Below are 60,948 nucleotides of genomic sequence, written 5' to 3'. Positions count from 1 at the left end.
GTGTGTGTGAGAGAGAGAGAGAGAGCACGCACCACTGGATCTAAGTAGCATATTTAAAAACTATAGGACAGATCTATTATAGACCAAAACTGGTAGCTTGGTAAATAAATACATATATAAATAAATAAAAAAGATAAATGTAAATAGATAAATACAAATAAATAAAGATAAATAAAAAGTAAAAATAAATAAAAAAGTAAGTAAATAAATAAATATAATAAAAAATAAATAAAGACAATTAACAAACTAAATAATTAAATAATAATGAAAATTAAAAAAAAAAATAACAACGATAAATAAATCATAATAATTAACAAAGTAAAGAAAGAAACAACTCGTCCAGTATAAAGAACATTTTTCACTAATAAACTCAGTCGACATAGCCTATATATATATATAACCTTTCATATTTTCAGGTTATTAATTTAGGTTAACTGTTTAGGTTCCAATACATTCCCAACAATTTTTTTTTTTTTTTTAAATCCTTGAAGAAGAAAAAAACATCCCCAACATTTAAAGTTGGGAAACCCTGACGTAGACGAAATTGTAGGCGGTTCAACGTCATTTCCGCCTGATGGCCTGAAAATGCAGGCGGCCATATTATATTAGCAAACACACTCACGCAGTAGCACCAGTTTGTTTATGCTTGTGAATTGCAGATAAATATTTACCAAAACTCTCTCAGTTTAGTTGAAGTGATCGTGTGACGATGAGCGGCGGCACGCCGTATATCGGCAGTAAGATCAGTCTGATCAGTAAGGCGGAGATCCGTTATGAGGGCATTCTCTACACCATCGACACCGAGAACTCAACCGTCGCGCTCGCCAAAGGTCAGAAACGCTCTTCACACACAAGAAGACTCTTTAGGTCGCGTTACGCTTAGTATTGCGAGGGTACGCGTTGTATTTAGCATCGAGGCTGCGTCTCAACATGTAGTGAGCTCCCTAAACAGACAGCAGTGTTGAGCACTGGAGCCTCGTGCGGCAGTCTCGGGCTTTATACGCGGGTTTCGGGGTTTGTGCATCATATTCACCTGCCGTAGGTTTGGGCATCATAACTGCAAAATAAACGCGTTTGTCGTGTTCAAAAAAACAAAATCTGGCTGTTCGCTATGATTTTAGCATGTTAGCGTGTTTAATGTAGGATTCACCCTCTCTATCCAGCTGTTACATCGAAGTGATGCATTCTCTTACAAATGTACCGTGTTAACCAGAGTTTATGCCAAAATACCACAGTTACTGTAGTTATTAACATCTTTCCCCATTCAAACAGTGTAAGCGGTCTAATCAGAGTCTAGTTTTTCTCATGCTAGTGGTTGCTAATACAAAGTTACCACAGTTTTATGGTGTTAATTATAGTCACTGTGATATTTTGGATGAAACTATCATGGATGCCACGGTAAATGATAAATGCTCAACCTTTAAACCTGGCATTCATAGATAAAAACTACTGCATTCAGGGATCTTTAATGATTTATTGCCAGTCTTTTCTGTGATTGAGATGATAATCCTATCTTCAACGTCCTTTTATTGATGCTATTAATATGGCACACATTTAAGCTCAACTTTAAAAACTCCCAGACATTATTATAACAAGTCCAGAATGATGAATCACTGTCTGGCCAACTTTGATATGAAGATTAATACTAAGTACTAAATATTAAGTACTAAAGTGAACTGTGAGTGTATATTAGCACCATTTTGTTGTTTTGAAGCTGTGACGTCAAACTTAACAACCGGATTACTTACCGAGCAAAAGCTCTCCAATTTTAAGAAGATTAGAGGCAAACCCCAGAGAAGACTAATTTATTACGAATTACTTGGATGAAAGCTCATTAAAACTCATGTCTGGCTCTCTTAATTCTTGTTGCAGTGCGCTCCTTCGGCACGGAGGACCGACCCACGGACCGCCCCATCGCACCCAGAGATGAGACATTTGAGTACATCATATTCAGAGGAAGTGACATCAAAGACCTGACAGTGTGTGAACCTCCCAAACCGACATGCTCTCTGCCTCAGGACCCCGCCATTGTTCAGGTACACACAAGAATGCTCTCAGTGGCTGAATCCTGTACAAATGAAAAAATGAAGGTTTATGAGATGCTTGACACACAAATAATGAGTTTTTGGTGCATATAGGCCAAAGTTTAGTGATCTTTTATCCAAGTCTACTGTTAGATCCTTCCAAAACTTCAGGAAAGCCAAGAATGTGGATCCAGTCTTTTTTACCAGATCTGGTCCTAAACCAAATTTACAGATTTTGTCTGGTACTCAAAACTGTCATTAACTGTCTTCTAGGGCTGAACGATACATCGAATTTTCATCGTCATCGCGATATGAACTTGTGCGATGAACACATCGCAACAGACAGCCTGACACGATGAATAATGCCTGGTTCAGATTACAAGATTTTTGTGTCTGTTATGATAGTCACGGTGTCAGATTACGATTTTGACTCCTAAAATCTTGTCGTGTTGTGGACAAGAAACATGTCAGACTACACGCTGCTTTCCGACCAGTCATCGCGTGCCATGACACGCACACATTCACTCGCAAACATTAATCGCACGCACGCATGCACACACACACTCGCTCGCTCGCGCGTGCGCACACACACTCACTGTCCCTCGCTCACTCACTCGCGCACACACACACACGCTCGCTCACTCACTGGCGCACACACACACTCACTGTTGCTCGCACTCTCGCTCACATACTCAACCCGTCGTGGAGGACCGTTAAAAAATGAAACATGCAAGTCTTTCTGTCATGGTGTCGTGAAGCATAGGTTGTCGACACTATGACCACTATAGGCTACGAGATGAAACGATCGAATCTTGCATCCCGACGCCCTTTGTCCTTACGAATCCCCACGACACCCTACGCCAAACGGATCGTGCCAAAATCGCGCTAAAAGCATGTAATCTGAACCAGGCTGGTAATAAACGTTTGACCTAACACGCAAAGAACCTATTAAAGCACTAAGACATGGGAACAGTATAGCTAACATTCACATTTGAATATTTATCACAAGTCATATCGTCATCGCAATATTAAACAATGTTATCGCACATCGCAGCTTTTGCTCATATCGTGCAGCCCTACTGTCTTCTATCAGCCGAAGAAGCAGGACGCAGTTGTGAAAGTGCAGGAACTTTTTGTAAAGTTGCGAAGTGATTGTAAAAATGAGCTTAAAAACATCATCCTGTGACGTTAATAACCCAAAAATGGGTTCTGTTATCTCCATCTTTTGAAGAGAAATATATCCAATGAAACCACATAAGATTAAACAACAAGAAGCACTACAGGTGTGAGGAAAATAAGTGTTCAAATATAATTAAATCATTGTAAATAAATAAAAAAAACCGTAAAGAAAATAAAACACAACACCAATGTGTGATTAATCTCTTCAGCTGCATTCATCCGATTGCTATTAATAATTCCTTAGATTTCCTGCCGGACATGCTAATTACCTCATGTCCACCGTGGACTGCGTGACTTCACCACTACCTGTGGAGTTTTCTGACACTTACCGACTAATTAAAATTTGGTCATCTAAGCCTCTTCTTGTCGACTAACGTATCAAGGGGCAACCCTAGATTTCTGTAATATCTAGTAAATCAGTTGTCCGGATTTGGGTGTTACAGTAGGTCATGTGGATACACATGGGTGTATTAATTGCATCAAATTATTTAAACTGAATGTTAATTTGTTTAAATAATTAGATTTTCTTTTAACATTGGATTGGATGCCTGTTATTTTTGCAGAAGGCTTACCAAAAAATGTCTAAATCCATAACAAACGAGAGCCAATGGGTGGAGCATGACTCTCGGGACGTTGTAGTTGGAGCTGGACTAGGTCAAGCTCTACCCGTTACGTCCAGAGACGAGGATTTGGATGTCGTTTTGCTCTGTAGTGAGTAGGGGTGTCGAAATTAATCAATTCTACGATTCATTGCGATGCAGATTCGGTATCGGTTCAGTAATAGACCATAACCGATTATAATGTACAGATGCTTTTCTGACATCATTTGTCTCGTACGTGCTTTGTCGCGGCAGCATACAATGGCAGAGGGAGGCGAGACGTGAGTGCGAGTAATTAAAGATGCTCCAACTACTTTAAAGTCTACATCTGGGCACATTTCGGCTTTTATGAACAACCTGGTAAGCACGACTTGGAGAAGACGCGCTGTGTGTAAATCATGTCATGCACAAATAAAACATGCAGGGGGTAACGGCACTAACTTGAGAAACCATGTCAGCCGTTGTCACCCCGAGCTGTTAGCGCCTGGCAGAGCTGCGGTCTCGTGTCGTGGATGAATGGCAGCCATCACCTTTAGTATTTACTTTTGTGTGCTCCTGTTGTCTTCTGTGCCCAGACTTGAGTTTTGTTTGATACATTCAAGAAGCGTTTTCTTTGAGCAGGTAAAATTAAAGGTTCAGTTCATATATCTGACTGCTTGTATTTATTGACAGAAATTGTATACATGAGAAGTAAAATTGAAAATTGAGGATGCAGTGCATCGTGATATCGAATTGAACTAAATCGATGACATGATAATCGTAACCGAACCGTGAGACCAGTGTAGGTTCACACCCCTAGTAGTGAGCACCACTTGTACACCACGAAGTACAGCAAAAGTCAAAACAAATGAGAAACATGACGATACAATATCTACAGTTAAAGCATTCATGTCAGGAAGAAGGTTTTTTTTTTTTTTTTTTTTTTTTAAGATGATGAGACTAGCTGAGAAAGTACATTTGAGGTTGTGTGAGGGGGAAAACAGAATTGTTTAAGTTACATACATGTGGAACACAATTTAAACGTGTATGAAACAATTCAACCCAACCCCCCAAAACTAGTTCCACCTGTAAACACTGATGGGCAGTAACGCGTTAGAAGTAACGCGTTACTGTAATCTGATTACTTTTTTCAAGTAACGAGTAAAGTAAGGGATTACAATTGCAAAAACAGTAATTAGATTACTGTTACTTCCCCGTAAGCAGGCTGCGTTACTGCGTTATACTGCGAGACTGTCTCGAGACATGAACCGTGACTTGTGAGTGACAATGACATGAGCGCCGCGAAGTCAGTGGTAAACACTATGGCAAGCGATCGCGTTCAAAAGTCTTTAAACGAAACGCGTGAATTTTGACGCGTCAACACGCACCGTTTGTCCGTGTTCAGACGTCATGTTTATTCATGAACGATGTCGTAATGGTAAACTGTATGCACGTGCAAACATCAGACGTTATATTTGTTCATGAGGGATAATGCATTGGTACGTTGTGAGTGATGTCAGTCTTATGTCATGATTTGTCATGCCTTTTTAAGTTGTTCGTTTAACGTTCTTTCCCAAGGTAGAAAATTCAACAGCTCTTAGAATGACTCTTTTATTTTAGCAAACTGCCAAAAAACCTTTTCAGACTGTGTGCAGCTGAACCAAGAAAAACGTAAGATTGCATGGAGCTGATAAGCATGAATGGCAGAAGAAAAAGACTGCAATTAAAAAACAAAACAAGAGAAAATTATTTTAATGCAAGCAATAAAAAACTACACACATCAGCTGTGGAATAAAAGAAAAGAAATGCATGATCAACTAGATTAGGCAAACTCCTGTCTTAATGTAAACCCTGTCCACCACCCCCAAAGGTTTCACAAAGGTATTCTTGCCACTGTAACTTATGGCTTCCTAAAGACAGGTTTATGGGTAAATAAATGAATAATAATAAAAAATATATACCAGGGCTCAACATTTAAGCCTTTTCATTTGTCCTTCGGTCAGTCATTCACTTGTCCGAGTAAAAACATTTGTTAGAACAGGAAAAAAATTAGATTTTTTTTGTGTGTGTGTTGTAAATATAATTTATTCTGAATCAGTATTCTCATCAGTTCAGTCAGCTTTAACATATATAAATCGGCATATTTATGATATTTTAACCTTTATAAAGGGCATTTTTCCCTAATCGTTTGCTTCATCTTTCATTTAAAATTCTTAAATTTGATCAATAAATTACAATAGAATAATAAGATGCTAAAGGGCTGTTACCAATCAAATAAACGGCATTAAATAATGTAATGAGATTATTTAAAATATTTTTTGAATATACAAATAAGAAATATTATTTGTGCATAGAAATATTTATAAACCGCCAATAGGAGGCGGCAGGCAACCATCTTAATGAGTGAGTCATTGATGCAATGTGCATAAAGTTAAAATTCTGAAACTAATAAAACAAGTTTTAAAAAAGAATGTTTAATTTGATTCAATTTTAGATGATGAAATATGCAGAAAGAATAGAATTAAGCAGAAAGGTCTATTGCTTTATAGCGTATTAATTTTGTGCATCATGTTTTTGTAAAGTAACTAGTAAAGTAACTAGTAAAGTAACTAGTAAAGTAACTAGTAAGTAACTAGTAAGTAACTAGTAAGTAACTAGTAAGTAACTAGTAAGTAACTAGTAAAGTAACTAGTAAAGTAACTAGTAAAGTAACTAGTAAAGTAACTAGTAAAGTAACTAGTAAAGTAACTAGTAAAGTAACTAGTAAAGTAACTAGTAAAGTAACTAGTAAAGTAAAAGTAACTAGTAAAGTAACTAGTAACTTTTGAAAATAAGTAATCAGTAAAGTAACTGGATTACTTTCTTGGAGAAGTAATCAGTAAATAATTACTTTTTCCAAGTAACTTGACCAACACTGCCTGTAAAGAGCTTACGATACCGAAAAGTTCTGTCTAGTTAGGCAGCTCCGCTTTCATATGCCGAAACTAGCGACTATTCTAACCTGTACTAAGAATTTAAATATCTGAGATTTGTTTCATTATACTTAGATTGAATGGTGTTGGTTTTCAGTTTGTCATTGTTCGTAATTCTTGACCCGTTGACCTCATTATGCTTTATTCTTCTCCATCTGTTAGTCCTCTTTGGGATCTTCTGCCCCACCATCATCTTTCCAGTCAGGAAACTCCTATGGGCTGTTCAGCCGTCCACAGGTCCCAGCGTACCCTCAGTTCAACCCTGCCCCACTGGTCACGCCACAGTTTGGGACGGTTGGTGTCGGTAAGTGTCCTTTCACAGCTCTACTGGAGATGTTTCAGCTCAAACTAAACTTAGGAGGGGTGTAACGATACCCTCATGTCACTATTCGATACATCTCACCATACAATATTATTGCGATACTCCAAGACCTATAATAAAAGGTCAACAAAAAATGCACTTGATTAAAATGGTCAATTTGGTATTACATTGTGTGTGTGTAAATGAATAGGCTTTGACTAAGTGCTGGAAACCCAATGAACAGGACAATAGAGACACCAGGATAACAATATTCCTGATTCTGGCCCTGAAAATACAGAATTATTTCAGACGAGTATGCTTGCACTCTTTCACTGACTAGATATATTTAAAATAATGTAGGCCACTTTTACTGGTAACAGAAGATATTTGGCATTATCAAAACCCACAAATATTCCCCCATTACATTATTATACATTATATAATAGTTTAATGTAGTACTGACACTAAAACTCTGAAAACTTGAATTTTTTTCCTCACAATTTTATTTGGGGTGAAATATACACAATACATATTGTCACTATAAACGATACATGTTGCATTTTTGTATTTCGATATATTGTGACACTCCGACTGAGAGGCATATTTTTATAACATAGCCTACAGCTGCAAAATACAGATCCAATACTTTTCTACAAGGTGCTGAGCGGAAGTGACAGGACAGGATAATTGAGTCCATATCTGATGATCCTGTGGCACCTCTGATGTGTGTGCCTGCTTCTCCTTTCCTCACAGGAAGTTCAGTGGGATGTTTTGTTAGTGACACTGGCATGACCGCAGCACTGCCTCAGAGCAATGCTATTGCCTCTGCTTTCAACAGAGACACTCTGTGTGCTTTCGTAGCTGAAGGTAAACCATTCCCTGGGGACCGAAAACGAACTATTTAAGGTTTATAAACCAAATGATTTGGGTTTATCTAACCGTCAAATGAAATCAAAATGTTACTAACAAGGGGTCAATGTAAAATAAAGCCTTGTGTTTAGATCTCGGCAAGATCCCAACCGTTTGGTGGTCTTTTGTGTCCGTTGTCTCTTTTGTCTTTTGAAAGTTTCGTATGTAACAGTTTCATTTCTCACTCTCAGAGGCAGTTTTAAAGCACCTGCATGTAGAGGAAAAACTAAGGTCTAATCGTTTTCTGACTACCATAACTTATGGGCAACATCCACGCTGCAAACCTTTGGCAATAATAATCACATTTAAATGAGGGAGTGAATTATGTGTGTACAGAACACAGGAGTTTATGTAATGTAAACAAGAAATTAGTGCTGTCAAAATGGCTGAAAAGCTAAATTAAAATTTCTGAAATATTGGCAAATTTCTAACTATATTTGAAGTCTTAAGGCAATACTTAATATTAGAGGGAAAAAGTACTGTATTGTCTCCTATGCCCACAAGAGGACGCAAGCGAGAGCAATAAACAAATATAAACCTAATCAAGCGTCGCATCTTTTATTGAAATGAAGTCACATTCACTTTTTAAAGTGCATTCACTTTTGAAACGATTGTTCTTAAATAAAATATAATTTCCTTAATGTGCATGCAAGGAATATTAGGTTATAATAGTTCATAAAACTCTGTAAGTGCATCAATAACATGAGAAAACACGTCTCAACAGACAGCGTGATGTACTACATAAACACAAAATAGCAAACTGCCATTCAGAAACAATCCACTACATAACATACTCACTACACATCTACATATTGTTCATCAAAAACACCAGATGGTCAACTTGATCTGCAGTGAGTGCTGAGCGCTTTCTGTTGACACTGTTTTCAGCTGATGAAAACATGCTCAGCTCTGACCGATGTGCCATGTATGGTCAAGTATGTCATTGCATGATTTTTGAGAGGGTTTTCATCAACAGGAAGCCTTTTCCCGCCACTTTTCAAATAAACAACGCAGCCACACTGTATACTGGATAAGATAACAAAAAACAAACTGCTTCAGTTACGTTATCATCATTTCTCGCGCACCGTGTGACCCACCATAAATTCGAATGTGCAGGTTTTTTTTTAATTCGCCGAATATTCGAAATTCAGATTTTTATTTGACAGCCCTACAGGAAATATGATTTCTGTTTTAACCCATTTGCCTGACCCAAGCTAACTTGGCTGACCAGAGACCTATTGTCTGCCATGAACATCAAGTCTCTGTCTCATCTTCCCACTTTCTCAAAAGACTCGAGCTTGTTAAACTTTTAACTTGCTTGGTGACCTCGTGTGTTTGCAGTGTGTTCCAGCCCAATATATCCATGCAACACTTTCCTCTGTGTCACTGAGGAAGGCATTTTCCTTGGTTGATGCCCAGACCTTCCCTGAGTGTTTTGACCCCAGCTACGACTCAACTCTACTGGGTCAGTCGTTGCCGCAATTCACTGCGCATCTTCTGGCTCCTAGCTCACTACTTTCCAGTTCCATAACAGTCGATTTTTCCCAGTGATTCTCCAAACTATGTGCTGCCACACACTTCTCAACCCCCCCACCCCCACTAGCCTCCACATTGTTTGGATGGGGAACTCCCTATTGGTAACAACCACACCAGTCATCCAGCTCCTTGTGCTTGCTTTCCTCTCTGATGCCTCCTGGCAACCCTTTTCCCAGGGTTCTGGCAGCTCCAACAGCATAGTTTTCCCTCTGGGCTCCATATATCTGTCTGGTTCCAGGGTTGAACTGAAACCTTCCACCTAGGTCCATGTCCACTCCCTTGGCAATAGTGCAACATATTTGACCTTGGTGTGTAATTAGGATGAGTTTGTCTTATTCCTTAAAGAAATTGCATATGCCTGCTATACCCTGACTGGGTGTTTGGTCCTTTCCTATTCCAAGATGCCTGTGAGCACTGATGGCACTTTATCATGGCAACACCTGTTCTTTCCCTGAGTCCCTGATGTCTTGCAGCCCGACAGGATGTGTGTCGTTGAGGTCACTCGACCAAAGATCTTACACAGTACGACCTTTCGCAATCACCTGTGTAAGTTCCCCAGGGATTACAGACCACCCTCAGCAGAAAAGATTCAAAAAGGGATCCAGCATCATGGAGTCATTTTTATCTTCCTTTTAAGGAGGGCCCACCTTGCCCAGCATCCTTGAAGGTCCTACTTTCCACCATACTTTCCCAGTTTCTCACTTCTGCTTAGACTGTCTTGCATCATTGAGCTGGATTAGAGACGGGCAACTGTGGTCCTCAAGCTCCTGCAGAGTTTATCTCCCTCCCTAATCAAACATATGTGAAGAGTCTAACTAAAGTCTTCTGGATTACTTTAAAATTAGGGTTTTTGATCAGGGTTGGAGTTAAACTCTGCAGGAGAGTGGACCTGAGTTGGCCACCACTGGGCTAGATTGTCCCTGCTGCTAGAAGTGTAATATGCTAAGACTCTGCTTCCAGTGCTTGGGTTTCCTGTGATGTTCCCTGACCTGAGTGGCCTCGCCCACTAGGAAGCCACTTCCACCATGTTTGTGTGGCGATGCTAACCTATATGACTTGATGGTCTTTGTAGTTCCTGTAGGTCAAAAGCCAAATTTAAAAACTTGTGGGTGACTCAACTGCAATAACTATTTCTTCAGTTCGATTCTGTGCAGAGACTACACACTTGATGTAAGTGTGGTTATCATGACCTGACACTTTCTGTTGTCGTTCCTGAACTCTGTGTGTACTGGATTAAGCTCTCTGCAATAACTTTATTTAGCTGCTGTGTGTACGTGTCTCTTGAAATGCTGATTTAAGATTTCTCCTATTAATATTAATATTGGAGTGTGTGACTGGATTATGATCTTTGTTTTTAATCAAATTATTCCATTAACACAATTCACCAGATTTTGTCTTCTAACCAGCACTGATTTCCTGGTCAGGGTGGCTGCGGTTCTTAACATTTTTGGCTGTGAACTATCAGGTCTTGTCACTTTATCTTATGTCTCTTAACTTTTGCCATTTCTGTAATGCAGGTCACACCAGTCCGGCTCTGGACGCTCTCCGAAAAAGCCCCCCAGTGGAGCCTTCTGCCCCATCAGCACCTGCGGTCACCACTGCTCTCACGACATTGGGCCGCAAGAGCCCGGTCTCAACTCGTGCCGCCTCCACCAATACCCAGATGCCTTTGGACCTCGCGGAGCAGATGAGGGGTGAGGAAACATTTTGGCTATTGTAGTTCTGCATTACCACATTTCCAAATGGTCAACAAAGAATTCATCCCCGTTGGTTTGTGAAATGCCCTACAGAACATGTAATGAGTCATGGCGCCCTCTTGTGGACTGTACACATGACTGTATCGTGTGATTGACCAACACAATCAAGTCGAAAGTGGGAAGTGTCGACTTGGGGATTCCCACCCCAGACCTAATCTGACACATAGCAGTAGTGAAATGTATTTGAGACCCGTTCACACCAAGGACAATAACGATAAAGATATAGTTCTAAAAATTCTCAATATTAAAGAAACGATATCATTGGATCACTTTCGGAACAATTTTTTTTTTTCAGCTGTTGAACGATTAAAACGCTGACAGCCAATCAGAATCCATTCTAATTTAAGGGCTTGCACATTTAAAATGGTCCAGAAAAATCCACCACTGTTTGTCAAGCCCCTTTTCAAGAAAATGGATATGGAAAACAATCGTTCATACCTTCTGAATAACAGAAGTATTACCTCAGCTATCCACTGCACCAACGACAACATTGTCTTGCTTCCTTTGAAGTTGCGGTGAAAAAGACTAGATTGTCTTTATTCCACTATATTGACTACGTCAGCTAAATTCACTGTTGGATTATATCGGTTACACTAGCTTCACTCAAAACATAGGACATCTGCTGGTTAAAGCTGTGTAAATGCAACAAGAACAGCAAAAACATCTTCAATGACGTTCTCCACACTTTGAAACTGCAGCGCACAAGCTTAGAATAAACAAACTGTTATCGTTCGTTGGTGTGGACGCAAATATAGTTATAGTTATCGTTATAGTTATCGTTCTTGGTGTGAATAGACCTTTACTCCTAGTTTAGAGAACATGTTTTAACATCAAAGGTAATTAACTTTTAACTTTGAGAGTGTTAGGCCCTTGAGGTCCGTTCACACCAAGAATGATAACTATAAAATTAACGATAGCTGTAGTTCTAAAAATCATTCTAAATATAAAATATATAAAAGAGTCCATGCCACAACTACAACAATGGCACAGAGAAATATTGTTCACTTTCAGAACATTTATTTCCAGTTGATGAATGATATAAACATTGACAGCCAATCAGAATCCACTCAACTTTACAGAGCTTGAACTTTTAAAGCGGCAGACGACAAAACGATATCGTCTGCTGTAGGGGTGTAACGATATTCAAACCGAACCGAAAAACCACGATACGTATCGCGATACTCCCATGGCATACCGAGGACGCCCCGCCCCCTGCTGCCCCGACCCAGGAGATGGTCCTCAATGCAGAGCATAAAATCTGGGGGGAGGAGTTGGATAAAATCCAACTCCTCCCACCTTACATACCTAAACCTACCAATCTCCACCCCCTGATCCCTAAACCCACCCCTAAACCTACCAATCTCCACCCCTTATATAAGATCCGACTCCTCCCCTCGGATCTTGTGTACTGCATTGAGGTGCTACTGCGACCCAGCCCCGGCTCAATGGACCTCATGTCTTATGTGTACACAACGAATACAGCGTTATAGCCTAACCACCATTAACACCCTATAATAGCAAGCTCCGTATTTTGTTACTTTCGATAATAAGCAAGGTGTAATCTTTCAAATTCTGTCTATTTGATCACGAAATTCAAACAATAAATGCCGTTTTGGCGCTCTTTGATGTGGCGTGACAGATCACTGTACTATCCTCATTTAAAGCGGCAGCACGAGTAAACGCGATTCTCTTCCTCAGTTACAGAATAAACATGAATGGACACCTGAAGGTATGTTAAAAGATACAGTATACTTACTGAAAGGCATCATAACTTGTGTAATCAATCAATCAGTGTTTCAGCAGCGGAAAGACGCCAATAAAACGTCTTAGTTTGTCACCTTATATTTACCTCAGGCAAGTCATTCAGTGTCCACAGCTTGTTGGTTCCTAAATGAACTCTTGCACTAAATAAATGCACTATATTAGCCTATATAATATATTTTACTTAACATGTTAATGATTTATATCTTGATTATTTAATGTAGCCTATGTTTTAAATATCTGTCATGAAAATGACAGCAACTGTGTAAATATTTATATTTCAATAACAAATTAGAGTAGAAAACTGTTAAAAGTTAAAAATTAGAAAACTGCCTCATGTGCAGTTTACATGTTTTCATACAATGTGTTGAGTGTTGATTATTATATCTAAAAATAGATAGTAGGCCTATCTGAAATTAGGCTAAAAGTCTAGGCTCTGTTGTTAACCTTAAAGGTTATAGTTTGTGGGCTCCCTATATAGTTTACAGCATTAGCAGATCTTTTTTTTTTTTTTATCCTTGCGAAAAGTTTAATTGTAATTGAATTAATTAAGACAAAGACAGAATTTGTTCATTAAACCACTGTAAAAAAAAAAGAAGCAGCAATTTTAGCTTTCTAAACCCCCCACCCCACCGAACCGAACAGAACCAAGATGTCAAAACCGTGGGGCGTACCGAACCGTCAGTTTTGTGTATCGTTACACCCCTAGTCTGCTGGTGTGGACGCTAATATAGTTCTCCTTATAATTATCTTTATTGTTATCGTTCTTGGTGTGAACAGCCTGTAGTACTGCAATAACGTTTGGGCCTCAGATGCCCCAAAGTGCTAGTCTAGTTTAACACAGCCTTTGACTCAGGCTGTTACTTGACAAACTTGATGGATTCTGGATAGCCTATAATTTTCCAGGAAGTACAGGCTTTTTATTAGTGCTTCTGAAGAAAAAGATCTATAGAATAGAGATATATGACACCGTTTGAGCAACACTAGTGTTAAAACAGGTTCTGCTACAGGGATTTGGTAAAGCTTAATGTGTCATAGTCCTGAAGAGCTATACTCTCCCAGGTACCGATGTCCCGAAACCAAGTGAACCAGAGTCCAGTCAGTCCAAAGGAGGAAACGGGGACGCTACTAAACGGCTCGCAGGTTATAACACATCTGCTGAAAGATGCTGAAACTGCATGATTCCTATCAGAGCTTCGCCCGTCTGTATTTCACATCTGTCCATACACTGGCTTTTTTTAGCAAGCTTTCTTCATTTATAGGAACTTGTGAAAGGGTGAATCTCATGCAACCTGATGAGAACACACTTCACCCCAAAATCAAAAAATGCATAAAGTACATTAAGCAAATAATGCATATTTACTTGGTTTGCTGGCCTGAGTGTTTTCATGAGATTCACTCAAAACGCTGTTTTTACTCGTCATTATACCTTTAAATGTTTTAAGCAGACGGCTTAACAAACAGCTGGTTTAAGGGGTTTCTACACCCTAGACACAGTAGAAAGTGTGTTTGCGCTGCTGTGTGTGGAAAGGGCTTTGTGTCCTTATGATGCTTGTGTAGCTGTGTTCACACAAGCTGTGTTTGTTTACTTGCAGTGATACTTTCATTGATTTACTTCCTCTTCAGTCGACAACTTCTGCATTTTTCTCTACACCAACTAAATGTAACTAATAATGTCTGTCAAGTAGAGATGCACCGATTACAATTTTCTAGGCCGATTCCGATTTCCGATTTTTCATTGAGTTTGACCTGCCGATACCGATTTTAGCCGATTCCGATTTAATTTTTTTCTAACCACTTTACAGCACACACAAATATTTATTTTCGATCTTTTCTTTAACCCTTTCACGCGTAAGTTTAAAATATTCTAACTGACCCCCCCACCCCCAGAGTGAGTTTTTTTCAAGGCGAACGTTCCCTTTAATGTTTCCATGGCGACACGTCACGCGATACACCGCAGCCACAATAATACTGCATGACAGATGTGTCGCTTTTATTTCGCTTTTCCTTTTTTATTCAAAATATTCACAAACTTGCTTACCATGTCATCAACTAGCCTATCTGATATTCCGATTCTCAAATACGTGTAAGTGAGTGTGTTTGGTCGTTTAAAAACCTTTATAAATAATCTTGATCTATAACATGAGATGGGCACTGCAATGTTGTCCTGTCAGTCGGATTTACAGCACGTGAATTCATCAGTTTCTCCCGAAATGAATGCAAGAAAGTGGCCGGTGAACTGAGAAGAATAGAGTCAACTTTATAGTTACTTCCACTATGTTTGTCTGATATGAATAACACATGTCGGCAAATTATATTTGAATAGATTGTTATTGCTGCTTCCACAGACATTGATCAGTGTGTATTTTACAAACTCCAAATGTATTGTTATACTCGTGCTTGTGTGTATTTAAATATCTGAAACCTAAAATAAACATTATGAGGTTGAAAACACTTCTTAGTTGTGTGATATGACAGCGCTGAACTCGTCCAACTCTGGCTCAGCGCCAGCCAACGCGCGAAAGCAGTTTGAATCGACGTCACTGAACATTCTAAATGTGGCACCGTACTCTCAGGGGCACAGAAATAAAAATCCCATATATGAGACCATACTGCTCAAAAGGTTAATCATGCGGCGCCCGAGTGCATTTGATCGGCATAAAATCGGCATATGTCAGACTGACCGGCCGGTCGCCGGTCATGGCCGATCACGTGAAAATCGGCCAATTCCGGTCACCAGCCGATGAATCGGTGCATCTCTACTGTCAAGGCCTCTATGAGGTGCTAATAGACTCTTACATTTCTAGCAACTGAACGTCACTAAGCATGCTTAGAATGGATCCTTTTTTTTGCAATCTTTGATTTATTTTCTATTTCATATATGGCCCACATTAAAAATGTATTTATGACATTGTGTTTTGCAGAGCAATAACCCAGTGTTTGTGTGTTTTCAGCTGATGGCCATCCTGCTGCTCGCCGCGGGCGCGCTGGAGGTCATCGGGGTCGAGGGCGCTTCCCTGTGCGCAGAGAAGGACCTATGAAGTTCGAGAAAGACTTTGACTTTGAGAGCGCCAATGCTCAGTTCAACAAAGACGAGATTGACAAGGAGTTCCAGAGCAAACTCAAGCTGAAAGGTACAAACTGACCCCTAAATGTGCCAAATAATGTGCTTTTAAAAGAATGTTAATGTTTTTGGACATTTAAATGCTTGTTAATTGCAAGGAAAGTGTATTAGTTTAAATTTGTTAAATGCAGTTAGCTGAACTTTATAGTGCTTTTCTTGACCTTTTTAGGGCTTAAGTACTTTATTTGTCTTTTTTTTTTTTTTTTCCACAGTTTTAAATATGGTTTAAGTGTACTAACATTTATGCCATACTAAATATACTTAAATGTAATTTGTTGAAGCTTGTGTGTCATGTATTTAAATAATTACACCTTTATAATGATCTCACAATTTAGTACATATTAATATATTTACTTTAAATGTAATATCGAATAACACTACAGTTAAAATTGTAATCAAGTACTCGTGCTGTAGTATGTTAGTCAATGCATCAAAATAAGTGTACTTTAAAGCACAACCAAAATATTAAAACAATTTCAGTTTTATTTTGAAGAAAATAGTCTAATTTGACAATACAAAGTGCACTTTTTAAAAGTGTACATACGTGTTTAGAAACAATCATGTGAAACATGATTTTATGTTTGGCCTTTTATTTCATTAATATCATATTAGTACAAGTACAGAGCTTTTTCATACTTGTAATATCTGAAGTACACTACACTACAAGTGCACGTTCAATACAATTAAGCACACCTTTTTACAAAGGAGAGTAAAGAAAATAGTGTTCTCATGCTGTAGTCTAACAAATATGCAGGGTTATGTGTCTTTGTATTAACAGTGTATGTTTGTTCAGATGAGAAGCCTGAAAAAGCTTTGAATGGCGAGGACAAGGCTGATTCGGGAGTCGACACTCAGAACAGTGAAGGACACGCTGAGGAGGAAGTTCCTCTCGGATCAAACTGCTACTACGATAAAACCAAGTCCTTTTTCGACAACATCTCCTGCGATGATACAAGGTCAGACCAGCCTCCATGTGGAGAATCTCACTTTTGGTACATGATGCAACAGCCATGATCTGACTGTGAAATGATTGTGTCTGATCTTAAACAGGAAGGCAGCCGAGAGGTCCGGAGGGTCCGGTTTCCCCCGGTAAGTCCAACAGAAGACAAACGGCTGTATGGCAGAGGAAGGAAGCCTCCGTTTGTGTAGAAACTTCGTGAATTTGAGCTTGTTTTAATTTCAGGAGGAATACCTGGGCGGAGGAGCGGAGGATGAACGCGGAGACGTTTGGCATCCCGTTGCGACGGGGCCGTGGAGGGTTCAGAGGTCGCGGAGGCATGGGCTTCAGGGGGGGCCGGGGCCGTGGGTTCAGTCGGGGCTCGTTCGGGTCGTACCCTGGTGGAAGTGGCTTCAGAGGGGGATTCAGAGGCAGTCAAGGAGGAAGAGAGTTCGCTGATTTTGAGTACCGGGTAATAAATCATTCCTGTGTTAAAGATCAATAGTTGACATATATGCACTTCTACAATATTTGCCACTTTCCTCTTGTAGGGCACAAATTGTTGGCCCTTTTTTAAAAAATGTTTATCTAACATAGGAATGCGCACCGAAACTGGGTATTAATTAAACGGCCCGGGGCTGAATTATGAAAGACCGTCGTATCGAGAAGCTCTGACATTACCGGTGTTTACAGACGCTGTCTTGCCAGCCATTTCTATATGCGATCATATTAAACCATTTGTCTGATGCATTTTTGCTATTCGCAATCCAGAAGAGAGAATGACGGTGGCTGAGACGACTAAACATTCAGACGTCTGCTTACACTTAAGAGCTGTGATATTAATCTAATTTTGTTTTCGATTTCGGCTTCCAAGGATTATAAAAAGAACATATTTGAGGTAAAACTATTAAAAGCTAGCCACGATTCTAGCATAACTTCCTTCCCTTCGCAGCGGTGCGCTGTCGTTTCTCCCTAAAACCCAAACTTAACGTCAGAATCAGCACAATCGGTGATGGAGAGTATTCACTGAGGCCTTGTTCACACTAATGCGGTGTCGTTTGCATCTCCCACACTGAGACAGAGATTTTATTAATAAAAACCAAGCTTTTAGAAAACAATACATTCGAAAACGCTGTTTTTGTGTTGAAGTGTGGACTGAAAATGGATGGATTTGAAAACGATGACGCATGTTTAGTCATGTGACGCATATTGAACCCATAGATTCGTAATGGGAAATATCAGCGCTATTAGCCAACAGTTGGTTGTAGATCATCTAGCCCCTACTTGAGTGTACAACCCTGTCTTACGTTTTTATTTGTGATATTTAATGTTAATTGTTAGAATCAGGTGTTAAATATAGAAAAACAAAAAACTTTTTATGACTGTTGGTTTGTAGTTTTAACTGAATAACTAGTCACTGTTTTTCTCTCTTCATTGGTTTCTCCAGAAGGACAACAAGATCGCGGCGTAGTGATGACACGAGGGCTCCAGAAGACCTGATCTGTGTGGGAACTGTGCGTTTCGGGTCAGAACGAGGAGATCATGTACGTGTTGTAAATCTGTCACCAGCACTGGGGTTTCGACTGCTTGAAACCTGGATATTAATCAAACATCTACTCTATTTCTTCCTGAGGAGTGGGACAAATGCAATTTTTTCCGAATTGTTAATTTGAGAATAATATTTCCAGATGGATTCAAATATATTCTGGCTTCTGAGGGACTTTCTGTTGTTGTGTTGACCTTCCATGCTCAACCTGAATCTGATATCCTGCTGCTTACAGCTGTGCGGATCATCTATAATAACGCATTGATGATTCTCATCACTGAATGAGCTTTATTTTTGACTTGTTTTGCTATAAAGTATCTTAGTGTCCTCAGAATAGACCGCCTGGAGCTAAGTTATATATTACCATATTTTTCTAATGCAATTTCATCCTTCGACCCCCAACGTCACTGTTCCTGTAGCAAGTAGGGATTTTTTTTTATTATTATTAGATATTTACAAACGTGGTACAATTTGACTTGGCTTTCTCTGGATATATTTATCCATTAGTTTATGAGATATTCCTCGAGCCGTTCGGGATTTGCGCTTCGAGGCGAATGTCAGTATTGATAGAATTTCACTAAAAGACATTTTAGATAAAATGAAAAAAAGAAGAAAAAAAAAAAAACACGGAAATGCTGCCTTTGAGGGAAACAATTACTTTTCGAGTGTGAAATGCCACGATTGAAACTAAAACGACACGATATGGTCAAACAAAGCGAAGTGACTCGACGATATGATATAGATTTATATTCGAGGTTCACTTTGCAGGAAGTAGCACTTTTGTAGCAGACGTTTCCTGATTCCCATCTTAGAAAGTAATGCTACAAACCTCTATGCTGCAGTCACCATCGCCACTAACAGTGACACGACTGGCGTTCAGCATCGAGGCGTATATTCTTCACGCCGTGAAAAACACATATCCACCCTGAGCCTAGAGCTCGCGGCGAGGCTTTACCATTATTGGAGACGTTATTCACTAGTGTGTCTTTGACGTGAGCGCTGAAAGCCAGAATGTTGTGTAGTATTAATGCTTTTCCCATCTCTCCCTGTTCAGCTACTGTGCGTTTATAATCACTGACTGCACTAGCATGATGTCATAGTGACACGTAACCTCGTCCTCACCTGACGTGCGCGTCGTGATGTCATATCCACACCTGTAGAGCACTCGAGATGTCACCATATTTCATTTTCTGATCCGCTTTGTTTGGCCCCTGACATCTTTACCTTGTCTTCGCAGTTTTATGGATTTATGTCACTAAAGTTGGAAGATTTGATATTTTAATTGGCCATTTTTGATGATCCGTTCACTTGGTTGTGTGGCGTATGGTTATGACATCACTGCTAAAATGTTCAGTCTTGTTAAATGTTTGTTTAAATTGTTGGGATATTTGGGCAAGTTGATTATGATGATGAAATAAACTTTGTTTTCAGATTATATATTAAAGTCTGTAAGACCCAAAACACTTTGAATTTTGGATCTTGTGTGAAATATCATCTTGCACTACTTCTCAAGCTCTTGGTTCCAGTAATACACTTTTGATTTGAATTTGACACGAGTAAATCATCTGAAGCACAACACTGTAAAAAGTGAACAGTTGGATCAACTTGAACAAATTACTTCAATTGGTAACACCTAAAGAAATTAAGTTTTCTCAACTTAAATTATCACGTTTTTCATGATAAAACATGATAATTTAAGTTGAGAACTTAATTTCTTTAGGTGTTACCAATTGAAGTAATTTGTTCAAGTTGATCCAACTATTCACTTTTTACAGTGAAGGACATGATGGAGGGCTTAGTAATGGAGCTAAACATATTTAATTTGATCAACATGAACAAATAAACAAGGGTTACCTTTATCCAGGAACAACATGTCCATGTCCTAAAATTTCACTGTTTTATATATATATAATTAGGAACGTTAATGGTTAAAAGGATTAAGCTAGTATTATTAGTCGGCTCATTTAATTCTGTTTCCCCCTTTAGTGACTGTGTATTACACTCGTGTAAATCCCAGGTGTGTGTGTGTGTCGGGACAGTAACGCTCGCGTGTAAACTGGAAGTTGCTGCATGCAGGTCTTGTCACAAGCCGCTAATCTGAGGCAAATACTGTTCTGGAAATGTCTTTCTAAACACACTCCTTCCGTCAGGGTCGACACACACTCTCCTCCTGAACCTCAGCATGGCGTCTGTTCACATCACATGTAAAGAGGTTTTTACTAGATGCAAGAATAAACTGTTTAATATCTGTTGTGTGATTTGTTTGCTGCTTTGGGTTGAGCCGTCTTTACACTCTCCGTACTTTTGCTTATTTTAAAACGGCTACTTTGAGTGTGGTGATTTAAGACACTTTATTGCATGTTCAGGTTAACGGTAGGCGAGGGAAATGCAGGGAGTTGAATAGAAATACTTCAGTTGTGTTTGAAGCATGTTTAAAGTATACGGACATAATCTAATCTGTCACGTATTATGTTTGTAATGAAGTTGCAGTGAATTTAGTGCATTTAAAATGTTAACTTAAACTGTAATATCAAATAACCCACTACAGTTAATTATAATACTTCACATGTGCTCTAGTGTGCTAAAAACGTGTAGTTTAAAGCATGACAAAATATGATTAAAATGTATTTTAAAACTTATTTTAGCGGTGTATTTTAGGACCTTTTTAGTCTTTAATATTTTGAATTGGTTTATTTTTATATTTTTCATGTTGCTTTTTGTTAAAGTTGTGAGCAAATGCAAAAGCTTCTCGGGAACACAAATCTTGTGAGAAAGCAAAAGCATCTATATATTTGATCTTTTTTTTTCGTCACCATGTCCTTATAGGGGCTATGTATGGTTTTTTATTTTTTTTTATTTTTTATTAATGTTTATTTTAGTTTAGTTATTTTAGTTCAAGTTAATCTAAACCAAATAAAAAAATGTTGCCTTGCCAACTAGCTAAAAGTGTATGTATGTATGATAGTCAGATAACATTTATTTCAAGCAATTTTTTTAATGCTTAACCCTTTTATAAAATTTACAAAGTACATCTTTAATAATATACTTAAGTGTTTTGAACGTCTTGAATTATTTTTATTTTTTAAGTGTCTTTTTTTTTTGTCTTTTCCAAGTTTAAAAAAAAAAAAAAAACATGTCTATAGTTTTTATTAATTTATTTTCATTTTTATTAATTTATTTTCGTTTTAGTTATTTTAGTACATCAAGTTAAACAGAAAAAAAAAAAAAAAATCTAATTTGCATTTAGTTAACCAATAACCCTATAAATAGAAATAAATTTAATTCTAAAATAAAACCTGAAAATAATAAAATGTATTTTAATCCCAGAGGTGGGAAATATGATTTGATGGAGCTTTGATATGTGCCTAATGATGTGGGGTATTGTGAAAAATAATTAAATGTAGTAAAAAAAAACCAAGTTGAAGTATTACCGAATCCCAGGAATGACCCTACTACCATCACACACAGTATCAAAAAGTGTGTAATTAAATACTGTCTGTCTGCATTACATAACCATCTCGCCACCGCAGCCAGTGTCACAGTGGGCGGGGCTACGCAGGATCCGCTGTTGTCACTGTGGGCGTGTCAGTGTCACAGTGGGCGGGGCTACGCAGGATCCGCTGTTGTCACTGTGGGCGTGTCAGTGTCACAGTGGGCGGGGCTACGCAGGATCCGCTGTCGTCACTGTGGGCGTGGCTCTCAGCATTTGTCATTGGACTTCCTCCTCACACCTCTGTACACTGAACGAGTGTTTGAACGGTTGTATTTCACTTTAGCAGGTTTGGACCGAAAGAACAGCGGGATCTTTTCATCATGGGGCTCAACAGCGACCCGATCTACCGCAAACTGGAACAATGGTACAAATCCAACGCAGGGAACCTCAACATGAGGCAGATGTTCGAGGCCGATCCTGACAGATTCAACAAGTTCAGGTGAAACACACATCAAACGCGCCTCGATGCGTGCACGAGCTCTGGTAGACGTTCACACTGATGTTTCATCTCATCTAGCGTGTCTGCCAGCATCACATGTGTCGTGCATCATCTTGGGTAGAAGGCCTAAATTAGCAAATCTCTTGTATATAACACAGTTCATGTACTATTTTAGTAAGATATCATCTTAATGTTCTCGCGATCTAATACCAGGGCACATATTAGTGTATATATGCACGTATCACGAGAGTTCGTTACATGTTACCCTTGATTTCCACGTTGATGTTGCAAGGTTATTATTGCCACATCAGGCCAATAGTCCTGAGCTCCAGGGTCCGCCCTCTGCACTGTGGCACCTGCTTATTTCCTTCATTTACTCGCACATTAATACATTTATAGCAAGCTTAGGCCTAACTATTTACCTGTGCTTTAAATCAACGTAAACCTAGCCATGTTAGCAGCTACACACATAACAAGGTCATTGATCTTCGATCGTATGTGTTTCAGCTGTACATGCACTTATTACACGGCTCTTATGTGGAAGCGTGTGTTAGTTTCTGGAATTACAGTATTTCATTAAATGCGCGAGGCATTTCTCTAGTGCTTTCGCTGCTTATGCAATCTCTTACAGTAGTTTCACATCCTCTACTGCGATACTTCTGTTGCATGTTCACAATACTCTTTTCCTATAAGACTTTATGAGCTGTTATGGATTAAATTCAGAGTTTCAGACGTATTGAGTGTCCATAAAGGTCTATATTAGTATTCATTCATTCTCAGGGCAGAGTGTTTTATAGGTGTTGGTCAACAGAGGGCGCTATAGGAGCATGTAGTACGTGACTCCCTGCACACACACTCTCTCACACACACTGCAGGGCTGAATCAGTGCGTGTAGCGATTGAATATTAAACTATTTTATATTTATTACTGATATTAATCCATGTACTGAACTTAGACCGGTCTGATGATGAAGATGAGCACGAATTTGCGCGTCATGCTTTGCTGACGTAATAAGGTCAAATTATGGCGTATAGTCTGTCTTTCATTTTCTCACAAATGATATAACCTTTTTCATGTAAATGCATAAAATATATCAGTAAATAAAAAGTATAATTAAAAAAAATAATCTCTTTATTCAAAAATTGCCATGGCCATAGTCTCTGCTATGCAATATCAGTTATTGTTACTGCATTAAAACTGTTAATTTGTAGGGGTGCACTGAAATGAACATTTTGGCCGATACTATAATTCTTTATATTTGAAAGCCCATAACCGAAAACCAAATTTGATCATTTTTTGAGAGCCTGATTACACAAACAAAAGTCTCATTAAAAGCATTGACCCAAACACTTCCATATAAATCAAATATGTAGAGTATGGTAACCTATAGTGAACTAGTGTAAGATTATAAATTATAAAAATATATATAAATAAAAAAATATATAAATATAAATCTATAGCCTTTGTTCAACCCCCATTGCAAATCAGTTTTATTGGCAAAATATACAGACTTTCAGCTGTTTGCAATGAACAAATCAAACAAAAGTAATTGAAATAGCCTCACTCAACAAATGTTTCAAGCGGTTTCCCCAAAGTCAACTTAAAATGCAACTTTTAATGACTTCTCCAGTCTCAAAATTATTCAACCCCTTCATGGCAAGAATCTTTAGTACTCAGTTAAACACCCTTTTGCTGTTACGACCTGCTGCAAACGAGATGTATAACCACACCAGCTTCTGTTTCTGAGGAATCTGAGCCCGTTCCTCATGAGCAATGGCCTCCAGTTCAGTGATATTCTTGGGTTTGCGTGTTGCAACCGCCTCCTTCAAATCTCACCTGAGATTGTATATGGGGTTCAGGTCAGGTGACTGCGATGCCACTGTATCTTCCAGGACTTCTTCTGCAACCAAGCCTTGGTGGAATTTGATGTCTGCTTGGGATCACTGTCCTGTTGGAAGGTCCAAGCTTCAGCTTCCTCACTGACGGCATGACGTTTTCTTCTAGGATTTCCTGATACTTTAATGAATCCATCTGGCCTTCCACACACTGCAGGTTTCCAGTGCCGGAGGATGTAAAGCAGCCGCAGAGCATCACGAGCCCCATCATGCTGAACTGTAGACAGTGTTTCAGCATATGCTTCATTCTTCTTCCTCCAGACATAACGCTGATCCAGAGGGCCGAAAAGCTCCAGTTTTGTGTCATCGCTCCACAGAACAGAATCCCAAAACCTCTGTGGCTTATGTAAATGATTTTGAGCACTTTTCTTGTGCTTTTGGGTCAGTAGTGGTGTACGTCTTGGAGTTCTGGCATGCGTTTAGTGGCACCTTACTGTGCAGCTGAAACCTCAGAGCCTGTTGTCACCAAGTCTTGTGTAACCACTGTTCCTTTAACTTTGAATTTGCGAACTATGCTTCCAATGGTGTCTCTAGGAACATTTAGTGCCTTCGCTATCTTTCTGTGTCCTGTTTTGTTTGTGAAGGGCGATGATATCTTCTCTTAACCTTTTGGACCATTCTTTTGACTTTTGAGTCATATTTATAACATGCAGTCAAACGTGACACTCAACAAACCTAGCCAGTGCAGATATTTCATGTGTTCTAGCTCAAGCACACCTGGTGCAACTAATGAAGCCCTTGATTAGTTACATCAGGTGTGTTTGAGACAACACCTGGTTTGCAGATTTGTGCCATTGTGAAGAATTCTATTCAGGGGGTTGAATAATTTTAAGGTGAATTTGGGGAAACCACTTGAAACATTTGTTGTGTTTAGGTATTTCAATTAAATTTTTTTTTTTTTATTCGTTCATTGCAAACAGCTGAAAGTCTGTACAGTTTGCCAACAAACCTGATTTGCAATGGGGGTTAAATACTTTCGATTACAACTGCATAATAATGCAAACAAGTCGTTGGACAACACGTATACAAAACTGCTTGGATTAATAAAATGGAATAAACTATGCACAGACAATAATAAAATGATTTTAAGTAAACAATATTGTTTATTTAAATAGCCGACAGGAAAAAGTGATAGTTATTGTTAATAATGCTAGTTATTATTATTTTATTTTTTTTAAAGAAACATCTTAAATACAATATTACAGTTTCATGTGACAGCATTGATGTTTGAGCTGTGTGTGCTGGAGCTGAATGAACACCGAAAAAAGTACATTTTGAAAGCTTCTGCGGAAAACCACTGTGGTATTTTGGACAAAACTATGTTTGCAATAATTCAGTTTTGTTAAGCGATAGATCATGAATATATTATATGGTGGGAGGGAAAAAATTATTAATTTTCTTTTTTTTTTTTTTTTTTTTTTTTTTTTGTATAATTACGTATCCAGAGTCATGTGGCATGCTGCACTTTGAGAGTCCCTGTTTAATATAAGAGTGCTGTGTGGCTGCCGGGACGAATACATTTTCTCAAATGGCTCATTTAGCTTTCCTCATCGGTTTATTTCACTGTCCCAGTCTAAACACCACTAAGATCCTGCTACCCGAATGTATACCAGGCTTGAATGATGTTTCTGCATTATCCATGTTGTGCGTGAAGCAAAATTAAACAAACAATGATCCAGCTTTTGTATATCCTAACTGCGTGTGTGATCTCGTCTTGTGCGCAGTCTGAAGCTGACAACAGATGATGGAGACGTTCTGCTGGATTACTCCAAGAACCTCATCAGTGAAGAAGTCCTGAAAATGCTCTTCGACATGGTACGGTTTACAGTCTTCACTGTATTTTCACAGTCATCGCGGAGGGTGTTGCTATTAAAAAGCTGTGTAGTATCTGAGCTGTTACTGTAATCTCTCTTTAGACTTTAGCTAAGGCTCTTTAAAGCCCTCGTGTGTGTCCATCTCCAGATGTTAATTGGCTTAATGCATGTGTCCTAAAAGCTGCTGAAAACAGATTGTGTATGAAGTGATCTGGTCACCGGGACACGCGTGTGTGTGGTGTAAGGTTTACAAAGTGTACGTCAATTCTGTTGAAATGCATGTGAAATACAGTGAAATTCATAACCTTTCCAAATATACTTTATTTAATTGCGTGCCTGAACACAGGCGCTCGACACATGCGCTCTAGAAAGTTTCATCCTTGTCCAGTTTCTGTTTCTCTCCAGAAGTTATATGCTATAAAATGTCTTTGCACTCTTTTAAACTATAAACTTTAAAGTATTTCTGATTTTGTCGCAACTGTCGTGTCCGGTGTGGACATGGTGTAAGTGTTCACGTCAAACCTGAAGTATACTTTGTGCTGTACTTGCAAAAATGGAAGTATACTTTAACCTGATTCTGTACTTCCTCTTCAGCCAATCAGAGTAGCAACTGCGAAACTGAATCACTCTGATACTGCAGATTTCTCATAGTAATCACAGCAGGACACAATACAATGTTTTTATGGTTCTTTGTATGTAAGTTTGCACAAGTCATGAGTCACTTCAACCGTCCTCTTTCCCTGTCTCATCATGATTAGGCACGATCAGTGGGCGTCGAAGCCGCCAGAGAGAGGATGTTTGCAGGAGAAAAGATCAACTTCACTGAGGTGATAATATCTCAATAAAAACATTTAACTGAGACTGAGCAGTTTTGGTTTGAAATGACCAGCTGTGATGCACTTCTATGATTTGATTCTGTATGTTGATTTATAGGGTCTAAATGTCTTTTGACACATAGCAGAAAGTTGTTAAACCCTAGTTTTCCTCTTTATCTCACTGGCTGTTCTGAAACTGCAGCATGTTTGGTCTCTTTTGTGGCTTATGGAAAATAAATGATATATCAATTAACACCTCAGAAAGACATAACTGACAAGAAACAGTAACAAATGAATCAAATGTCATTTGTCAATGTGACAATGTCAATGTCATCAAATTTACTAAGGGAGCATAGTTGCTATTGTGTGTTTGTTAAAGCTGAGTTGTGTGTGTGTGTTTGTTTGTAGGGTCGTGCTGTTCTCCACACCGCGCTGAGGAACCGTTCCAACTCTCCCGTCATGGTGGACGGTAAAGACGTGATGCCGGAGGTGAACCGAGTCCTGGAGCAGATGAAGAGCTTCTGCCATGTGAGTAAACGTGCATGTAAACAACAACCCACTTATATATATGTGTGTATGTGTATATATGAAGAGTTCAGATGCAAAAGCCTCTAAGTGCCATCTGAAATTTTCTTCTAGAATGATCATTTTTATCAAGCTTGTATATTCAAGTTCAGTAATTTCACTTAAATGACAATTAACAGGTAGTTTGCATTGCCATTTAAGTGAAATTACTGAACTTAAATATACGAGCTTGATAAAAATGATCATTCTAGAAGAAAATTTCAGATGGCACTTAGAGGCTTTTGCATCTGGACTCTTCATATATATATTATATATGTATATGTGTGTGTGTAAAAGAAGACGCATCATGGCCATAACCCAGGATGACAATGTCAAGATTCATCAGGCTCAAATATGAATCATTTTCATAAATTGGCTCCTCTGAGTCCAGATCTTAAAGTCCTTGTGAGTGTTTGGGATGTGCTGGAGGAGACTTTACAGAGTGCTGGACTCTTGCACTGACAACACAAGATCTTGACCAAAAATGAATGCACCTCTTGATGGAAATAACATTTGAGTTATGGAATATGGCCCTGATGTGTCTTCCTACATGGTTGTTTAAGAAATGAAAAGCTACACACTCCATCAGTTAGGGTTAGAAGAACTGTTGCCAAACATATAACATGCTATAAACATGATAATCACTGCAATAATGATCCATCATAGACTCTTAAGCATTTGCCTATTTAAATGAACGGTGATTAAACTCACTGGAACTGTTTGTGCATTAAACAGTTTTATTACACACCTTCCAGCCAATCAGAGTCAAGTATTCAGGCAGACCATGGTATAAATAATATTAAAATCCAGCAGAAAGAACATTAATAATACCAGTATTATACACAGTACTCATACTTAAGTATGTTTAATGAAATTATAGTTTAAAAAGTGGGCTAAGTGCACTTGATATTTAGAGTTCACCATATGCGTTTTAAAGCAATATATTTAACAATTATTTGATTTAATTGATTGTTCAGCTGACTGAAAAGTCCTGAATATTGTCATTGCGTATGTGTGTGTTATTTTGCAGAAAGTGCGCAGTGGCGAGTGGAAAGGCTTCAGTGGTAAAGCCATCACTGATGTAGTGAACATCGGCATTGGAGGTTCTGACTTGGTGAGTTTACCGTGAGTTTCCCCAGAGCCAATGGATGTTTACATGGAGATTTGGTTATCTCTTAGATGGGCAGTTTAAGAAATCTGTCCATAATAGTTGTTACGCTATCATATGGAGTGTAGCCTGTGATTCTGGATTGAAATTGCAGACATGTTTGTTAGATGTTCTCTCTGTTAAACCAATGTCTAGGCCTCATTGAGTCATATCTGGTAATCATAAACAATATAACGTGTGGAATCATGTTTGTTTGTTCAGGGTCCTCTGATGGTGACTGAAGCTCTGAAGCCGTACTCTAAAGGAGGACCCAGTGTCTGGTTCGTCTCTAACATTGACGGGACGCACATGGCCAAGACCCTTGCGCAGCTTAACGCTGAGACCACCCTCTTCATCATCGCTTCCAAGGTCTCAACCTGCATAAACTATAGTCTGAGATAACAGTAAATGATCATCTTGTATAGCAGAATTGGTGATACAAAGTGAACAAGTTGAAGTTAATTTCATAATACGTGTTGCTCTTTAGACATTCACCACCCAGGAGACCATCACTAACGCTGAGACGGCCAGAGAATGGTTCCTCCAGACCGCTAAAGATGTTAGTACCTTCACAAACCGCTGAAACTGTCCTAAATGGGAAGTTTCCATTGGTCTAATTCTGTGTATGTATATTTCCAGAAATCTGCTGTGGCCAAACATTTTGTGGCTCTTTCCACAAATGCAGTAAGTACAGCATGATGTCACTGTTGTCAATGTTAAAAGTAAAATTGATTTATCTTTAAGAAACTTGCATGCATTTCCTGTTTCCTCGCCAGCCAAAAGTCAAGGACTTTGGTATCGACACCAACAACATGTTTGAGTTTTGGGATGTGAGTATTGATTTCCTGACAAGCATATATTACTGCATGAGAATGTAATAACTGAATGCATGATTGCTAGTAATGTTTTAATACTCTGCCATGTTTTTGAATTGGCATATTGACTGTTTCTGATGCTGAATGCTCATGTTTTAGTGGGTCGGCGGACGCTACTCGCTGTGGTCGGCTATCGGTTTGTCCATCGCACTGCACATAGGTACGTCTGCTGTGTGAACAGTCCCAAAGGCCCGAAACATGCTGTATGCAAGTGTATATGAACACAAAACCACTTATAGCTATGCTAGTTGGATGCTAGTTGGTGTGTTGTACACAAAATAAAAAATGCAATTCAAGTATGTTGCATTTTCTGCATCACCAGAGGGGGCGCTATAACATTAGCATAACCAGTCTTCTGTGGTCAGTTTGTTCTTTCAGATCAACTACTGTCATAGTTAAACTGGTTTAAAGTCAACGTTAAATCATAATATTGACCCTGTCTACTTTCTTAATCCATGTTCCTGGCTCTATTGTGAGCGATTCATCAAAGCTTTTCCCAAAAATATGGTTTGTTAATAACTAGTTCTGACACTGAAACTTTTCTTTTAACTGGCATTACTAATTACTCCGTTCTGGCGTTCACAATGAGGAAAATTGTCACCAAATATTTAGATTTTCTCAGATATATGTGTATTATGTTGCAATAATAAAATGTTTTGCTATCCATGTCACATTAAAGTATGTAAAGTATGAATGCACCAGAAGTGTATATGTATGTGTGTGTATATATATATATATATATATATAAAATATGCGGGCAGCACGCTTTTGCGTTTTGGTCAAATGTTCATGTTTATGTGCTTGTGTTTCTGGCCTAACTTCTGCCTGAATCAAATTTGAAAGACCTCTAGTGCAGCATCTTGCTCTAATAGACTGTTTACATTTTTGTGTCTGTAAATGTTCCAGTAATTTTATTTATTGTCATCTTGTAGGTTTCGACAATTTTGAGCAACTTCTTGCTGGTGCTCACTGGATGGTAAGCACAATTATAGTATGCCAGTATACAAGAAGACTTAACTCTACACTGCAGCTCTTTTCTCACAGTGTCTGAAACGGTTTGATCAAGGATTCAGTCTCTCTAAACCCCTCCTTTCCGAGAGCCTGCTCGGATTGGTCAGATGGCCCAGTCTGTTGTGATTGGTCTACTCTGCTCTGATTGGTCGGATGGCCCAGTCTGTTGTGATTGGTCAACTCTGCTCTGATTGGTCAGATGGCCCAGTCTGTTGTGATTGGTCTACTCTGCTCTGATTGGTCAGATGGCCCAGTCTGTTGTGATTGGTCTACTCTGCTCTGATTGGTCAGATGGCCCAGTCTGTTGTGATTGGTCTACTCTGCTCTGATTGGTCTGATGGCCCAGTCTGTTGTGATTGGTCAACTCTGCTCTGATTGGTCAGATGGCCCAGTCTGTTGTGATTGGTCTACTCTGCTCTGATTGGTCAGATGGCCCAGTCTGTTGTGATTGGTCTACTCTGCTCTGATTGGTCGGATGGCCCAGTCTGTTGTGATTGGTCAACTCTGCTCTGATTGGTCAGATGGCCCAGTCTGTTGTGATTGGTCTAGTGTTTACAGATCGTGTCGTAAACCAAACGGCCATTATCATATCTGAATATCAGCTCCGGATCTTCCTCATCGCTTGTTCTCACAGTGATAGGAACAGTAATGATGCTTCAGTTTTACCCATAGACTGTAAAAAATATGGACGTAGTGTCCGTGATGCACTCGTAGGTTTCTGAAGAGCGGCAAAAAGGCGGGATTATCTGAGGTGACGTGATGTCACTCAAGTGGCCACGCCCTTAATTATGCAGAACTTTAAGGCTTAAAATAGTTTAAATGGATGAGTTATAAAAAAAAAACATTCACCACCCTCACAGTTGTCATGAAGGGCAAAATTAGCTCTATAGACCAAAACCACCTTTCGCACCAGGCTGTGAAAAAATGTTCTGACTTAGTTGCAAAATAAGGATTGCAAGTCTATGAATTGACTCTTCTGGAGCCTGTCTCTAGAGGCCCGTCGATGAATTGCAGTTTGTCACTTCCGTGTTGTATTCAAGAGAGAGACCGGAAGGTTACTGCTTGGTTTTACTGTATAAATTCCAGCACAAGTCATTCAAGTTTTTAATTTTGTTATTATTTTAAAGGTTTCAAAAACATCTTGCCAAAGGACTGCAGTTGAAAATTAGCCAGCTGGCTAACACCGGCACATTTACAGATATGTTGATTTAATGTGTGTTGTCCTTAAATAAAGTTGGTTGTCAAGTTCATGACAAGTGGATTTGGTTTGCCGCCACAGAAAAATGCGTCTTCTTGACTTTGATAACACAAACCAAACTCTTTCAGTCAGAGCAACATCTACAGTGCTTGAGGGTCAAAGTAGACGTTCACTGGCAGCCAATGAAGACCATAGGCGGGCATCATGCAAATTTGTTAGAAAACTACATAGGCTCTTGCAGGAAGTGAGACTGGAATTACTGACAGACTCGTTTCTGGCAGTTCAGGATCATCCCTTTCTTCTGGGAGACTAACTCCATTCATCTGCACTTTGATCTTTCAAACTTTACAGACCTTTTACATTCACGTACAGTTATATTACACACTACATGAAATGTAATATCTGACAATGTACAACAGGGGCACTTTAAGTGTTTCTGGAAGTAACGTCTCTGTGCTGTTTATCTTCTAGGATAACCACTTCCGCTCGGCCCCTCTGGAGCAGAACGCTCCGGTCCTGCTTGCCCTGCTCGGCGTCTGGTACGTCAACTTCTTCCAGGCCGAGACACATGCTCTGCTACCCTATGACCAGTACATGCACCGCTTCGCTGCTTACTTCCAACAGGTCGGTCTGATGAATGTCATAAATGTCATTGTTTCTGATAGTAGGACACTTTTGTTGAGTTGTTGATGATCTTTCAGGGAGATATGGAGTCCAACGGGAAGTACATCACCAAGTCTGGCACTCGTGTGAATTACCACACTGGACCCATCGTGTGGGGAGAACCGGGAACCAACGGGCAGCACGCCTTCTACCAGCTCATTCACCAGGGTCTGTGACCCTTAACCTCCCCCGTAGACTAGTTCCTGGTTTGACATGTTAAGGTCCATTTGTGATGCTTTTATCATGATGGATGTCTCTCTCCGCAGGCACTCGCTTGATTCCTGCTGACTTCCTCATTCCTGCTCAGAGTCAACATCCTATCAGAGATAATCTGCATCATAAGGTGTGCAGACGGTCTGTGTGTTTCTAAGTCTGGGTTTTCCGGTTCTCTTTGGCTCAAATAACATGAAAGAACATCTGATGCCTGTGTTTGTCTAAGCGTTACATCACACTCTTTCATTTTATGAACCCGGTAGATCCTGATGGCAAACTTCCTGGCGCAGACGGAGGCTCTGATGAGGGGAAAGACCACCGATGAGGCCAAGAAAGAGCTCCAGGCTGCTGGGATGTCTGGGGATCCACTGGAGGAACTCTTGCCCCATAAAGTGAGTGATTCTTTACTTGAAAACCATGTGTCCATGGATGCGTAACTCTTTGGATGGCACACTGTTACAAATGAGCTTCCAACAGTGTGTTCTGGTCCAAAGGGCATACAATAGATTTTCATTTGAATAAACAATGCTTGCCAAGACTGCTTTTATTTGCGTTTACCAACCATGTTCCTGGAGGCACTCCAGCAGGACACACTTTTGAACTCTTCCTGTTCAAACACACCCAATATAACTTTCAGACAGTTAACAGCAGTGTGGCTTCATACTGTCCTGTCCACTAAGGCTGCATCCAAAATGGTTGGTACTTCTTTTCAACAAGTACTTACTTTATGGTCATGTGACCAATAACGTGAGTTGCATTGCTTACCCAACATTTACAAATCCTCTCCCATGGCCTTATGGGACAGTATAGTATCATTTGTATGCGCACTTCAGTACTATCAGTACACTTTCAGGCATACTACTCTTTTCTTATATTTTTTAGCCTACTATATAGTCGGGATTTAGGCATGTTTGGATGCAGCCTAACTCTTTGAAGCCTTGTTGTATGTGTCATTTCATTCTGACTGAAATGGAGAGTAAATGCGATATTTTTTTGTATAATTATACATTGGTTTTTGTAGGTTTTCCAAGGAAACAAGCCAAGCAACTCTATCATCTTTAAGAAACTTTCACCCTTCATGCTTGGTGCGCTGGTTGGTGAGTATCAAACATGTTATACCAGTACTTCCTTTTGTAAACGTGCGTGTTTTGTAGACCCTACACTCATGGGTGATATGATGTGTTTGTTCTTGTGTTTCAGCCATGTATGAACACAAGATCTTTGTGCAAGGTGTGATGTGGGATATCAACAGCTATGATCAGTGGGGGTGAGTCCAATGCAAAAGTATTTTGCAACATCAATTTGGGCCAAGTTCATTTAATAAAAATTGATAGAAACAACAAATTAGCCAATAAGAGCTTTGACAAAATGTGGATGTTTAAGTCAACGAGAAAGAGCGTTGCAAGCAAATTTACTTCCACAATGTGATTGTATTTCTGAGTGAAACGGCATGTCCAACTATGAAAAATGTAGGATGGGACTTTATCCTTCAGGAAGAAATCCATTGGTTTGTCAAATGTTGTCGCTCTACCAGAATGGAGCCAAACAAATAAGTGGGCTTAGAAAGTCACTTCAGAGGCAGAGCAATTTATAACTTTATTTCGTGAATTATTTAAAAAGACTTATTGTGTGAGTTGTTAAGAGTTTCATTCATCTGTACATTTATAGAGAATGACACATTTTATCTGTCCCATCAGTGTGGAGCTCGGCAAGCAACTGGCCAAGAAGATCGAGCCTGAGCTGCAGGACGACGCCGAGGTTCATTCCCACGACTCCTCCACCAATGGACTCATCAGCTTCTTCAAGAAGAACCGCTCTTAGATGTGTCCTGACTCCTCTGCTTTAACCCCACCTCTGCTGGCCCCCTCATCCAATGAGATTAGTGAATTATGGCACATGGCATAGTTCAGACGGCAAGCCTAGACTATGAGGATGAGCACTTTATGTCTGTCATCTATAAGCCATGAGATTCTTGTGTGTTGTGTAAGATTTGACTGTATTCATGTATCCGTGGACCAGTTTGAGACGACCGTATCTGTATGCACTGCACATGCTAGATGGATTCATGTTCTCCTTTGGACCAATAAACCACAATAAATGTATTATTTGTCACTTTGCCTGGAAGTTTGTTCTCTTTGTTCAGCAAAATGTATTCGATGATGATCAGTGAAGTGTCCTTTACATGGACCTGCACATGTTCCAGATCCGGCACCTATTGAATTGCTTTCGTAAGCGGTTTTAGTGAATTAATCTACTCCCTCTTTATTTCTCTTTAGTTGCAAGAAAGTTAAGCTACATTTAATTAGCATTTCATGAAAATCAGGTAACTTACTGCCATTATTTGGTAATGTTACATCAACACAATGCGTAAAATGCATTTAGTTTTTCACCTACCCTCCCAATCTGGCATCAGCCCTTGTTCTGGAACCTTACACTTATCAAACATGACTTAAAAAGCTCAATGTCTTAAGATCTTGAGAGAGAAATGTCTCCCTGAATTAGCAAACCTGCTAACACTGCAGCAACTGTATACATTAAACCAGTGGTTCTCAACTCCAGTCCTCGGGACCCGTTGCTCTGCACATTTTGTATGTCTCTCTTATCTGACACACTCAGTTCAGTTCATGAATTCTCTTTTAACGAGCTGATGATCTGATTCAGGTGTGTTAAATAAGGGAGACATACAAAATGTGCAGAGCAGCGAGTCCCGAGGACTGGAGTTGAGAACCACTGCATTAAACTACACTCTGAAACATGCTTCCGTTCATAGGTTTTAGGAGTGTGTTTTTTCTTTTTTATATACCTTGGCATGAGTTGTCAAGTAGGATCCTTGTCTTGTAAACTTCCCCTAATGGCATTAACATAAAAGAGCACCAGCCAACATCCAAATCCTTTACCCGAGAACAGCAAGTGGCAAGAATTACTTTGATTTACAAATACTGCAGTTCTCCGACTGCCACAAGCAAAAGTGTGTACAGTCTGCTTACAGTGTTAGAGCCTGACGTGACGCAAAGCACTTTTCCACGTCAAAGACCGTGTTTATAAAAGTGGACGTTTTAAGGTCAAGATTTTGAAATTGGGTTAGAGCAGGAATTTTTAATTGAGCAATGCTAGCAACTAATAATTTCCCTGTAATTCTATGTGCAGTAACTGACTAAAGATCATGAATAGAGTTATGACTATTTTCGCAGGAATGTTGCTCCAGACAAAAGATACTGAGCTGTGGTATAAAAGTCTCAGGTTACTTCAGTGGAGTAGTAACGCATTTCCAAATCACCAAAAGTCTGTTCATTTGTTCACCTGGGAAATGATGTATTTGTGTGCAAAATTCATTACATGAACAGGAGACTATTGATGGTTGTTTCTTTAAATTGTCAGGCCTGAAGACCTTTGAGCCAATTTCGCAATTCATCAGTAAATGCATTCAATCGTGTTGTTAAAAGCACATTTGTTTATTTATTTGAAAGTTTCTTAAGATGAAGCACGTTTAGACATGCCTAAATATCCAACACATGCTATGCACTGGTTAAGGGGCGTGATCAATTTCTGTGTGCTATAAAGCATAAACCTGAAGATTTACAAGATTCACACTCTCATCAAACCAGCTCAGCACAATAGACAGGTTGTAATCTGACAGGCGCCTTTCTAGATCTCCTGATAGCATTGGCTGCTTCTTTCCTGTGTGTAGTGTAGAAATGGAGGGAGTTGTAGAAGGCTGCCTGGGCTTTCTATATGGTCTACTCGTGGTGATATGCGTTGGGCTTCTGCTTCTGCGTGTGGCTGAAGGCCGGTCGGGGAGGTGGTTGGCGCTGCTTGTGGTTTCCGGTGTGATGTTGAGCTGTTTGGTCCATTCAAGTGTTCTTAAAGTGGGGCTTATGAGTTCGCTGTGTAGTGTGATCCACTATGTAGGGAGAGAAGAGGTCATGTTGTCTACCCTGGACAAGGCGGTACTGATCACAGGTAAGACACCTGCTCCTAAATTCTGTTTATTTGTATATATTCTGAAGGTCAGCATATATTAATGTATTCACAACATGGTGAAGTAGTGTATCTTATGAAGTCTTTCAAGAACAAGAACATCATATCATATATTCACCATCAAATCAAATGTTAGAAATAAGAAATGAAGCCTATTTCTAGGACCATTAAGGTTTTTTTTTTTTTTTTTTTTTGGCATTTTGACATTGTTTTTATGACAATTAAACACATTTCCTCCCAAATTTCCACTATCGTAATACAACAATACAGTAAAATAAATAAATAAATCTCATTCTCATAATGGATCTAGATTTAATTTTGGATTTAAAAAAATTCTCACTATTCATTATGTAGATTCTGATTATATTACTGTAATATATATATAATTATTTTATAATAATTAAATGATAGGGTGAATTCAGGTTGATTGGGACACTTTTTACCATTGAGATGACTGGGAAAAAGCTGAATTCACCCATTGTAATACAGAAGCTATAACAGTTTAAATGAGAATGTGATTTTTGCCATACAGTAATGAGAATTTGGGGGTACATTTTATTAATTGTCCTGAAAAATAAGTCTTAATGGTCCTAAAATGTTCTATATAAAATATTTTTTTATTCTATAAAAATGTGAACATCTCACCCAGTAAAAACAGTGTTTCTCTGTCGTCCTTGTGAACTTTGCACTTTGAACTTAACTCAGTATAGTTAACTTCACTGGTTCCCATAAGACCATAAATCACTGCTGCATTCTTGTGATATAATTTAACACAGATTGGTTTCCATATAGATTAGAATAATAAACAAACATGAATTGCCTATGTGGCATCTAACCACTATTACCCATAATGCCATGGAATATTGGAATATATGGCGTGATATATTATAAGTGTGAATGTGTAATGGATTGATATTGTGTATGTTGCACAGGTTGTGACTCGGGTTTTGGTCATGATCTGGCCAGGTTTTTGGACAGTGCAGGGATGAGGGTGTTTGCAGGGGTTCTGAATGAACTCAGTCCTGGAGCTTTGAAGCTAAAGAAAGCAGCATCTCCAAACCTTACCGTCCTACAATTAGACATCACCAACAGCAGCCAGATCGCACAGGCATATCAGTACATCAAGAGCCAAACAGGAAAAGCAGGTAAGAGCAGAGCTGGTAAATGTGGTTTTGACATCTGATCTTATTGGTGGTGTTTTCTAATGATTTCTTAATCATTATTAATACTCATAGTCACTTGTGGACACCTGAACTGGTGGCCTGGTTCTCAACTCTGGCCCTCAATGTCCACTTTCCTCCAGAGTTTAACTCCAACCCTGAAACACACCTGACCATAGACTGTAAAAAAGATGGACAACGCTACTACGCTTCCTTCCACTGTAGAAAAATTAAAGTGAGGCAGTTTTTTTCATACAAACTTTTTGTTATTCTGATTGAAACTCTCTTCACATCCTGATAGCAATAAATAACATAAGTGGACTAAATATTAAAGTGCATGCATATATTGTCTATGGAAGTCTCAGGACCAAGAAAATATGCGTCCAATCATTGCATTCGGTCCGAATGTAATGATTGGATGTCTTACCTGCCTGTCAACACATGCATTTCCATTCCTCCGCACACCTGCTCACGCAGACATCACACGTCATCAGCGCGAGAGTAAGACTATGCAGAGTTAAACAGAACCAGAACAATGAGCTTATGCTGCTTACACGCATCTCATAACCGTCATTTAGAGACGGCAACCCATGACGTTCTACTCTGAGCTGTTCAGACTAGGATTTATGCGTTTCAGTGGCAACACTATCAATGCCGAAACGAATCTGCAGCGGTCAGGTGGCACAAGTAAGAGTTATTTAAGTTGTTAACGTTCATTATTGTAATGTTATGTGCTTTGAGACATAAGGTCATTTAACGCTGTCTCTTATTTCGCTTTGCTGAATCTGCTCTGGCTGTGTGTGTTCGTGTGTTTTGGAGGAGGCAAGGCTTTGGAGAAGCTCTGAAGGGAGGGTGGGATCTTATGCTTTAAAACAGGGATAGGCAACTTCGGTCCTGGAGGGCCACTGTCCTGCAGAGTTTCGCTTCAGCCCTGATAAAAACTCACCTGCCTGTATCTAGTAATCCTGAAAACATTGATTACCTTGTTCAGGTGTGTTTAATTAGGGTTGGAGCTAAACTCTGCAGGACAGTGGCCCTCCAGGACCGGAGTTGCCTATCCCTGCTTTAAAAGCTAGCTTGCTATTGATAACCGCTCCAATATTGCCTAACGGTCATTGCCGATTACACCGTTCAGAGGCCGAGTCTGTGCAGTAGTGGAGCCGCGGTATCAAGATCCCGCACATACTCCCGCAGACTCAATCACAGCTGACAATCATAACGTAATGTTTTTTTAGTTTGGCTTGTGTGTCCCATTCGACTACACGGAGAGGGTGGGGTTTATGACCTATACTGCAGCCAGCCACTAGGGGGTGATTAAAATGCTTTGGATTCACGTTTCAGGACGTGTGTGGCACATTTGCACCTGACCAATCGAAGCAAGGTCTTCAGGATTACTAGAAAGTTTCAGGCAGGTAAGTTTGATCAGGTTTGGAGCTAATCTCTGCAGGAACGTGAACCTCCAGGGCCGGAGTTGAGAAACCCTGACCTTGAACGCCACAGCCACCACATAACAACCATTCAGAATACCCTAGAAAGGGGTGGGCAGCTCTGGGCCCAGTTGCATAAAGCACCTTAAGTGTAATTTTCCCTTAAGAACGCCCTTAGGTTTCCCTTAAGCTTAAGGGTGTTGCAAAAAATAACCCTTAAGGGATTCTTTAGGTGAAACGTCATACATCCTAAGAATTTCCCTTAAGTATCTATTTTTCCCTTAAGTAATCTCTTCAAAAACGATAAATGTTGCATAAAGCCCCTTAAGCCCCTGTGATTTTCCTAAGTATAACATAAGGTTTGGAAAACTTCACCTTAAGTGTTACTCGGAGCGAGCAGGTTCAATACAAGTCTTCTAATGAGATGCGATCGGCCGTTTTATATGATAAACTAATTTTAATTTGGCCGTTTTTCCACCTATAAAGATATAAAGCACATCTTATATGGTTAACGGAAGCTCAAATGTGCGTGCATCACTATATCCGAATATATATATGGACTACTTTTATGTCTTTCAATAAATAGACAGAAATGATGAGCAAATATTAAAAATATCTTTATTAGTTTCTAAAGATGAAAATTCTTATGGGTTTAGACCGACATGAGGGTGAGAATTTAATTTTTTTAATAAACTATCAATTTGAGTTTCTGTCTCGTCTGGTCCTTCTCTTTCATATTTGGTTTTCTTTTTGTTTTCCTTATCCATGTTATGCTGTTTTCTTTAAAACTTACAGCAATCTGTATTAACAAATAACGTGTCCATGGCAGCAATCGAATTTTATTACGGCAAAAGCTGGGCCGCTGTCTTGAAACACTTAACGGTTTCTCTTACCAAAGAGAACCGTGTAAGGGATTATATGCCCTTAAATCATTCCCTTAGCTGAGGGGAAATCACGCTTTAAGTCTCATCCTTAAGGGAAAAAACTTTAGGTGCTTTATGCAACCGGGCACTGGCCCTCAAGATCCATTTTCCTGAGTTTATAGTGCGTTCCATTTGTCCTCGGATGTGGGAAAGTCCTAGTCCCCAGTAAGAACTTTAAACTGGAAAGTTCAAGTAGAAGTTGCGACTAGGAAACTGGGGGAAACTGCAACAACCCCGACTTCAGAATCCAATATGGCATCTCGGAGCATCAACCGTAGTGAAACAGTAGTAATATATTGTTTATTAGCTCTTCTGTTTGTCTGTGTTTCAAACTCAGTACTATCCAACCTCTATCTTTGGACATGATACTTAGGCAATGTCTGTGCAAAATTCCGCTTTTTTTATGTGTTTGTATTCCTAAAGAGCAAGCACAACAAAGGCTTGCCTGGATGCGTCCATCTTAGTTTTCTAACCTGTGTACTGGAACGCGGTCGACTCGGGTGTGACGTCATTCCCAGCTCTGACATCCCTCCTCCGAGGTTAATGGAACACAGCATTAGCTCTACCTATAATCAAACACACCTGTGACGGTATTTGGCCTTAAAAGATTGGGTTCAGGCGCCAGGGGTAAAAACCACCACAATTATTTAATTAATCCCTCATTAAAAACACTACACATAAGGGTTGACAATCAATTATGAAACAGACCAAGGAAACACAAGAAAATTGAGTTGAAAGTTTTCTATTCAAATTCCATTCCAGTCATATTACCACTCAGTACATCAAGACGTTCAATTCAACAGAGAAATAAACCGAAAGAGGGAAAAAAAAACTAATTAAACAAAACACCTACTAATTTCAGGCCCAGAAACATTTACCTTTTAATTACCTCACAACAATACATGAATGACAGATAAATCAAATAAAGAATTAATGTAATTAACTGCAATGCAAGAAACATTTACCTTTTAATTACCTCACAAAAATAAATGCATCAAAATACAACACAGCAGCCGCATAAGAGGACAACAGGCATAAGAAAAAAACACTTGCTTACCATGTCACTCATTAAACTAACTTACTGGGCCTGAAATACAACTCGTTACATAAACAATATTTACAAAATAATTTGGCAACTCGAGCGCCAAAATAAACCCCAAAAGAAAACCCTCCCTACACCAAAATCTCCTCAAAACATGCTACCTATAATGCCTGAATTAGCATTTAAATCTCAACATACTGGATTGGAACAAGCCCTCTCTCAAACGCTCCATTTACCCGCAAAACACCGAATCGCTCTAAACAACTTCCAAATGCTTTACGAATTTCAATGAGGGAAACATATTCCTCAAAATTTGAATTGTAAGCATTAAAAACAGGAAAACACCACAGCATTAACACAATCAATGCCATGCGGGCTACAACAACAATACTCACAAGCCATCCGCTAGCGTGACCATGACCGAAATGACCCGCGCCTGACAACAAAGGCTAGAGAGCGAGAAAGAAAGAGAGAGAGACGCAATCACACTTCCTTAAATAACTTCCCACCTGGTTCCCCAGATATAGGCTCAACATCGCCATCCCCAGTACGGAATAGGAAAACCACATCATTGACGACTGTCACACACCTGAACAAGTTAATCAATATCTTCTTACTAGAAAGCTACAGGCAGGTAAGTTTGATCAGTGTTGGAGCAAAACTCTGCAGGAAAGTGGACCTCGAGGGCCAGAATTGCCCAGCCCTGGCCTAGAAACTACATATCAGAAGTCAGAACATCCTAAAGAAATCCTAAAGAACACCTTAGCAACAGCATAACAACCACCTGGAACACCCAGCAACCACTTAGCAACATCCTATCAACCATCTAGAACTTTCTAACAACTGCACAACTAGCCAGAACACTAACTTGGCAACTGACTACTTTGCAAACATTCAGGCAATATCCAGCTATCCTGAACACTCTAGCTATCATAGCAGCTACTCAGAACACCCTAGCAACCACTTTCCAATGGCATAGCAACCAACTAGAACACCTTAGTAACCATTTAGCAACATTTTAGAAACAATCAAGAACACCATAGAAACCACATAGTAACTACCCAGAACCCACTTAGCATTTTCCTAATAACTATAGTAACCTCAGAACACTCAAGCAACAGTATAGCATTGGCACATAAAACCCTATGCAACATCCTATAGCAATCACCCAAAACACCCTAGTAACCACTTAACATCATAAAAACACCTGGAACATCATAGTAACTGCATAGCAGCCACCCACAACATCTTAAAAACTGAATAGCAACCACACAGAAGTCCTAAAACCACCAAGAACACCTTATTGGCCATTGTTATGACCCTTGGCTCAAGGGAAGCAACAAAAACAAGGGACACACGTAAACCAAATTATAGGCTCAAAAGTAATGTTTATATAATTAAAAAATAAGGCAACACTAAATAATAGAATGGAAACAACCAAAGGAAATAACAGTGTTCCTGTATCCATCAGCAACATCACTGTGTAAAGCAAAGTGCATGGTTGAAAGTGTAAAACAATGTTGAAATGTAACTGCAGAAGTTCAGTTGGTGATCTCTTTAAGAAGCAGCTGAGGCACGGTCACAGGTGTTTCCAATTGACTGCCAATTGAGGTAATTAGTGGGCAAAGGTACCAAAAAGCAATTCCCAAAACCAACAGCAGAGGTCGTCCCATCCATATAGCAACCACAAAGAACACCCAAGCTACTTTTTAGCAACATCCTAACTACCCAGAACAACCACTTTGCTACATTCTAGAAACTACCCAGAACATCCTATAGCAACCACTTAGCAACAACCTAGATCACTGATAACCACTTGACAACAATCTAATAACACCTAAAATACCCTAGTGACTGCATAGCAACCCAATAGAACACCTTAGAAACCACATAGTAGATCACAAAGCCTTAGAAGCTGCAAAGCAACCACCCAAAATATCCGCATAGCCACAAACCACTCAAGTTAGCAACCACATAACAATGCCCTAGCAACCTCTGACATCACCAAGTAGCAAATAGTTCCAACTGTTTTTACTGTTTAAAGTTTATATACAGTATGTATAGAGACAAGTGCATTATTATTTTGTATTTCTCATTTCTTGTGTGCAGGACTCTGGGCACTAGTGAACAACGCAGGAGTGCTGGGATACGTGTGCGATGGAGAAATTCAGCCGATTAAAATGTATAAAAGACACATAGATGTGAATTTCATTGGTAGTGTGGAGATAACGCAAGTCTTTCTGCCCCTGATTCGACAATCAAAAGGAAGAATAATCAGCATATCCAGTTTGGCAGGTAAACGGTTTCATAAGCATGCAAGGTTTTTGCAATACTGACTAACTCTAGCTATTCAACATTTTCTGACAAAACATTTAGCCTAAACCAGGGCTGCCGAATCCTGTTGCTGGAGATCTACCTAACTGCAGAGTCCAGATCCAACCCTGATCCATCACACCGGTGTGTATCAAGTGCTCCTGGAGATCTTCATTAGCTTTTGTGTTTGATCAGGGTTGGAGCTGAACTTTTTACTGAAAGGTAGATCTCCAGGAACAGGCCCTGGTCTAAACCAATTAAAGGTGTCAAAACACCAATAAGCTTTGAAATCAATCACATCGTTTGTTTCTTTCAGGCGAAGTTCCACTTCCTGGGTTTGCAGGCTACGGGGCGTCTAAGGCAGCGATTAACGTGTACAATGGAGCGATTAGACAAGAACTCTACCGCTGGGGAGTCAGAGTCATCATCATTCAACCTGGAGCTTTCAAAACAAGTGAGAATTAAGGCCCGTTCACACCAGGAACCTACAAAGTCTATAACGAGAACTATATTAACGTCCACATCAACGATCAATCATATTCTGTTAATTATGAGTGATATTTATACACTCACCTAAAGGATTATTAGGAACATCATACTAATACTGTGTTTGACCCCCTTTCGCCTTCAGAACTGCCTTAATTCTACGTGGCATTGATTCAACAAGGTGCTGAAAGCATTCTTTAGAAATGTTGGCCCATATTGATAGGATAGCATCTTGCAGTTGATGGAGATTTGTGGGATGCACATCCAGGGCACGAAGCTCCCGTTCCACCACATCCCAAAGATGCTCTATTGGGTTGAGATCTGGTGACTGTGGGGGCCATTTTAGTACAGTGAACTCATTGTCATGTTCAAGAAACCAATTTGAAATGATTCGAGCTTTGTGACATGGTGCATTATCCTGCTGGAAGTAGCCATCAGAGGATGGGTACATGGTGGTCATAAAGGGATGGACATGGTCAGAAACAATGCTCAGGTAGGCCGTGACATTTAAACGATGCCCAATTGGCACTAAGGGGCCTAAAGTGTGCCAAGAAAACATCCCCCACCCCATTACACCACCACCACCAGCCTGCACAATGGTAACAAGGCATGATGGATCCATGTTCTCATTCTGTTTACGCCAAATTCTGACTCTACCATCTGAATGTCTCAACAGAAATCGAGACTCATCAGACCAGGCAACATTTTTCCAGTCTTCAACTGTCCAATTTTGGTGAGCTCGTGCAAATTGTAGCCTCTTTTTCCTATTTGTAGTGGAGATGAGTGGTACCCGGTGGGGTCTTCTGCTGTTGTAGCCCATCCGCCTCAAGGTTGTGCCTTCACAAATGCTTTGCTGCATACCTCGGTTGTAACGAGTGGTTATTTCAGTCAAAGTTGCTCTTCTATCAGCTTGAATCAGTCGGCCCATTCTCCTCTGACCTCTAGCATCAACAAGGCATTTTCGCCCACAGGACTGCCGCATACTGGATGTTTTTCCCTTTTCACACCATTCTTTGTAAACCCTAGAAATGGTTGTGCGTGAAAATCCCAGTAACTGAGCAGATTGTGAAATACTCAGACCGGCCCGTCTGGCACCAACAACCATGCCACGCTCAAAATTGCTTAAATCACCTTTCTTTCCCATTCTGACATTCAGTTTGGAGTTCAGGAGATTGTCTTGACCAGGACCACACCCCTAAATACATTGAAGCAACTGCCATGTGATTGGTTGATTAGATAATTGCATTAATGAGAAATTGAACAGGTGCTCCTAATAATCCTTTAGTTGAGTGTATGTCATCTGTTGCTTTAAATGCTTGAGCTGGAGTCGACTGGATTCTGATTGGCTGGCAGTGTTTTTTATCGTTCATCAGAATTCCAACCATATTGTTACACTGTGTCAGTATTGTTATAACCGTGGTGGACTTCACTATTCTTGAAGAATTATAGCTAATGTTAAAGTTATTGGTCGTGGTGTGAACAGCCCTCAAAGGCCCATTCGCATCATGAACAATAACTATAAAGATAAATATATTAGTAAAATAATGCTTCATGCACATCAGCTCCAATCAAACAATGACACTCAAAACTGTCCTGTTACTAGAGCTAATATTACAACAACAGCATATCTTGGTTCAGTGAAACATCAAAACCAATGTTACTCACATATGGAGCAGAAACAACGAAACCTCTGTGTCTGTTTTCAAGCCTTCCCGCTTACATCTCTCCAGCACTGGAAAGCTTTGCTATTAATAACGTGGGTCCTAAAGCTCTTTCCTGATCATAACCCTTATTTTCAGTGATATTCCTCTGAGCTTTTCTCTTTTGTAATGTCTCTCAGCCATCTCTCTCTCGCTCTACAGTCTTTCTTCAAATCTCCCTCTTGCTCACTCTCTCTCCTCCCCCATAATGAGTGACACGCCCCCTACTGCTGATTGGCTCACCCTACTGCAAAAATGTCAAAAATGAATTCCGATATTAAGCTTGTGATTTATAAACAAGCACATCAACCTGATCACTTTATTTAGCGTTCATGTAAGCACTACGTTTGGATGAATTCATTCCGATTAAAACAAGATGTGTCCATATAAACTTAGTGTTTCTCAGAAATCGCTTACTGCACCTTTAAATGGTCATGCTCTATAGGGTTGGCTGTAAAAATGTTTTTATTGTTCATCAGTTGGAAAAAACAAATCATTCCAAAAGTTATTCCAACAATATCGTTCCCCTGTGTCGTTATTGTTATAGCTGTGGTGTGGACTTCCTTATTATCGTAAAATTAGAATGATTATTAAAATTTAGTTATAGTTATCTTCCTTGTAAAAAAAAAAAAAGACAAAAAAAAGTGTACACCACTCAGAGGACTTAAGGGACTTTTATAGTTCACACATAAATTCAACCTCTGTTATTATTTAATCACATTCAATGCTACTTTTTTTCCTGGGGAATTTTAATGAATATAAAAATAATAAAATATATGATTTTATGATTTTAAAAAATTGTTGAAGGTCCAAATGTGAGTTTCAGTGCAGCTTCAAAGTCTCGACACGATCCAGCCGTGGAATAAGAGTCTTATCAACTTATAATGGAGTCATTTCACTGTAAAGTATCTGTACTTTTACTCAAGTATAGTTTTCAGGCACTCTTTACGCTCTACCCTATATTTCTGAACCAGAACACGTGAGACCTTTCAACGTGATGACGTAATATGTGTTGCATCACAGAACTAGTGCAAGACGAGCATTTGTGGTTAAAAAGTATATAAATGTTTATTTTTGCCGCTGGTTTGGCTAGATAAGACTCTTATTCCTCGGCTGGATCGTGTCGAGACTTTGAAGCTGCACTGAAACTCACATTTGGACCTTCGACCCGTTGGACCCCATTGAAGTCCATTATATGGAGAAATGTCCTGGAATATTTTCCTCAAAAATATTAATTTATTTTCGACTGAAGAAAGAAAGACATGAACATCTTGGATGACGTGGGGAGAGTAAATTATCAGGAAAATTGAATTCTGAAGGAAACTAATCCTTTAATAACTACTTTCATCAACTCATTTCCCAGATATTTTCGGCAGCAGAGAGCAGTGGAATAGTGTCCAGGAGGACATCCTCAGTGGTTTGTCTCAGGAAGTGATGACGTCTTACGGAGAAGAATACATCCGCTCAATGCAGCAGCGGCTGGCCAACATGTCTTCAGCATCAAGATCAGACACTGGCCCGTTTCTGGAGGATTTGAAGCATGCAATACTGTCCCCGAGACCCAAACACTTCTATTACCCCGGAGCCGCAGCGTGGGCTCTTCCCTTACTCTACAGACACTGTCCCACCTCGCTGTCCGACAGGATCCTCTCAACACTCTTTATGACCGGTGATGCCCAACCAGCACAACTGGGGGGTTCTTGAACTGTAATTCTGTTTGCTGATACAAGTGAATTTCCCACTTCACATTTACATACATACCTCATCTGACCTCATTTTTGTAAAGGACTTAGGCAAGCAAATAGGGGTGTAACAATATATCGCAATACAACATGTATCGTGGATAGTTCACCCAAAATGAAAATTAATGTGTGTGAAAAAAATTCAAGTTTTCAGCATTTTAGTCACAATACACTACGATAATGCTGAATATAATGTAGAATAATGTAACAGGGGGATATTTGTGTGTCCTGATAATGCCAAATATCTTCTGTTACCAGTAAAAAGTGGCCTACATTATTTTAAATATACCTATGTCAGTGACAGAGTGCAAGCATCTGAAATAGCATCTGAAATAATTCTATTTTCAGCTCCAGAATCATGAATATTTTTATCCTGGTGTTTCTATTGTCCTGTTCACTGGGTTTCCAGCACTTAGCCAAAGCCTATTCATTTACACACACAATGTAACATCAAATTTAGCATTTTAATCAACGGTACATTTTTGTTAATCTTTTAACATATGTCTTGGAGTATCGCAATAATATCGTATCGTGAGTTCAGTATCGTGATATGTATCGAATCGTGACATGAGGGTATCGCTACACCCCTACAAGCAAATACTACACCACCAGTGGTCGAAGTCTAGCGTGGAGTGCAGTCACATTTACCGTTGTATGGTGAATTTTCTAAATCCAGTCATTCCAATAGTTATCCAAACATGTGAGGGCGAGAGATTTTCCCACACAGATTGCACAACGGGTCCAGTTTGATCACTTAGATTCTCCATGTTGCTCAAATAGAAAAAAGTACCTACATTGCTACGCTATTGTGTAGAGGAGAACTGAGCGGCTGAGCCTGGTTTCTCTCAAGGTTTAGTTCTCCATTCTGTCACTGATGGAGTTTGGGTTCCTTGCCAGTTGGGGACATTTAATATTCAACAATATTACTGATCTGCCTGCATTGACACCATTATATGAGAACCGAACTGAGGTGGACGATGACGTCACCGTTTTCTCCAGAGCGGCTGTATATACAAGTTTACTAAATTAATAACTTATTTTACAACAAAAATGAACCATCACTGAACTTACTAAAGCTGGACTACGACACTATTGTCTTCTAGATCTGCTGGACAGCAGAAACAAACTTTATTGCATTATTTTCCTGTTATCTCTGTAAAGCTGCTTTGAAACACTCTGTATTGTAAAAAGCACTATATAAATAAAAGGTGACTTGACTCGAAAATAGACCTTTTTCTCCCAAAATTTCACAAATGTGACTGCAGCTTAATGGTTATTTTCTACTATTGAGGGCAGCACCACAGATCTAAGCAATGCTTAAAGAATTGGTCATCCAGGTCAGGCTTTTACAACTTTTAGGACAGTACATTTAATTGTGAAAAAAAAAAAAAGTATAAATCACGTCTTAGGATGTTCAAACAAATCTGTACACTAGAACCTTTTCCATAAAAATAAAAAAAATTCTCTTTTAACAATGCATTTGTTGTCACTAAACAGGTTTTTTTTTTTTTTTTAAAGAAGATCTTTAAAAATGTCCATTGAATAAAAGCAACATTTACAAAATGTCTCAGTCCTGAGGCTTCATGAAGGCTCTTTTAGGTTGATAATCAGCAACATTGCAGTTGACGTCCTCTTCTGTCTTGGTAATAGCGGAGCGATCTCGTTTCTTGGCAAACTTTTTTCTCATGCTCCCAACCAAACTTTCATATCTGAAAGAAAAAATAAATAAATCAATGTCTTTCGCTCACAAAATCTGCTCTGAACATTACAGACATCTCCCGTATGACATCAGGTTGAGATGTTTCCTCTCGCACCTTCTAGCCATCTCTTCGTCTGTGATGTCGGTCTCCATTCTGCTCAGAGTCTCGTCCTCCTCTTCATCCTCCTCCTCCTCTTTGTGAGCGTTCATTAGCAACATTAATTTCTACAAAAGATTCAGTTTCATGGTAAATGAAGAATGTTCAATGTAATTAAGATAAGATTATTTTGTACATACATTATCACATACAATAAGTAAATATTTCAGATTCCTGGACGCTAAACCAAATTTGAGACATTTACTGGTTAAAAATTAACGATTTTTTGCACACAAAATGAAATAAATGAGTTTATCATCAATTTAGAAAGATGCAAATGGAAGGAAACTTGTGGACGTCTATAAAAGTTTACAAAACTTGTACCTCAACGTCAGGATTGAAGCCTTTGAATGACATCCTGCCATAAACCAAATCCTCACAGGGAACGTAACTTCTCTCCTCCACGATGTGGTTTCTGGTCAGAATAAAAGTGGCTAGTTATTGTTTTATTCTGATACAGAGCTCGATTCTATGACTCATTCAATTTCAGAGGCAGAGTTTAATAAATCACGCATGACACATCAAATATGTAGGACAAGGTATTTGGTTGCTTTGGTCTCATTTAACAATGTCATTGTGCATTGCAAAAAAAAAAATCCTTGTAATCTACAAAGTTTTTCTCAGAACTAAGTTTTTTCTACAGGCCATTTTTGCAAAGACTCTTTATCAGCGGATGCTTAGGTGATTTTCACTGTACATGAAGGCAGTTCTTCTCAACTTCACATAAGCCGCTTTCCAACCGGAGGAACCTTTTCACAGTTCCTAGAACTTTTGGCTAAAGTACCCGGATGTCGGCGTGTTCGCACCGCAGGAACTAGGAACGATTTTAGTTCTAGGAACTCCATTTGGAGGAACTAATTTAGCTCCTACTTCAGAGTAGGGTCTAAACCAGCACTATAGGAACTACCCGTGACGTTAGTGTACGCTGATGACCGAACGCACGCGGAACACCAGCACCCGCCATTTTTAAAACAGCTATATGTAAACACACAGATTATAGCCTATATATTTACTCCAGAAACTCAGAGAACACAGAGAATGCGAGCATAGTTTGCTCTGGCGTTCTCAGCGCCGCCAAAATAAAAGTCACCGTGCTTGCGTCACTCCCTTACCCCTCCTACCAGTTCCTCTGGCCACTTGGCCAGTGCGAACGCAATCAGCAAAACCGAGTTTGGGGGAGAGTAGTTCCTAGAACTGTTTAGAAGTGGACAGTTCATATAACTAAGTTCCTGTAACTACTTGGTCGGAAAGCGGCTATAGTGACCACAGGTGCAGTTCATCACATTAACTATCAACATATTCCACTCACATATAATACACAAATAGCCTTTATTTTGAACAGAGAAACCTCACTAACTTAATTTCGGCTTGGTTTATGAAAGCCCATTTCCACCACACAAGAAAACAATTGTGAGAGTCAAAATGATGATAAAAATGAGTCATAATAATGACAATTCAACTTGTGATAATCATGGCTTTTTACCAGGGATGGAAATTAACTTTTTTGTCCACCGGCCACTGTGGCTGGTGGATTTCAAAATCTACCAGCCACTCAATGTTTTTACCAGCCACTTTCTTGTTTTTAACCGACAATGTGTAACTGCATGAGAAAATTAATACTACAAGATCTACAATACTTAAGCAGTTTATTTAATCTCAAGTCTCAATGAAATACTGACATTTTCTCTTTCTCTCTTATACACTCTTCCTCTCTTATATATATATATATATATATATATTTCTCTTTTTTACGTGGATGTGGCATTTGGATGATTCGTGGTCTTTTATGGCGAATTCCAGTTTTAGGTTTTTAGTCCCAACAATGAAACTATTAGGCCCTGTTTACACGAGAACGCTCGCGGGTGAAAACATAAAAATATTTTATCAGATGTGCCTTTCGTTTAGACGGCGACGGCGTTTTTGGGGCTTAAAAACGCAAAAAAATGAAACCACCCTCCAGAGTGGGAATCTTAAAAACGCTCCACCGTCGCATTGGTGCGTTCACACCGGACGCGGATAGCGCGTCAGGCGCGAGTGATTTCAATGTTAAGTCAATGCAAAGATGTTTTCTCTGCAGACCTCTTAACGCCACATTTTTTTTTGAAGGTGTGCCTCCTCTAAAAGGCCACAACACAAACACAAAACAACACAAAATCACCCACATTTGGCTGGTGGCGGGTGCTAATTTCCATCCCTGCTTTTTACATTATAATTATAACCTTGTGTCACAACTTCGACTTTTTAACTCGTAACTAAGACTTTTTTTACTCTCATAATTATGACTTATCAAAGCATAGAGTTTTTTCTTTTCTTATGTGGCAGAAATGGGCTTCCATAGATATTTGTTATGCAACGCAATGACATTCATGTGACTTAAAGGTATAGTTCACCCAAAAATGAAAATGCTGTTGTTCCAAATGTTTGGTAATGTTATTCCAAACCTGAATGAGTTTCTTTCTTCAGCTGAACACAAAAGAAAATGTTTTGCTGAATGTTTGGTAACCAGACAGTTGATGGTAGCCATGACTTCACAGTATGAAACAAAACAAAAGAATACTATGGATGTCAATGGTGCCACACAACAGTTTGGTTACAGACTTCCTTCAAAATATAATATTTTGTGTTCAGCAGAAGAAAGAAACTCATGCAGGTTTGGAACAACTTGATGCTGAATAAGTGATGACAATTTTCATCTTTGGGGTGAACTATCCCTTTAAGAGTGTTAATATTTTTCTGAGGTCAGTGTGTGAGTGAGATGTCAGTGTGTGAGTGAGATGTCAGTGTGTGAGTGAGATGTCAGGTCTCACTCTTTGGCCTTGAGCTCAGGAAGGTCCAGGAACCAGTGATCATCACTGATGATCCTCTTCTCCTCCTCATCCAGCTGCTTCTTCACCTCTGCATCTAAGCCTCTCTGCATGAACTACACACACACACACACACACACACACACACACACACACACACACACACACAAAGTTCACAGTGGACCACGTGACTGCGTTCACTAACGCCACGAGACTCAAAACAAAACCGAAGTTTAACATGAAGACATCTTATTACAAGTTCAGTCAAAGGCTCGTCACTGAATAACTCTGTTTTCTGAATATCATATATCAGAGCTGATTCTGATGTCTGCAAGAGTCACGGCTTCTTACCTTCATTCGCAGGAGATTTTTAGACAGTTTCGCTGCACCATCGTTCGCCATTTCAGACAAGAGCTAAACTGCACGTTTTAATGTGAATGAATTGACGTGTTTTTCTTTGATGTATGTATTACATGGGCATCATGACTGTATGCGGCACAAGACGCTAAAATAAATACTAGTCCGCATGAAGCCTGCGCACGCGCTGTCGCAAAACGTGCCAGACTCGATTAGTCGCACAGCAGCACAGATCGACCGACAACATTTGCTATTAAATGATTTGTAATACAGATCTGATAGTACAATAATGTTCTTAATTCAATAATAGCTCAATTATTTGTAATAGATTTAGTTAAAAAAATATTTACTAGACATAATTTTAATGAATGTATTGATTTCTCATGTCTGAGGAGCTCTATCCCCTTACTATTTGGCAAGTTGGCAACACATGATTTTACTTTTAAAAATGTATCACTAAACACATTCTTGTATATTTCACCACAGTGAGGATTTATTGATGCGGTTTTGGTAAGTTAAACAGACGTCTTTGCTTACAAATCGCCTTGGTGTAACACAGAACATTTAACATCAGTTAAATGTTGACTTATAAAGCTCTGTACAACAGCTGCAATGTATTTTTTTTATTGGGGGTTTCCATAAAGAGAGGCATCAATTGTATTATTTCAGCTATTATTTTTGTATTTTTTGCGTAACTAACAGTGACTGCTATCATAATATATATATATATATATATATATATATATATATATATATATATATATATATATATATATATATATATATATATATATATAAGATAGATAGATAGATAGATAGATATAGATATGAATGAATATACTGATATACAAATGGCTGTTTAAGGACGTTTTTCTCATTACCACTTTTACCACAAGGCTGTTTTATTTATTTACCTCACTATCAAAAAATACCATAGTGCCACCATGTTTTTGACATTTACTGTAGTAATACCATGGTGCTCTATAAAGTACCTTTGAGTACCTTGTAAATACAATGGTACATGTGGTAATTATATGGTGTGTATCTAAGCCTTATTAATATTCTGTTTTTTATGGGAAAACCTCCATCACAGAGCGACAGAAGCCCCGGAGCAGAAGGAAAATGGGACCAGCGGACCCCTGGGTGTCTGGATTGGAGGGAGGGATCGCCTCAATCATGTGACATGCACATGCATCTGAAAGAAACTGCTTTCTGGAGTTTAATGAGATGAAATAAGTAAGATGGTCACATATGCATAATATTTGTTGTTCTGGGACAGTATGAAGTATTTCATTTAAGTGAGTATAGTGAAAGATGCTGTCACAAAATGATAAATATTATTTGAACACCTGTATTTTTTCTAAGTTTGTTTGACTCTTCTCAAAGCTTTATGACAATTACGGTTAGTAGTAGACGAGACTAGTTATTGTGCCCAAGCATTGCATCTGATGCTTCCATGAAAGACTCAGTTTTGGAGATATTGGCACAAAAACATATTTGCATTTTAATATTGACGTCCAAATCATAATTTGGGGGCTCGTCAGGGATTTTTACACCAGGACTTCTTTTTCCCCAAAGCAAGAATCATATACCGAGTTAATCACTCACAAACTCACAGTGAGTGATTCTTAAAAAAAAAAAACATAATTTTTTTTTAAAAATTCATTTGTTTTTGTATTTGATATATATATCAAATACAAAAACAAATGAATTTTTAAAAAAAATTATGTTTTTTTTTTTTAAGAATTATCCCATTGTGGTTTAAAGTTTCTATATGACAGGACAAAAACAGCTTGAAAAAGTGTAATTTTAGTGTTATTTATATACCATTATAGTATTTATTAATATTTTGAATGAGCTATATTTTCAGTTTTCATTTAAATTTTAGTTAATTTTTGCAATATTTTATTTTTTATTTCAGTTTTAGTTTTTCAGTCAGTTTTTTTTCCCAGTAATTAAAGGTACAATATGTACGTAACAAAATAAATTATAAAAAAAAAAACACTTTCACAGTGTGATGTATGTCATGCAGTTGTGTACTTACATTATCCCAAAAGTCCCCAAGGATTTGTAAACCCAGAGAAATTTTAGTTTTAAATAATTGTCCCTCGTCATTGTCACCTATCAATGACGTCATATCTGCACTATCCTCGGTTTCCGCTTGTAGAAACCATATATATATATATATATGTACATAGATCCTCATTAGCGGCCGTGTCAATGGGCTGCTATGTAAGCCGCTAACTAGGATCTGTGTCTATGATAGTATTTCACACGTCGCTGTTGTGTCGTTCAGTCATGATGAGTGATTCGATTATCAGTTGAATAGTCAGTTCACGATTATTGATTGCGAGTACAGAAAATCCAAAAGAAAAAAAAAACTTTTAACGTATATAAAGTGAGGCAAGCAGGCTTTGGGAAAACAGAGAAATAAAACAAGGATCACCATCGGCGTGGTGTTTTCAGGATGGAGAGAGCTTCGCGACAAACTTGGACTCGACAGAGACTCTCTCGCATGTGTTTTAATAGACAGGTAAGCAAATATATATTCTACAGATACAGTCATATTGCACCTTGTTTGTACTTCAGTAACACTTTTTATCAAGTCTATGGCAGTGAAATGAAATAGGCCACAGTATGTTTTGAAACAAAAAATATTGAACCATTACTTGCAAATACTGTGGTTTTGTTCAAATTTACTATTAGTACGATTGTTTTAAGTGTGTAAAACTGTGCAACATTAACCCACAAAATCATTTGACAAAGAGTCACATATCAGTTACAATATAGCATTACATTTCACGTTCCTTGCAGCTAATTCATTACGATGACATAAAATAGTGTGATCAAACGAATAGGAAATTTTAAAAAACTAATTTATTACCTCATTCGTGAGCATGATTCGTAAATTATACGAAATAAATCTCTGGATGGTTAAAACAACATCTTCCATCGCTCCACTCTCTTTCACAGCGTCATCAAGCTTCGCCTGGGTTATTGTTTTGAGAATGCGACCTCTGGCGACGAAAAATTACATATTGTAGCTTTAAGTTAAACTTATTTTATTTCAGTTAGTTGCATTGGCAACATTTAGAATAACAATAACAACACTGGATTGAAATGTTCACAATTGGTGAAAGCAATTCAGACTAACTTGTGAAAGTAAACCACAGACTTTTCATTTTCTCCGTCATCCAAGATAAATGGAAAAGGTTTGCAGAGAAACTTAAATATGAAATAATACAAATATGGGCAGTCACACTTTATATTAGGTGTCTTTAACTACTATGTACTCACATCAAAAATAAGTACAATGTACTTGTTGTGTTGATGTTGTATTGCTAAACACCTGTGCTGTTTAGTGGTATGTAGGCTTGTGGGTGGGTAAAGGTGTAAGGGAGGGTCAATAGTGTAATTATAGATGTAATTACAGAAATTAATTACATATGCAATTATATGCAGGTATTTAAGTGCGGTTACACTTTATTTTAAGGTGTCATTGTTGCAGTGTAATTATATATTTAAGTACTGAGTAATATTAAGCAACTACATGTACTTACTATAGGGTTAGGGTAGGATTAGGATTTGGTTTTGTTGCTATGCAGTTGCTAGGGTGTTCTGTGTGGGTGCTTGGGCATTGCTCGATGCTAGTGTGATCTTGGTTGTTGCTTTCTGCCCTGAGCCAAGAGAGCCCACCCCAAGTCTCTGTGAAATTCTGGTCTCTAGATATGGCTCAAGTCTTTCCTACAATGTAAGTCTGTGGGACTTTACACTCATTAGGCGATTTGTTCAAATAATATTTATAAAGTCAAGTCATCTTCATTTATATAGCGCTTTTAACAATGTAGATTGTTCCAAAGCGGCTTTACAGAGATACAAGGATAGTTTAATAGTATAGTATAAACACAACTTCCAGCTGTCACTGATTATACGAACTCTTGCACCACCAGTTCTTTAAGGGACACCAGTGACGCCTGTCCGTGTGGGGCGTCTCGAACTCTGGTCAGCTCGTCCTGTAACTGGGCCACGGGCAATTCAAGACTGTATCCCAAATCAACGAGAGCCTCCAGCAGGGGCGCGTGATACTGCCGGAGCTCGTAGCGCCTCACTGTGGGGAGAGCTCTTCTGCCAGTCTGAAACGCTGCGTCGAAGTCCTCTAGATCCCGCTGGCACACCAGTATCGCGCACAAGGTTGGTATCACCAAAGTAGGGTTGTGAGAAGACAGTTTCTCCTGAAGTATTAGCGCCGCCTGGAGGTCCTCGAGCGCTCGGGAAAAGCGGCCCCCGCGCAGGAGGTTGTACGCAGCTTTCAGTTCCTGATGAGTGAAGAACGCCTGGAACGCATGGGATTTCCGGACAATCCGGAGGGAGTAGAGCTGAGTGAGATAGTCTCTGAGGGCCACGCGCCGCTCGGCGATGTTCTCCTCGGAGAAGTTGCCCGTCATCTTCTTCCTGGGCATCACGATGTCCTCCATTTCCTCACTGAAGTCCAGCAGGAGCTCCTGGTGAAGGTGGAGGAAGTCCGAGTAGCGCCTCTCGATAGCCACACGCTCACAGTCGTAGCTTCCCGAGCGGATCACCACAATCTGGTACACCTGAAGGACAGAAATCAGCCGTGAACGTAGACCTATAGCATTGCTGGTTGTAAAGACATGTACAGCTAAAAAAATTGGATGCTTATGCCTAATGACATTGTACGATTTTGGGCTGTCCCAGATGGAAGATGACCAGTCGTGGTGATTTCTGTGGCTGTGGCTCCTAAACGCTGGCTCTATGTCGTACAGTGAGAGAGGTTCAAAGACCAAAGATAGCCTGCAACGATTTTCTGACAGTGTCATAAATTTAGCATGATGTCACAGTGTGTTTGCTGCTACTAGCCAATCAAAATGCAACATGAAATGGCGTATTGATCAACGTGACACGGCGCTAAAGCTTAAAACTACTTTCCCGAAGCTCCATTTGCAAAATTGGCTTGCCAAGTTAGTCTCTTTTCCCGAACCATGACAGCACCATATTCTCTTTTTTCAGCGCACATTTTTCCATATTCTCTTTTTTCTCTTTTTGCTAAAGTGCGATTCATCTTACTCTTAATCTTACTATTTGTTTACCACTAGCACATGCTTATGACGTTTTATTCTTCTATATTAACTTGTGTCGTAGCCTACGATTCAATAGGTGTCATCATCGTACAGTCTACATACATGTCGCACCCAAGTTTATTAGATCCCAGTGTGATTTGTGATGATCTTATAGGATCGCTGAAATCGCACAGTCTGTATCAGGCACAAGGCAGTGTTGTAGCACTTGGGACCGGACTTGAGTCTTGAGTCCAGGACCATGTTTTCATAGTCTTGGTTTAGTCACTGACTCCGCCTTGACTTGAGACCGAGTCTCAAACAGTGTTCCGACTGACTCATATGATCTGTGTTATCGTGTCTCTAGAGCAGAGCTGTGGAGATTCGTGTGACATGAAGAGTAACCAGGCTTCATTCACCCCAAAACACATTGATTTACATTGCCTGAATCAGTCAGACCCTCTTCTAGTCTCGGCCCGGACTCAAATGAGCTGGTCTCGACGACAACACTGCCCTTTATATTCCCTTTAGGTTTCCAAAAATAATACTCAAATAAGAACCATACACTAATGTTGGCTGAATGTGCTCTGTTTGCTGGGTGGTGATCTATGGAAGCTGGTTTCCACCATGGATTAAGAAAAAATAAAAGATAATTGTGACTTTATATCACTAAATTCTGACTTTATAACTCGAAACTGAGAGTTTATATCTCACAAATCTGACTTTTTTCTAAGAATTGTGAGATTCGGCAATTGCGGGTGAAAAAAGTCGAGATTGCAAGATTTTTTTTTTTTTTGTATTTATTCTGTGGCGGAAACGCTTTCATATTGACAATCCTTTTTCCAAAACAAATGAATTTGGATGTAAAATGCAGCACTTTCTTTGATTATTAAGTGAAACGTGGAAAAGGGGAGCGGTTAAAAAAATACGAGGTCTTGCTGACGTCAGACAAAAAGGAAAGTCGTTTAAGCAGCAGAGCAAGCTATTACATTACGATAAAAAAATATATAAAATAAGGAAATTATGAAGTCGGAATTACAAAAATAGCTACTAAAGTTCGATTTAATTTGTATTGTAATTGTAAGCGTAGATATACCACGTATTTGGAGACGGGTTGCTCTCTGATGCGGGCGCTGGGGATGTCGAAGTGCAGCTTGACGCTCCTGAACTCCTGCTTCACGGCTCGCCAGTGCTGCTGCAGTTCTGCTGTGGTCAGACAGGAGGCGCCAAAGCCCACATCAGCCTCTTCCGCTGCCAGGACACATGAAATCAACACAGTTCTGATGCCACAACACACACACTCAGATGCTGCTCTCATTATCTCACAGTTACTGAACACAGATCGACTCGAACTGACCATTATTGAAGAATGCCTCCTGCTGTGGTGAGGATTGCTCTGACGAAACTGTTTCTTTAGCAGTCGCTGTCATGGTGGCATGTGGTTCTAGTTCTTCCTCCATAACAATGTGCTCTAATTTAGCTTTCTGCAAAGGAATTTAACAGGTTATTACCACAACTCACATCGAGTCATCATTTCACATTACATAAGCATGGAAGATGAGGCAGATCCATCTCTGACCCCTACAAGCTTTATGGATGATGAAAAATGTTTATTTATGAATCATTGTCCTCAAAGGCTCTGAATATATATATATACAGTACAGGCCAAAAGTTTGGACACATTACTATTTTTAATGTTTTTGAAAGAAATTTCTTCTGCTCATCAAGCCTGCATTTATTTGATCAAAAATACAGATTTTTTTTTAATATTGTGATATATTATTACAATTTAAAATAATTGGCTTTCAATTTGTTATACTTTAAATTATCATTTATTTCTGTGATGCAAAGCTGAATTTTCAGGATCATTACTCCAGTCTATCACATGATCCTTTAGAAATCACTCTAATATGATGATTCATTATCAAAGTTGGAAACAGTTGTGCTGCTTAATATTTTTTCATAACCTGTGATACTTTTTTAAGGATACTTTGATGAATAAAAAGTAAACAAATAAAAAAAAAAAAAAATAAGCAAATGTTTTAAAAATAGAAATCTTTTGTAACAAGAATATACACTACTGGTCAGTAATTTGGGGTCAGTAATCTTTTTTTTTCTTTCTTTTTTTGAAATAAATCAATACTTTTATTCAGCAAGGATGTGTTAAATTGATAAAAAGTGATAGTAAAGAAGATTTATATTATTAGAAAATATTTTTTATTTTGAATAAATGCAGTTCTTTTTAACTTTTTATTCATCAAATATATTAGGCAGCAGAACTGTTTCCAACACTCATAATGAATCCTCATATTATAATGATTTCTAAAGGATCATGTGATAGACTGGAGTAATGATCCTGAAAATTCAGCTTTGCTTCACAGAAATAAATGAGAATTTAAAGTATAATAAATTGAAAGCCAATTATTTTAAATTGTAATAATATATCACAATATTAAAAAAAATTCTGTATTTTTGATCAAATAAATACAGGCTTGATTAGCAGAAGAAACTTCTTTCAAAAACATTAAAAATAGTAATGTGTCCAAACTTTTGGCCTGTACTGTATATATATATATATATATATATATATATATACACACATAAGATTCAACTCAATTACTCAAAGTCAGTTTAATGTAGTTTAAGTTGAAATTACTTAAAACATCCAAGTTGATTGTACTTAAAATGTAAGACTTTTTTAAAGTATATATTCTGTATATATATATATATATATATATATATATATATATTACAGAATCACACTTTAACTCATCTGGTACTATCTTCAAATGTACTTTAATATGCAAAACATTTTTTAGCATTATAAATACTTTTAATTTTACTGTATGGCCCTGTCAATCACTGTCAGTTGTGGCTCTAAATGATGAACCTTTAATGATGAAATGATACATAACTAAACTTATCCATAACTCTCTAGGTCCGGGGGTGGCTCAACTTACCCCATGGACATATCTTAGCATCCAATCTCTTATTATAAGGCAAAAAAAAAAAAAAAAAAAAGAATGATTGTGGAACTGAGTATTTCCTGTAGAAAGTGTGTTACTTCTCCTTCCGACTTTACCAGATTTTAGATTTTACACTAGCAGACAAAACTGAATAAAGGAAAACAATTCATGATGCTTTGCACGTACACATGCTCGAAAGCTTCTATAGTGGTTCTTTCTGATGGAAGAAAAATTTTAATGAAAAAAAAAACAGTTTAAGTTATTGGATCCCAAAATAACACAACATCAGATGTATATCCCATGCATGCAGGGGAAGTAAAGGCACACTTCCCCAGGAAATACAGCTATTAATAAACGGCTCACACACG

The 60,948-nt window shown here is 38.9% G+C and overlaps 5 protein-coding genes across 9 annotated transcripts in view; 3 read left to right on the top strand and 2 right to left on the bottom strand.

Annotated features, from left to right (window-relative positions):
• The first annotated feature begins 567 nt into the window (after nt 1-567).
• On the top strand, nt 568-20,872 carry lsm14aa (LSM14A mRNA processing body assembly factor a). Of its 4 annotated transcripts, XM_079859058.1 has the most exons (11): nt 584-830; nt 1,873-2,036; nt 6,916-7,057; nt 7,808-7,921; nt 11,017-11,193; nt 14,080-14,160; nt 15,972-16,151; nt 16,935-17,097; nt 17,192-17,230; nt 17,325-17,550; nt 18,526-20,872. In XM_079859058.1, exons 1-11 carry the CDS (start codon nt 710-712, stop codon nt 18,547-18,549), a joined length of 1,431 nt encoding a protein of 476 aa, XP_079715184.1. In that variant the 5' UTR covers nt 584-709; the 3' UTR covers nt 18,550-20,872. The 4 variants fall into 4 exon arrangements, with proteins under 4 accessions (XP_079715187.1, XP_079715185.1, XP_079715184.1 ...); XM_079859059.1 differs by lacking the exon at nt 14,080-14,160 and having other exon boundaries at nt 577-830; XM_079859060.1 differs by lacking the exon at nt 7,808-7,921.
• Nucleotides 20,873-21,986: 1,114 nt separating this feature from the next.
• Nucleotides 21,987-34,853, top strand: gpia (glucose-6-phosphate isomerase a). Its single transcript, XM_079858771.1, has 18 exons — nt 21,987-22,556; nt 26,176-26,266; nt 27,024-27,092; nt 27,489-27,608; nt 28,675-28,758; nt 29,014-29,160; nt 29,279-29,350; nt 29,431-29,475; nt 29,568-29,621; nt 29,766-29,826; nt 30,599-30,642; nt 32,347-32,499; nt 32,577-32,706; nt 32,805-32,881; nt 33,015-33,143; nt 33,773-33,848; nt 33,952-34,018; nt 34,449-34,853. The coding sequence occupies exons 1-18, from the start codon at nt 22,438-22,440 to the stop codon at nt 34,570-34,572; spliced, it is 1,662 nt and encodes a 553-aa protein (XP_079714897.1). The 5' UTR covers nt 21,987-22,437; the 3' UTR covers nt 34,573-34,853.
• Nucleotides 34,854-36,333: 1,480 nt separating this feature from the next.
• Nucleotides 36,334-49,031, top strand: hsd17b2 (hydroxysteroid (17-beta) dehydrogenase 2). 2 transcript variants are annotated; one of them, XM_079860172.1, is made up of 5 exons: nt 36,334-36,711; nt 37,662-37,874; nt 43,391-43,576; nt 43,911-44,048; nt 47,144-49,031. In XM_079860172.1, the coding sequence occupies exons 1-5, from the start codon at nt 36,447-36,449 to the stop codon at nt 47,482-47,484; spliced, it is 1,143 nt and encodes a 380-aa protein (XP_079716298.1). In that variant the 5' UTR covers nt 36,334-36,446; the 3' UTR covers nt 47,485-49,031. The 2 variants fall into 2 exon arrangements, with proteins under 2 accessions (XP_079716298.1, XP_079716299.1); XM_079860173.1 differs by lacking the exon at nt 37,662-37,874 and having other exon boundaries at nt 36,381-36,711.
• Nucleotides 47,969-52,745, bottom strand: mphosph6 (M-phase phosphoprotein 6). Its single transcript, XM_079860174.1, has 5 exons — nt 52,534-52,745; nt 52,186-52,298; nt 49,703-49,793; nt 49,337-49,446; nt 47,969-49,231 (listed from the first exon to the last, which is right to left on the bottom strand). Exons 1-5 carry the CDS (start codon nt 52,582-52,584, stop codon nt 49,090-49,092), a joined length of 507 nt encoding a protein of 168 aa, XP_079716300.1. The 5' UTR covers nt 52,585-52,745; the 3' UTR covers nt 47,969-49,089.
• A 2,249-nt stretch (nt 52,746-54,994) lies between these two features.
• Nucleotides 54,995-60,948, bottom strand: part of snx20 (sorting nexin 20) — a 6,378-nt gene continuing 424 nt past the window's right edge. Inside the window, exons 2-4 of the mRNA XM_079860171.1 lie at nt 58,972-59,098; nt 58,711-58,865; nt 54,995-57,134 (exon numbers count right to left, since the gene is read on the bottom strand). Coding sequence (XP_079716297.1) covers nt 56,466-57,134; nt 58,711-58,865; nt 58,972-59,074 — 927 coding nt within the window. The 5' untranslated portion in view covers nt 59,075-59,098 and the 3' untranslated portion in view covers nt 54,995-56,465. The remainder of the gene's footprint in view (nt 57,135-58,710; nt 58,866-58,971; nt 59,099-60,948) is intronic.

This window comes from Squalius cephalus (genome assembly GCF_949319135.1).
Source record: "Squalius cephalus genome assembly, chromosome: 23".
Lineage (NCBI taxonomy): Eukaryota > Metazoa > Chordata > Actinopteri > Cypriniformes > Leuciscidae > Squalius > Squalius cephalus.
The sequence above is the reverse complement of the archived record's forward strand: the minus strand, read 5'-3'. Positions and strand labels throughout refer to the sequence as shown.

What these genes read in the sequence shown, in the direction of transcription:
- lsm14aa (XM_079859058.1), top strand. Translation starts at nt 710, where the DNA reads ATGAGCGGCGGCACGCCGTATATCGGCAGTAAGATCAGTCTGATCAGT. An exon ending in GTTTGGGACGGTTGGTGTCG is followed by an intron (nt 7,058 to 7,807) that starts GTAAGTGTCCTT and finishes CTTTCCTCACAG; the next exon opens with GAAGTTCAGTGGGATGTTTT. An exon ending in GAGCAAACTCAAGCTGAAAG is followed by an intron (nt 16,152 to 16,934) that starts GTACAAACTGAC and finishes ATGTTTGTTCAG; the next exon opens with ATGAGAAGCCTGAAAAAGCT.
- mphosph6 (XM_079860174.1), bottom strand. Translation starts at nt 52,584, where the DNA reads ATGGCGAACGATGGTGCAGCGAAACTGTCTAAAAATCTCCTGCGAATG. An exon ending in AAAATCTCCTGCGAATGAAG is followed by an intron (nt 52,299 to 52,533) that starts GTAAGAAGCCGT and finishes GTGTGTGTGTAG; the next exon opens with TTCATGCAGAGAGGCTTAGA. An exon ending in GACGAAGAGATGGCTAGAAG is followed by an intron (nt 49,232 to 49,336) that starts GTGCGAGAGGAA and finishes TTTTTCTTTCAG; the next exon opens with ATATGAAAGTTTGGTTGGGA.
- gpia (XM_079858771.1), top strand. Translation starts at nt 22,438, where the DNA reads ATGGGGCTCAACAGCGACCCGATCTACCGCAAACTGGAACAATGGTAC. An exon ending in TGAAAATGCTCTTCGACATG is followed by an intron (nt 26,267 to 27,023) that starts GTACGGTTTACA and finishes CATCATGATTAG; the next exon opens with GCACGATCAGTGGGCGTCGA. An exon ending in AAAAGATCAACTTCACTGAG is followed by an intron (nt 27,093 to 27,488) that starts GTGATAATATCT and finishes GTTTGTTTGTAG; the next exon opens with GGTCGTGCTGTTCTCCACAC.
- hsd17b2 (XM_079860172.1), top strand. Translation starts at nt 36,447, where the DNA reads ATGGAGGGAGTTGTAGAAGGCTGCCTGGGCTTTCTATATGGTCTACTC. An exon ending in CAAGGCGGTACTGATCACAG is followed by an intron (nt 36,712 to 37,661) that starts GTAAGACACCTG and finishes TATGTTGCACAG; the next exon opens with GTTGTGACTCGGGTTTTGGT. An exon ending in GAGCCAAACAGGAAAAGCAG is followed by an intron (nt 37,875 to 43,390) that starts GTAAGAGCAGAG and finishes TCTTGTGTGCAG; the next exon opens with GACTCTGGGCACTAGTGAAC.